The sequence below is a fragment of the Hippopotamus amphibius genome, chromosome 4, assembly GCF_030028045.1.
Source record: "Hippopotamus amphibius kiboko isolate mHipAmp2 chromosome 4, mHipAmp2.hap2, whole genome shotgun sequence".
Classification (NCBI taxonomy): domain Eukaryota; kingdom Metazoa; phylum Chordata; class Mammalia; order Artiodactyla; family Hippopotamidae; genus Hippopotamus; species Hippopotamus amphibius.
In genome coordinates, this window is record NC_080189.1 from 134,420,437 (window position 1) to 134,492,219 (window position 71,783).

At 44.6% G+C, this 71,783-nt stretch overlaps 1 protein-coding gene across 5 annotated transcripts; it reads left to right on the forward strand.

Moving 5' to 3' along the window:
• Positions 1-969: 969 nt before the first annotated feature.
• On the forward strand, positions 970-28,678 carry MAP3K8 (mitogen-activated protein kinase kinase kinase 8). 5 transcript variants are annotated; one of them, XM_057732157.1, is made up of 8 exons: positions 970-1,051; positions 7,168-7,529; positions 16,192-16,359; positions 18,462-18,723; positions 20,251-20,357; positions 25,015-25,167; positions 25,786-26,032; positions 27,668-28,678. In XM_057732157.1, exons 2-8 carry the CDS (start codon positions 7,191-7,193, stop codon positions 27,796-27,798), a joined length of 1,407 nt encoding a protein of 468 aa, XP_057588140.1. In that variant the 5' UTR covers positions 970-1,051; positions 7,168-7,190; the 3' UTR covers positions 27,799-28,678. The 5 variants fall into 5 exon arrangements, with proteins under 5 accessions (XP_057588140.1, XP_057588143.1, XP_057588139.1 ...); XM_057732160.1 differs by lacking the exon at positions 970-1,051 and adding an exon at positions 1,431-1,583; XM_057732156.1 differs by lacking the exon at positions 970-1,051 and adding an exon at positions 1,933-2,084.
• The last annotated feature ends 43,105 nt before the right edge of the window (positions 28,679-71,783 follow it).

The following is a 71,783-nucleotide window of genomic DNA, read 5'->3' on the forward strand; positions in this document are numbered from 1 at the left end:
GAGAGACGTCTCTCACGTTACCACTGGAGGCAAAACCCCGGCCAATCTGGTTCCCAGGGAAAAAGGCTAAGGGAGCTGATGCTTCAGTTTCAGCCGAGACTGGGATAATCTGCTCTGGAGTCCAGGCCAAATTCCATGGAGTCCGCGTCCAGGCCAGCCGGCTGCTTCTGCCGAGTCCAGGCAGCATGCCCTCCTCCAAGAGCAGAAAAAACCCAGTCCTGGACCAGGGTCAGGGGTGGTCCAGCCCTGGGACCACCTGGAAATGGTACACACCCCCTGTCATTCATGCCACTGCACTCCAGTATTTAAAATAATTTGGGGGATGACTTAGTGTCCCCAATCAGTCGTCACCGTTTAATGTGCTAGTTGGGCTCACTTTTACTAAAGTATTGGGCGCCTGTCAATCATCTTGTTCTCACCAACGCTGCCGGCCCAGAAGCACAAAGAAGCGGTGGGAGTTAAAGTCCTACAGCGAGGGCCCTGCTTCTCATCTCAGCTAGACTCTCTCTGTCCGCCAGCAAGTCTCAGATGACTTCCTTGGGTGGGAATAACAATTCACTTTCCACAGGGGGAACGTGGAGGATCTTAGAGCGGGTCCGATGCAGTCCTGAAATTGTGTGCATGTGGGGGTGGGTGGGGCGAGACGAGCTTGGGGACAGGGAGGACTCAGCGAGGACGTTTGAATCCGGGCTCCGCCTGGCACATCCAACGTCCGGGTCGCTGAGATGCAGAGGGTGTGTGCCTTACAGAATCTCTCCTCCTCGGGGCTGTCTTGCAAAATGTCCTGATACTCAGGAAGTATTGGCAGGGGCGCGGGGGTGGGGTGGGGGGTGAGGGAACTTGTGTTGCATCGCAGTAGGTTTTGGGAATGTCCGGCAAAGTGGATTTCGTGGAGAGAGGCGCTATTTCCCTAGAACTTTCTTCCGGTTTCACCGGGAGAAAACGCTTTCCACTCAAGAAAGAAGATCACTGTAGACGAACTTTGATCTTCTTCCGCAGCAGGACAGAGAATCCCAGACTCGAAGCTGGGGACAGGAGAAGATCAGGGCAGGTACACTTTGTAATCGGGCGGTGCCACCCATAACCAGCTCCAGCAAAGGCAGGAAAGAGCGAAACCAAGTTTTGCTGGCGGGGATCTCGGCCCTCGTCGAGCAAGCACCCCCCCTCCCCCCGCCGGGGATCGGGCTTACCCTGCGGCCGCCTCTCCCAAGCCCTTAACCGGGAGTCGGTGCGTGGGGGGTACGGATCACCGCACGGGGTGTGTGTGTGTGACCTGAACCGACATCTGAGCGGGGCGGGCGGCGGTTCTGGGAAGCTCCCCGCGCCTCCTGCAGCGCGGCGGGGACAGCACGCGGCGCCTCTGTCCCTCCCTTCCCCCCCCCAACACAGAGACACACACACCGGCGTGGGAGGCGCGGGAAACGGCCGGGGACACCGGAGTCGCGCCACGGGCGCCAGCACCTTAGGAAATCCGATCTTCCTTCGGGGACCGGCTGCGGAGGCACGGTGGCCTCTTCCAACTCCTCATCGGCGCGCCCTCCGCCACCCGGCTGCCGGGTCCCCGGGTGGGAGGGAACTCGGAGGTATTTTCCCAGGCGGTGCGCCGGGGTCGCGCGGGCGGCCGGGTCCCCGGGAGGCGTGGCGAGGCCGATCCCACCCCCGTCCCGCCTCCAGCTCCGCCCGGCGCCCCGAGGGCACGCGGTGGCTGGGGGGAGGTTGGAATTTCCCAGCGCGGGGGCTCGGGCTGCCCCGCAACCCGGCGGGCTCTTTCTGTTTACGGAGAGAAAGGGGAAATGGAAAAGGCGGGGAGGAGGCGGCGGCTGGAGTCCGCTGCGCCGCCCCTCGCCCGGCTCAGACGCTGTGAGTCAGGGGCCGACGAGGGCGGCGCGGGGCTCACTCGGCCGCTCGGGCCTGGACGGCGCGCCACGCTCCGAGGCCGCTCGCCCTGGCTCCCCCTTCGGCCGTCGCGGGACCTCGGGATCCCCGCGCGCCCGGCTCCCGGGGGCTGCCCGCCGAGGGCGCCGCGAGCCGTCGGGGGACGGCGGCGGGGGCGCTCGGCCCGCGGGGGCGCGCGGAGGCCGCAGGTAACGCAGAGTTCGGGGGCCTCGGGGGTGTGCTGCTCTGCGGGGTGCCCCGGCGGCGCCCACCCCGAGATCCGGGGAGCCCCGGCACCCGGGAGGACGCCGGGGCTCCGGGAGGTGGGAGCGCCCCCGCCTCCGGCTGCGGCGCTTCCGTGCTGCGCGCGGGTCGCCGCTGCAGCCGGCACAGCTGGAAAGCACCTTGCGCAAGGGTCTCACGCGGCGCCGCCTCGCGACTCCTCCCCCTTCCTCCTCCTTCCCGGATCCCTAGCGCGCGAGCCGGGCCAGTCCCGGCAGTGCGCGGGGAGGCAGGGACCCGCTGTCACCGCGCCTCGCGCCGCGTGCGCCACCCGCACGGCTGCACTCTCGCTGCCCGGCCCCGGTGAGTGCACTCCGGAGGCGGGGGGCCCCGCTGCCCCTCGCCCTAACGATGGGTGCGCTTCCAATCTGCAAGCCCTCGAAGGCTCCCTTCGCCTTCGGGATCGGGAGGGAGGGAGTGGGGCTGGGGGGTGGCGGGGCCGAGAGCCCTGAAAGAGTTGAAACTTAAATTCATGCTTGTGTCCTGGGCCCTATTCTGTGACTAATAGGGTGGTTCTAGGAGAACACGAATGCTGGGCTTTTGGACTAAGAAGGAATGTTCAGGGGAAAGAAAGGTGTTTCACAGATGTTTTCCCGTGGAAATGCAATAGCAGGATTCCGAAGTTCTAGTTCTAGGCCGAGAAGCACGTTTAGAAGGAAGTACAGGGTACGGATTGTCCCAAAAGTTAACGGGGAAGGCAGCGAGCTGTCTTTCAGTGAAACATTGCAGTGTCTGTTTCACTTTTGGAAAGACGTGTCTTGGCCAGAATAAAGGACTGCTCCTGCTAAAAACAGGGAAAGAAGCACTAATACAGTTGCTCTCCGTATCTGTGGCCTGAGTTTTAGGTACTTGCCGAGCACAAGGTAATCTGAATTGGCAAACGGCCCCAAATCTGATGGACTGAGGTTTGTGTGCAGTATTTCTGGCAAATGTCCTGTAAGGAAAATGCAGTAGTTGAGGCATCTAGAGGTTTTGAAGTGGCTGTGCTTCTAATACAGCTAGAATGGGTTTCATTCTGGGGCTTTTTGAGAACCAAAATATTATTAGAAAAAGTCTTATTGGAGGTGTGCCCTGGGGGGCAATGTACTATTTTGGCAGAAAAATCTTTTAAATGCGAAGTTACATGAGGTATAATCATCCTTTATTAGGTAGGCGCTTAGGCCAGTAATCTTGGCCATTTTTAAAAATTATTATTAAAGGACTTTTATTGAGATATAATTGACATACAATAAACTGCATATTTAAAGTGTACAGTTTGTTTTTTCTTCTTATTAGGGATTTATATGTGGCAATCCCAATCTCCAGTCCACCCCCACCCCCCCTTCCCTCCCTGGTGTCCATATGTTTGTTCTCTACATCTGTGTCTCTATTTCGCCTTGCAGACTGGTTGATCTGTACCATTTTTCTAGATTCCGCAAATATGCGTTAATATACCATATTTATTTTTCTCTTTCTGACTTACTTCACTCTGTACGACAGTCTCTAGGTCCATCTATGTCTCTACAAACATCCCACTTTCGTTCTTTTTTACGGCTAATATTCCATTGTATATACGTACCACATCTTCTTTATCCATTCATCTGTTGATGGACATTTAGGTTGCTTCCATGACCTGGCTATTGTAAATGGTGCTGCAGTGAACATTGGGGTGCATGTGTCTTTTTGAATTATGGTGTTCTCTGGGTACATGCCCAGTAGTGAGATTGCTGGGTCATATGGTAATTGTATTTTTAGTTTTTTAAGGAATCTCCATACTGTTCTCCATAGTGGCTGTGTCAATTTACCTTCCCACCAACAGTGCAAGAGGGTTCCCTTTTCTCCACACCCTGTCCAGCATTTACTGTGTGTAGATTTTGTGATGATGCCCATTCTAAGCGGTGTGAAGTGATACCTCATTGTAGTTTTGATTTGCATTGCTCTGATAATTAGTGATGTTGAGTAACTTTTCATGTGCCTTGGCCATCGGCATGTCTTCTTTGGAGAAATGCCTATTTAGGTCTTCTATGGCCATTTTTATTCACGCTTACCAGGAAACCCTCAACTTTTGTTTCTGTAGATGAAAGTAGCTAAGAGTATGCCATTACTGTTTAGGAAGAGTATTTCCTCTTGATTTTATCGCCAATTTCAGAAATAATTTGAAGCACATAATTCGGACTGCATCTGCCCGTTGGTCCGTTTCTAAAATTGGTGTCGTCCCCTGCTGCGTTACCAAGTGGGGGTTTCATGCGGATTTTTACTGAACACTGTGTGGGGAAGGGTCCTTGTTGCTAAAGTGAGAGGCAGATACCTTCACCACTCACACTGTTCTAGATGGCTGCCGATGGTGAATAACTCAGAAATCGTTAGCATCTGGTCTGCTTACTTAAGGCCTGAAAGTGGTGAGGCATTTAGCGGGCGGACTGGTCATCAGGGAGCAGGCGGATTTGCGTGAGAGGAGGCTGATGTTGCTAAGGAATTAGTGTTGCTGAAGACACATTCCTCCACCTCCCTGCCCTCCCTCTGTTCCTTCCCTCCCTGCCCCAGTGCCCAGATTAGGGATGTGTGTGTTTCCACCTCTTAGGTTTTACATATAAATGCTCCAAGCTTTCTGCAGAATTTAAAAACCAAAACCTGCCTTTCCTCTCTGGATCAGCTTGTAAACTGTATGAACTTTTTTCTCTCGTTCCATAGCCCTGTTCCCTACTGGGAACTTTACTTTCTCTCTGGCCAGCCATTCAATAAGTAAATCCAGGAGCTTTGGAACTTTTCAGCTACTGGGGGCCCTAAATCAGGCTGTTTTTGTTTTAATTCCATTTTTTTTTGTTTGTTGTGTTTTTTTTTTGGTAAATGCTACAAGTAGAAACTTCAGCTAAATGGCCGCATGAAATCCAGGCCCAGTATTCCTCCATTAACCTAAGAAATCGCTTTCGTTAACAGACTCCAAGAGCCTGAATCAGTCTTCCTTAAAGACTGGCATGGTCTCAGAGAGGGGGCTTCCTTTGCTCTTTAGATGTAACTGTGGTGATAACAGCCATGAAAACATTTCATAGGTCTCTGCCTTTTTTTTTTTTTGTCCCTTAGAAAGTCTTTAAAACCTTACTGGGGGTGGGGGTGGGGTGGGGTGCGGGGGCAGGGAGGAATAGGTAGCCACATCCCATTTGCAGATAAGAAAGGCAGCCTAATGCAGTATCTGCAAAGCCAGGAATCAGACTCAGTCCTTCGATTTCATGCACATCATAGCAGCTGCAAAAGACAGTTTGTTTACTGTGTACCAGACTCTGCACCCAGCACCTTGTGCTCTTGAACTCCTTTGATCTTACAACCACGTATGAGGGACACGCTGTTATTACTTGCATTTTACAGATGGGGGACATTGACATGCAGTGAGGTTATAGTACAATACTTGCCCAAGATCAGCCAGTAGTAGAGGAGGGGCTGACATTGGGTGCCCTGCAGTCTGAGTCTAGGTGGGGTGTCAGACTGCACGATCCTGGACTTCTTTCCCCAGACACAATTTGTACATCAGAAATGGATCATCCAGTAACTTAATAACAACACAAAATTACATGGTTCTTTTCTCAAATGAAATTCATCAAGAGGCCTATGTCTGGGTCTTGTGGGCAGGTGGCCCCAAGGTAGAATATTTCCTGGAGTTTGGAGCTTGAGCTCCAGGTTGATGGGAGCCTGTGGCTTTTATTTAGTCCTGTGTGTTGAATGCGTTGAAGGCTTATGCTCTTAAGAACCTGAAACATCTCTCAAAGAGAGGCTGCTTCCAGGAGCACGGTAATTTGAGTAGACATACATACCTTTCCCTTTTCTTACGTCTCCTTTTATCTTTAATTCTTTGGAATGGCGTTGTTCCAAAATCCTGAGTAACAGCATCATTGTTTACCCTTGATATACCTTCTTTTTCTCATTTACTGATCCCCAAGTGTGGTTCCTGATTTGTGTATGAGAACTGAAATACAGTTTTGGCTAATCAAGAGTTAGTTGACCTTGCCTGTGTCTTGCTTATGATAGATTCGGCTTCCCTGGCCTCTTTATAAAACCACAACTTCTAGAGAGTCATTGATCTAGATATTAAATTAACCTTCTTGAGTTCTGAGATGTATCCTTTGTACTGTTAAAGAATCCTGGTCACAGGAGGGACAGCTGATTACAGGTTAAAAGAGCCTTCTCCTTTCTCATAGCCATTGTGAGCAGAAAGAGGATTTGAGATTCTCTGTCTCCCTTCTAAATGAGCTGGTTAATTTATTAGTATCAGAATTATTCCTGCAACTTGACTCATCATCAGATTTGCTTAGCTTAAAATGCATTTGACATGCTCCTGGCCTCAGGGCCTGAATTTTATTTGCAAAGTTAGCTCCTGAATTTTGTAAAGGAGTTCGTTTCTTTTTTTAAGTAAATTTCCACTTTTATTTTGTGTATTTATTTATTATTTGGCTGCGCTGCGTGGCTTGCATGGATCTTGGTTCCCTGACCAGGGACTGAACCCAGGCCACTGCAGGGAAAGTGCCAAGTCCTAACCACTGGATGGCTAGGGAATTCCCAAGGAGTTTCTTTTTCTTTCTTTCTTTCTTTTTTTTTTTTAAAAAGTCACCCAAGGCCTAAAAGCCACAGAACAGAGACCATGCAGGGAGGATCGTCCCCTTGGGGGAGCAGCAGGGTTGGAAACTGTCTAGGGCTGGGCACCACAGCTCCTGCTGCCCTAATTCCTACTTACATTTAGTGAACGTTTATCTTCAGTGGCTACAGCTGTTGCCTCCAATGCAGTGAGTGAGTGAGTAAGGAGGGAACTCACTGGGGCTCAGGTTTCCTCTCTGTAAAGTGAGCACAGAACTAAAGGTTATCTAAAGCCCCTTTCTTCACTGTCTGTGCACTTGACCTCACACACACTGTGGCCAGAGGCCTTATTCTTATAAACAAAGGCATATAGTAACCTGTCCCCAATCCTTTCATGTCAGTTTGCCATTGATCTCACATGCAAATACAAATACAGTAAACTAAGTAGTGGAGCTTTTTCTTTTGCAGACTCTCTGGAGAGCCCGACAGTGATGGAGTTCATGAGCACCGGAAGTGACAACAAGGAAGAAATCGATTTATTAATGAAACACTTGAACGTGTCCGATGTAATAGACATTATGGAAAATCTTTACGCGAGTGCAGAGCCGGCGGTTTACGAACCCAGCCTGATGACCATGTGTCAGGACCGCAGCCACAACACGGAGGAGCGGTCCGAGTCCCTGCTGCTCAGTGGCCAGGAGGGGCCTTGGCTGTCTTCGGTCAGATACGGAACAGTGGAGGATTTGCTAGCTTTCGCAAACCACATATCCAACACCGCCAAGCGTTTATACGGACACCGACCACAGGAATCCGGTATTTTATTAAATATGGTATGTTTTTTCCCGATCCGTTGAGTGCTGTGTGTTCAGCTTACCGCTGCTGCTGCATTAAATCCTGAGTGCGATTCGAACTTGGTTCAGACTGGCTGCCAGGTGCGGTTTTCAAACATGCACGATCTGTAAGAATCACCTCCACGTGAAAGATGCAAAAAACAGTCTTCAGTTAAAAGTTCCATTTAAGGAATCTTTACCGTATTTTACGAGTAGTTCTACCAATAGGTAATTAAGAAGAATGAATTTTAATTTAACGATTCACTAAAGAGCTCATTTATCAATTAGGCCAAGGAGAAAGGCTTAGTAAGACTCCTTCATCTGAGAGGGGACTAAAGACTTTGTCTTTAATTAATGTATATATTTTTATGTAGTATAGTTGATGTATAATTTTATTTGTTACAGGTGTAGTGATTCACAATTTTCGAAGGTTATACTCCACTTATATTGTTATAAAATATTGGCTGTATTCCCTGTGTTATATACAGTATATCCTTGTAGATTATTTTATACCTATTTTGTACCTCTTAATCCTCTACCCCTCCCCCTTCCTTCTCCCTGCTGGTAACTGCTAGTTTGTTCTCTATATCTATGAGTCTGTTTCTTTTTTGCTGTGTTCACTAGTTTGTTTTGTTTTTTAGATTCCACACGTAAGGAATAGCATACAGTATTTGTCTTTCTCTGTCTGACTTATTTCACTTAGCATAATACCCTCCAAGTCCATCCATGTTGTTGGAAGTGGCGAAATGTCATTCTTTTTTATGGCTGAGTAGTATTCCATTGTGTGTGTGTGTGTGTGTGTGTGTGTGTGTGTGTGTGTATACACCACATCTTTATCCATTCATCTGTTGATGGACAGTTAGGTTGCTTCCATTTCTCGGCAATTGTAAATAATACTGCTATGAACATTGGGGGTACATGTATCTTTGCAAATTAGTGTTTCCATTTTTTCAGATATATACCCAAGAGTGGAATTGCTGGGTCATATGGTAGTTCTCTTTTTAGTTTTTTGAGAAACCTCCATACTGTTTTCCATAGTGGCTGCACCAATTTACACTCCCACCAACAGTGTACAAGGGTTCCCTTTTCTCCACATCCTCACCAGCATTTATTTGTGTTCTTTTTGATGATGGCCATTCTGACAGGTATGAGGTGATATCTCATTGTGGTCTTGATTTGCATTTTCCCTGATGATTAGAGATGTTGAGCATCTTTTCATCGGCCTGTTGGCCATCCGCATGTCCTCTTTGGAAGAATGTCTATTTAGGTCATCTGCCTGTTTTTTAATTGGGTTGTTTGTTGATGTTGAGTTGTGGGAGCTGTTTATATATTTTGGATATTCACCCCTTCCTTATTGGTTGTATCATTTGCAGATATTTTCTCCCGTTCAGTAGGTTGTCTTTTTGTGTTCAGTAGGTTGTCTTTTTGTTTTGTCGGTGGTTTCCTTTGCTGTGCAAAAGCTTTTAAGTTTAATTAGGTCCCATTTGTTTATGTTTGCTTTTATTTCCTTTGCTTTAGGAGAGGGATCCAAAAAATATTGCTACAGTGTATGTCAAAGAATATTCTGTTTAATTAATACTTTTGAAGGCTGAATCTTTGTGCTCCTCTCTTGTCACATCTTGAAATGTCACAATATTAATACTGGCTAAATTCAGTTTTTGCAGAAATGTAGTTTGTGGGTGGTAAATAGTTATCCACAGATTCACTCTCTTTAATTGGCAAAGTATGAATGACAAGGGATATATTTGTTTAGTCACCTCAAGTATCCAAATAATCCAAAATATTGTGACAATACTTAGTTGCCACAATAGAAGGTCAGGTGATGTGTTTAGGTGTAGTCAGTCTCTTAGTATGTCAGAGGTGAACGTAGGTGCTGGCTAGAGGTGATCTAATTTTTAACAAAGTACAATTCTCAAAGGAGTGGGTGGGGACTTGCAAAACATGCTTATTGATGAAAGTGCCTCCCTTTCCTTTGGTGCATCGAAATGGCGAGATGGCTAATGTGTGGAGGGCGGTGCTGAACAAGTAAAGAGTCTGCACCAAGGACATAATTATTATTATTATTTTTTGCATATCACATTCATTCAGTTCAAAACAACGCAGTGATCTAGGTCAGCTATGTAGTGAATTGTTTTGTTAGAAGCCAGTTGTGTTCAGCTATAGCTCAATTTGCAGCAGGATTGCAAAATTACATTTTGCAAAACGAAAAAAAAAGATTACACTTTGCATCATTGTATGAGTTGCTTTGGTCTGGATGTACCAAACTGTACTTGATAGTTAACTTTGCCTTGAGAAGAATACTTTTTTTATACCTGGGAAGTGATCATTTGAACGAGGGGTAATACCTGTTTGTCTTAGCTAAAATGTAGCTGGAGAATTCTGGTTAAAAATTATATATATATATATATATATATATAATCAGAAACATAATTATTTATGTATTTCTCTTTTTTTTAAACATTTATTTGTTAAAATGGGTATATTAAAGGAAAACATGCAGAATAAAGACATTATTTTTGCTTGTAAACATTGTAGAGACTTTGGCTTATTTCCCCTGGCCTATCAGACTGATGAGAGGTGGGCTGTAGAAAAGGGAATGTACAGAAGGGAATTCAGGAAAAATATAAAGAAAGCAGTAGCTCCCTGAAGGTTTTGGAGTGCGGGAGGGAAAAAACCTAATGTTTTAAACGAGAGAAATGAAGACGTTAAAAGGAAGTGGGCATATGCTCTGCGAAGGGTAAAAGTAAAATGTTGTTAGTCCTGTGTGGAGCCTGTGCTCCAGAAGCGAATCAAGGCATATTTGGGCGAAAATTTACAAATAGGACGTATCGTAAACGCAGGGATCTTTAAAACTTAAAAAAAAAAAATGATCAAGAATGTAAAAAAAAAAAAACCAAACCAAGGAGACTTGACCTTAAAATCCACAGGAATGTGGCCCTGCCTCATTGGGCAGATCACCCCATGGTTGATGGCTCAGGGGACCGTGGTTGGCTTTCCTGTTCCTGACCTTAATGATTGGCTATAGCCCTGGGACAGCTAGTCACCTGTCACAGCTCCGTGTTTTGTGAAGAATGGCACAGGAACAGCGACTTTGCCATCCCAGATCGTAGCCAGTCTGAGACAAGATGGTGAAGGAGGCCAGCTTGGCTTCCGGCTTCCTTCATCCTCACATCTGTTCTCCTTGGAACCATCTCGCCTTCAAGACCGTCCTCTTCCCACGGTCCTCCCCGTGAGACTCCATCAAAACTTTTCTCTCCTGACCTTGCTGCTCTGTTTCTCTGCTTTACGAGATGACAGCTAATTAGCTACCCAACAAATTGGGTCCAAGGTAAAGTCGACCTTCAGGTGTATCTACATATGGATCAAATGCTTTCCTTCCAGTATTTATCTGTTCATTTGCTAGACGGAGCTCAAACCTCTACCTCTACAGGGGATGAGGTACTTCTGCAGGTGCTGGAAATATGGTCTGTGTTCCCTGCTGGAGGAGGCAAGGAAACGGGTAATTATAATGCAGTGTAGAACTTCTCAGTGTAGCTATGCCCTGATCACTATGGGAGCGGTCAGGTGGGATACCTCACATAACCCCAAGGGTGGGTAGGAAGAAGAGAGAATGTCAGAGATGCTTCCAAGAGGAATTTAAGAAAAAATATTTTCTTTTGGCCATGCTGTGCAGCTTGCAGGATCTTAGTTCCCCAATCAGGGATTGAACCTGGGCTATAGCAGTGAAAGCCCCGAGTCCTAACCACTGGACCACCAGGGAATTCCCCCAAGAGGAACTGATGCCTAAATTACTGAGTTGGAATCAGCCAGATGAAGGGGATGGAGAGCAGAGAATGTTCCAGGTGGAGAGGATGGAGGCACAGAACCATGGTGTGTTGTAGGCAGTCAACAACCACAACACCCATGGAGTTAAATCGGGTAGAGGACCCAGGAGTTACAAAACTGTCCTGAAGCATAGGCATGGAAAATGGTGGTCTGCACGTGTGTGCTAGTTTCCTAAAAATAATGTTTGTAAAGATGCCACCACCTTCCGGCAGCACCTGGGGAAGAGACTTTAGGAGACTAAGCCACGGATTGCTTTGTGTGAGGGGCTGCAAGTTACTTAGAAGCTAGACCACCTCTCACCCTCCCCTGGGGATGAGTAGCCTAACATGAGTCTGAACACTCAACTCTTGGATGCTTGTTTGGGAAGCTCAGGAGCTCTAAAGAGCTCGCTCATAGATGTGGGTGTGAGAGGCCGAGTCCTGCTCCTCAGGCTTAGTCATGGATTCCTGGTTTAAAAAAACCTTAAAGATACTTGAGTCAAGCTCTGTCTGAAGCTTGAATCACCTTACTCATCACCTCCAATAAATGCAGGGCATTTTGGTCTGTGCTTGGAAACCTGTGACAAAGCGTGCCTCATGCCTCATATTCAGGATCATTTAATGTCCTATTGGGCCCAGGCTGATGGTAGGGAAGTCCCCCCTTAGAGGGCACGAAAAGCCATCTCTGACTCCCCTGAGTCCTAGCCCTACATCTGGGCCGTAAAAATGTGTATGTGTATATATGACGAGGAGTGGTGAAGACGGCAGGCCCCCTGAGTTAGTGTCCGGCATGTATCTCAGCTCTGAAGTAGACCAGCTGGTTGGCATTGGGCCAGGCACTACGACCTCTATGCCTCCATTTACTCATCTGTAAAATGGGTAAATGACCGCATTCACTCCATACAGTTGTTTGGAATGAATAATGAATGCACGTGACCTGTCTGCACATAGTGAGTGTTGAAAGGATGCAAGCCGTTGGGGTTAGGGTTGTCACACGCCTTCCTTATGACACAGTCCCCTCAATGTTTACAAAACTGCACGTACCCCACGGCTTCCCTCTTCTTTCTCCGACACGTCTGACTGTGCCTGTCCCTTCTCAGGCACTGCAGTGTTACCTTTCCTCCTTCTCTGGGTAGCACCCTCTGGTCTCAAGCCCGTCTTACAGCCCAGAACTTGAACCTGGCTGTCCCTTTGCTGTGGGACCAGCAGAGCAGGACAGAGCCAGCTTGGCGTTTGGTCTAGATCCCACGCCTCTTTTCATGTAGCCCAGGGTCACATCCATTTCACATCACACGGGACCCTTAGGGAATTATTCGCACAGACTTTCTCATGTGCTGCTCCTGGGCCCCGAGTTGTTTCGTGTCGATGGCAGTGATTGGGTGAGGAAATGGACAGCATGCCTCCAGTGTCTGCACTTGACCATGGCTCTAGCATGTTAAGGAGTTGGCAGAGAGAGTGGGCAGTGTAGATTTCCATAAGATTATTTGCTTGGGCCGCTAGAAAGAAGGAGAAGAAGGGGAAAAACATTTCAAACCCAAATAGGGAAGGTCTAGGGCTTGGGGAAGATCCAGGGACTTTGCAGAACCACAGATTGGCCAGCACTGGTGTGTCACTCTGCACGTTCAGGGGCTGTCATCAGAGGTCGCGTGGAGAACTTGTGGGGTGTTCGAAGCGGGGTCCCCAGAACATGGAGGATGATAAACTGGGGTGAAGGAGCTGCAGTATTTGATCTAAAGAGGAGAAGGCCAAGCTGTGCTCAGTGACGTGTGCATGTAGGCATTTAATAACTGTTTTGATCATGGCTCAGCTTTAATTACAGCCCTTGGAAGATCAAAGGCTCTTGTCTGAAGAATAGGAGCAGTGGCTTTGGGGTCAGATGGACCTGAATTCGAATCCTGTCACTGCCTAGTGAGTTCCTTAATCTCTTGAAGCCAGTTTCCTCATCTGTGAGTAGAGTTAAAAGGAGTCCTTACGTCACAGGCGTGTTGTGAGAAATTGCTGAGTTAATGTGTGAAGTACTCAGCATGGTGCCTGCCCAGAGTTAGTGCTCGGCAGATGCTGGTATTATTACTTTTCATCCCCTCAGCTAAGAGGACACGGGGTCAGAGTAGGTTAGAGCAGGTTTGGGTTGGACAAAAGTAGAACTTTCAAGTGAAGTAAGTCAGAGAAAGACAAGCATCATACGATGTCACTTACACATGGAATCTAAAAACATGATACAAATGGACTTGTTTGCAAAACAGAAACAGACTCACAGACATAGAAAACAAACTTATGGTTTCCAAAGGGGAAAGGGAGGCAGGAAGGATAAATTAGGAGTTTGGGATTAACAGATACATACTACTATATATAAGTAGATAAACAACCAGGACCTACTGTATAACACAGGAAAATATATTCAATATCTTGTAATAACCTATCATGGAAAAGAATCTGAAAAAGAATAGGTATGTATGTGTATAACTGAATCGTTGCTGTACACCTGAAAATAACACAAGATTGTAAATCAACTATACTTCAATTAAAAAAAAATTCTTTTTTAAGTAAAACTTTTTTTTTTCCAAAGGTAAGTTAAGCCCTGAAGTGGATTCCTGGAGAATCGGGTGAAATTGGGTCTGTAAATATTTAGTAACAAGGAACAGGCAATAAAGTGAGTGCCGTGAGCACGGTTCTCTCTGCAAGTGGTTCCCAGTGTGCTGTACAAGTGGCCTCCAGGAACCTGAAGTGACACTTCTTCAAAGGAGGTCATATTTCAAACTTGGCAAGACCCTGGTCTCCACTTAGTCATTTTGCCTCTTGGGTCCTGTGCAGAGGCCACGATCAGTAAAATACTGAAGTTTTAAGTGTAGTGACTTCACATTTCTAGGTATTAGTGTCATTCTTTGCCTCGTTCCCTGACTAATAGTGAGCACGTCTGTTGGTGGGGTGAAGCCAAGATTAGCAATACTGTAATGGGTCCTGGTGAATAATGCTACGGTCACCAAGTTATTCCCGGAGCAGGGCCCACGCATCTGGAGGTGAATCGGTGTCTTCTCTTTCTCCACGTGATCCGCAGTCCCCTTTAGCTTCTTCCGTTCTTGAAATAACTTCGTGTCACTTTGACAGTTTCATAATTCCCAAATTCATAATCTGAAATCATAATTTTACTAATGACAGGGACGTAAAACCTGTATTTTTGAGACTCCAGCCCTTGAAAAAAACCCTACACATTTTTTTTTTTAGGAATGTGCTCAGGTCACGCCTCCTGTGGACTATGTTATTAATTTGTTTTTATTTTATTTATAATTATTTCTCCTTTTAATTTTTCACTCTTCAAAATTTGAGGTAGATTTTGTATGCAGTAAAATACACAAATCTTTAATATTTAGTTTGATGAGTTTTGAGAAGGGCTCAGACCTTTATAACCCACCCTGCTATCAGGATATCTCTCTCTTAATATTTTTTATTGTTACTTATTTAAAAATTGAAGTATAATTGATTTACAGGGTTGAGTTACTTTCAGGTATACAGCAAAGTGTTTCAATTATTTTATATATACGAGGGTGAGTCAGAAATTATCCACACTGCAGTTATAGTAAAACGTCTGTAAATTCTACAGCCAGAGTGCGGGTAATTTTTGACTCACCCTCGTGTGTGTGTGTGTGTGTGTGTGTGTGTGTGTGTGTGTGTGTGTGTGTGTGTGTGTGTGTGTGTGTGTGTGTGTGTGTGTGTGTGTGTGTCTCTGTGTGTGTGTGTGTGTCTGTGTGTGTGTGTCTGTGTGTGCGCGCGCACATGTGTTATTTTTCAGATTCTTTTCCCTTATAGGTTATTGCAAAATACTGACTATAGTCCCCTGTGCTATACAGTCGGTCCTTGTTGGTTATCTGTTTTATATCTAGCAGTGTGTATATGTTAATCCCAAGCTCCTAATTTATCCCTCCCCCACTTCCCCTTTGGTAACTGGAAGTTTGTTTTCTGTGTCTGTGGATTTATTTCTGTCTTGTATATAAGTTCATCTGTATCATTTTTTTTTAAGATTCCACATACAAGTGATATCATATGGTATTTGTCTTTCTCTTTCTGACTTATTTCACTTAGTATGATCATCTCTAGGTCCATCCATGTTGCTGTAAATGGCATTATTTCATTCTTTTTCATGGCTAAGTAGTATTCCATTGTATATATACATGTACCACATCTTCTTTATCCATTCATCTGTCAATGAACAGTTAGGTTGTCACTCAGTTTTTGAGTTGGCTGGTTTTCAGACCTCTTGTTGGAAGTGTTTGCTGACTCATGAACCTTCAGAGGTCAGGGGTCGCATGCCTCTTGTTCATCGCTGCCTCCTCAGCACCAAACACAGTGCCTGACACATACCATGCACTCAATAAATATTAAATGAGGGAGTAGATGAGAAGTGATTCTGCCCCCACTTTACTTGTGTGGCACTGTCCACTTATAGCTGTGGCATCACGCATTGTTTCCCAGAATCCTCTGTGATCATCAGTTCATTTCTACACTCTCTCCGTGTGCATCATCTCTGAGTAATAGTTATGTAGACTAACAGGTTAGCACATGTTAACTGGAAACAAGTCAGCTTGCACGCACAGTTTACATTTTAAAGTTATTTTTGGCCATGAATTACATGTAGATAGAAATATGATCAGGTCTGACCAGGGATGTGTTTCTGTTACATGCTTTCTCTGTCTTGCTGAAGCTCTAAATATAGCCTCTGTACACTGTTAGGATTACATACAGTGACATTAATTTTGAATACTGCGTGTAGGAATGTGGTCTAACATAACCAGTTTCTAAAGGGTGGGTGTCAGAAGAGGACTTTGCTGAAATTCTCATCCTCCTGCATTTTTGTTTTGTTGTAGGTAATCTCTCCCCGGAACGGACGCTATCAAATAGACTCTGATGTTCTTCTCATCCCTTGGAAGCTGACTTACAGGAATATTGGCTCCAATTTCATTCCTCGGGGGGCCTTTGGAAAAGTGTACTTAGCACAAGACATGAAGACTAAGAAAAGAATGGCGTGTAAATTGGTATGTTCTTCATAACCAGACAGGGTGCCCTGTGTGTTTGGCATTGGGGCTTTTGTGTGTTTGTTGATTTGCTTTACTCAAAGCTGGCTACCGTTTGACTGCCTGTTATCTAAGGGTGCTCTGTCCAAAAAATCATCTGGGGCTGCCCAGCCCCCAAGTATGCTTAAGTGCATGGCCGGTTTGCTCTGATAAAAAAGAAAGTACTGGCTTATCTGGCGCCAGCTTGGATAACCTCATCCCTCTTGTGGTAGGGTGGGGGAGGGGAGCTGTCCCACAAGAGCAAATCTATTTGCTGCTCCCCTACCCACTGGGGAGGGGACCAGGCAGGGAAGCAGATGTTGGGAAAGCCATAAGGCTTCTCAGGACTACGATTAAAGGGCTGAATTTAAATAGACCAGTTATTGGAAAGACCCCATCTCTTCTTCTTAAACAGTCACTGCTGAGGTGTCCCCACTTTGGAAAACTGTTTGGCAGGATCTACCAAAGCACACACTCACACGCCCTCTGACCCAGCAGTTACGCTCCTGCAGGGGCTTACCTAGCAGGCATGCACACGCGGTCACCAGCGCGATGTGCTAGTGTTTGTGGCAGCACTATTTGTAATAGTCCCAGACTGGAAAGTTTCCAGATGCTGCAATGTGGTGTATTTACATACTGGGATGCTGTCTAGTGAAGAGAAGGAATGACTCACCACTGTAATGGTGTAGATGAGTCTACATTAGGTTAAGCCAGAACAGCGGGGCCACGAAATAGGATCTACTGTATGAGATTCCACTTCTATAAAGGTCAAAAGGCTGAACAAACTCATGCTGTTGGAAATCCCTCTAGTGGGTGCCCTTGCAGAACAGTGGCAGGCAGGGGTCAGCAGGGGGTTTTGGGGGAGCTGGTGGAGTTCTCTTTCCTGATCTACATCCTGCTACCGTGCGTGCATGCAGTTAAAAATTCATTGAGTTTGATACTTAACCAGTTACGTATTTTTCTGTATGTCTGTTCTACTTTAAAGTTTTTGTTTTTAAACTGCAATAAAACAAACTCATTTTTGATTAAACAGCAACAACAAAAAGAAAATAATTACTGAATATCATCTCAGTTTCTCTTATCATCATGTGGGCCTTGTTTGTTCCTCCATGAAGGTTGGCTAGAGCATCTATTATTAAAAGGAAAAAGAGGAGGTAATATAGTAAGTTATTTGAAGTTTGCATTTAGAAGGAGATTTGGCCAAGTTTAAAAAAAAATCTGGAGACATTTTTTAAAGCTCTTAGAACCAAAGTGTCCTGTTTTTCACTTTTATCACAAAAGGCATGAGAAATAGCTTTGTGGGTTTGTTTTCCTTGCAGTCCTTGTATTTAATATTTAAGCCATATTTTTTCTTAAAAAAGAGAAACATGTAATATGATTAACGACCCCAAACAGGTTCAAAAGGATGCAGGCTAAAGAATGAAATCCCTTTCCTTAAGGGAACTACTGTTAATGAGTTCTTACGTGTCCTTTCAGGAAACTTCTATGGACACGTTATGTATAGTTGAACATTTTATCACAGGTGAGAATAGAATATTTGTACTTCTGCATCTTGATTTTTTTCAGTCTAACAGTATACTTTGGAGATATTCCGTATCTATCCGTATTGAAAGAGCTACTTCTTTCTTTATTAATGACTTCGATTTACCATAGAATAGATGGCCAGTGCTTATTTAAATACATTGTTAGAACACAGACTGTGAGACCAGAGACATTGTATTATTTCATGGCAAAGAATATTGAAAATATGACCTAAAATTACATGTATAAAAGATGGGAAATTACCTCTTTGATTCAGTCATGAATAATTCTTTGGTTGGGCATCTATACTCTAAATGAAAGTAGTATTTCATTATTTTGTTTTTTATTTTCTTATTTTGAATTTTTTTCAACCTTAAGCGGATGTTAATGTAAAGGCAGATCTCAGGTAAACATTATCTTAACTCAGGAGCACAATTTCGTAACACATCGGAGTATCCTTGAGGGCATTTATTTGCCTTCTGGTTTGTGGGTTGACCTGTATTGTGTATTCTTTTCATTATCCTGGGGTTGTTTAGAATCTTCCTTGTGTTTTTGTGTTCTAGATCCCCGTAGAGCAGTTTAAGCCATCTGACGTGGAAATCCAGGCTTGCTTCCGGCACGAGAACATCGCTGAGTTATACGGCGCGGTTCTGTGGGGCGAAACTGTCCATCTCTTTATGGAAGCAGGCGAGGGAGGGTCTGTCCTGGAGAAGTTAGAAAGCTGTGGACCCATGAGAGAATTTGAGATTATTTGGGTGACAAAGCATGTTCTCAAGGGGCTTGATTTTCTGCACTCAAAGAAAGTGATTCACCATGACATTAAACGTGAGTTCTCTCTGGATGTGTCCCTTTCTGGTTTAAAGAGACCAGTTAGACCTTAGGCACACGGCTCCTCCTTCAGTCTGAAGGTCCTCCGTATCAGGGAAGACACCCCCCCCCCCGCATCACTCTCCGCCTTCCTCCCTGGGCTCCTGAGACACATTTTAGAGTCAAGAAGGGGTCATGAGAGCTTTCAAAGTCTTAAGGAAGAATGATGTTCCAATTGTGGAAAAGATTATAGCCACATATCGTTAACAACTGCCTTGTTACTAAGGCTTTAAAAATAGTAATTTACTTAAAAACACAAGTCAATGGTTTTGAAAAACAGATTGCATTTTAATTTGGAGTGCCAATTTGGCAATAGTCTATAAAAGAAGCCTTCACTGACTGCTTTCTACGAGTAAGAGATTGTTGGGAAATATGCAAGAGAGACCCACTATGGATCCTTAATATCTAAGGATAAATTAGACTAGCATACCTTGTACTGACAAAAATTGGGTATTTTACTTTTTCTGTTTTAGAAAGTGGCTTGATAATATTATGCTTATGTCTTAGAATTTGAAACTCAATATATAAAATATAAAATATATTTTTCCACCTTTATTGAGAAGTAACTGACATATAACATTGTGTAAGTTTAAGGTGTACAGTGTAATGATTTGATACTATGCATGCATTGCAACATGATACCACAATAAGGTTAGTTAGCACATCCATCCATCTCATGTATTTATAATTTATTTTTGGTGGTGAGAACTTTTAAAATCTACTCTCTTAGCAACTTTCAAATACACCATACAGTACTGTTAACTATAGTCACCATGCTGTATGGTACAGCCCCAGAACTTTTTCATCTTGTTACTGGAAGTTTGTACCCTTTGACCACCTTCCTGAATTCCCCTCGCCCCTACCGCTGGCAACCACTCTGTTCTCTGTTTGTAGGTTTGTTTTTTTCTTTTTTAGATTCCACATATGTTAGATCATACAGTATTTTTCTTTCTCTGTTTGACTTATTTCATTTACCATAATGCCTTCAAGGTTCACCCATGTTGTCACAAATAGCAGGATTTCCTTCTTTTTTATGGCTGAATAATATTTCATTATATATACCATGTAATTTATATGTATTTGTACATGTATATACGTATATACATATATATACACACGTATATATATATACACATATTTAGGTATATATGTCACAAAAATTGATATATATATATATATATAAATCTTCTTTACCCATTCATCCATTGATGGACACAGGTTGTTTCCATGTCCTGGCTGTTGTACCTTGAGGATTATTAATGGCTACAATCATTTATATCCACCTTGGCTGAATTCTTGACAAATCTGAAGTGATATTTACCTAAACTCTCACCCAGATGCATCCTTCTCTTTTGAATATAATACACCCATTTCAGTAGGGGAAGCATTTCAATCTGTCTTTATTTGGAACTCGTTTTAAATAATGTTTCATTTTATTCATGGATAGATACACGTTTTTTACTGAAATTTTTCTTCTCTTTATAGCCAGCAACATTGTTTTCATGTCCACAAAAGCTGTTTTGGTAGATTTTGGTCTAAGTGTCCAAATGACTGAAGAGATCTATTTTCCTAAGGACCTCCGAGGAACAGAGGTAATTATGTTCACACAAGAATCGGCAGTGCCTTATTAAGAGTAAAGATAAGATGTTCTAGCATTACGGCAGAAAGGACAAAGAAGGGGAGGAAAACCATTGCATTTAATCATTGTCATGGGAACATGTTTAATAAGCGTTCACTTTGTGCCTTGTACTCATTTGAGCCCTTGAAATGAATTCTATTCTTTAATCCTCCCAATACTATTATCATAGGCAAATACTATTATTATTTTATTTTTAAAGTTTTTTTTATTTTTTATAAATGTATTTATTTATTTATATTTATTTTTGATTGCATTGGGTCTTTGTTGCTGCACACAGGCTTTCTCTAGTTGTGGTGAGCGGGGGCCACTCTTTGCTGCGGTGCTCAGGCTTCTCATTGCAGTGGCTTCTCTTGTTGCGGAGCACGGGCTCTTGGTGCGCCGGCTTCAGTAGTTGCAGCATGTAGGCTCAGTAGTTGTGGCGCACAGGCTTAGTTGCTCTGTGGCATGTGGGATCTTCCCAGACCAGGGCTGGAACCCATGTCCCCTGCATTGGCAGGTGGATTCTTAACCACTTCACCACCAGGGAAGTCCTATTCTCATTTTAAAATAAGCAAATAAGCTTGAAGAGGTTAAAATACAGTGTCCCAAGTTACTCAGCTCCCGATAGAGCAGGGCCTCGAAATCTAGTTCTTTCTGCGTCTAAAGTCTAAGGTTTAACTGCAGTGTAACTTTTTGATACAACTAATATATATGGTTTTAGTATAACTAATATTAGTGTTTTGATTCAATTACAGCCATAATTGTCATGGTCGTTAAGAACATTTATTGAGAACTGACATTTCAGGTCTCTGTTTAATCCTGGGAATCTTAAAAGAAATCTCATTTATTGGAGCACAAATGAATTTTATATGAAGATATAAGCTTGTTATACTATTTAACTCATTTGCGAAGGAAAAACAACAAAAAGAAAACTTCCCTGAATCTAAACGGGATTCAGAGAAATGCATTCATGGGCTTTCAAATAATATATTTAGCGTTCATATTATTAGGCTGAATAGTTGATTTGTGTAGAGAGTGTCTGTTGGGCATCTGCTGCGTGCAGGCTGCTAGTAGGTACCAGGGATGGAGCACAGGACAGAGCCGACAAGGACTCCACTCTGGAGAAAGGACCTGTTTTACATTTACCTGAATTATTAACGTTTAACTGTTTAGTTCACAGTTAGTTTTGATGGGTGTGGGGTTAGATGCATCTGGGAAGGTACATGGGTGTAGAAGCTGCCTTCCGGGCCCATCTCCATGACTACGAGACGCTAAACTCCCAGCCCCATGCCCTTCTAGCTGTTGAAAGTGCCCTCAGGAAATGGAGAGGGGGCAGTTGGCTGGACCTTTGCCCTGAGATTATCAGGTCAGTTCTGGTGTTAATCAGACTGCCGAGACCAGCTCGGCGACTCGAGGCGAGTGACGGGTGCCGCAAGCTTGAAGAAAACACAGACACAGACTGAAGAGAAAAGTGGGACCGGGGGGCTCAAGACCTCTCAGATCAAGAGCTCTGCTGACTCATCCCAGGTTGCTTTTATTGAGTTCGTGGGCTAACATTCTCAGGTTACACTCATAAACAATCAAGGGCCTCACATGACTGAGGCAATTATCTTTGTTTACTTCCTGGGTCCGAGTTGAGCAGGTGTGGATTTGAGCTGGGGGTGGAGAGCAAAACAGCCCTGGGGGCAGGAGACCTCTCTCAGATATTGGGGGTCTGTGCCCCACCCGTGTTGGCCCCTCTGCGACTGTGCCTGTCTTAGGTTGTTCCTCCCTTGAGGAATCTTACCCGTCTTTGGCTAACCAGCCATCCTTCAGGACCAAACAGGGTGATATTAGTCTCCACGCCCCACACCCTCAGTTCCTCCACTGCTCAAGCAGGACATTCTGAATCCCATCGCTCGGCCCACATACTTCAACATTTTCAAGGTTTCACAAAGGTTCCCGAATGTCTTCCCACATCAGACGATAACCTTTATTTTAGCTAGTAAATATATTGCACTGAACTCACTGCAGTGCAAAAAAAAAATTGTCTACATTTCAAACCAAGATTCTGTAAGCCTTTTCTTAACTCTCTCAAAGCAAAGACTCCCCCAGGCAGCAGAAGAGATTGTTGTTTTCGCTGTTATTACTGAACTTATTCTGGAAAATACTTGGGGGAGGATTCTGGAGAATTGTCTTTGAGTAGACTAATATTTAGAAGAGAAAACTGTGGACTTTTTTTTCTTTTTTTTTAAGAATGTTTTAGTCACCAGATCTCAGGAATACAAAATCTAATAAGACTTAACACTTATGACATAGTTTTTCTGGAAAATACTTCAGCATATTTTGGCAGTCATCAGACGTTCAGATATGTGACAGTCTACCCTTTTTCCTGGAGCCAGTTTGAGAAACAAACTATTTGTGGTATTTAAAAGATGGAAAATACCTTTCTCTTCCCGGCAGGATGATCAAATTGAACATTTTGCAATAGCTGGAGAAGGACATCTCCTTTCTGGGATTTTCTAGCAGAAAGAGAGTGTGTACTTGAGTTTGAGATAGGAACACAGCGTCTATCCCTGAGTAGTATTTGGGTTGAGGTATTTTCATCAAATGTAAATTGCTTTCTCTGAGGTGCTAAACCGGCCTTGGCGTTCCTAGTTGTAAACTCTTCTGATCAACCCGCGTTTGTTTACTATGTGTTTGAAGTGTGGTAGTGAAGTGTCATGGTGAGTTGGAGGGTGAAGGAAAGCTCTCAGTCGGCTAGTTTTGACTCCTCGGCCTTTAAGGTATAGTTAGTCAAGGTCAACCATGCCGATTCACTTCCCATTAGAACGTGATCGCTTGGCTACAGGTGATTTCTGAGTCCCCCAGCAGAGCTCACAAATACAGACACTGGGCACCTGCAGCATTTTATTCAGGATGTGATCTTGTAACCACGTGTTGATGATACACGTACAGGGTTAATCTGGCCTATCTGTAAGCTATTGGTTTTTGTTGTTGTTGTTGTTGTTTTTTAGCTATTGTTTTTGAACTCCCTGCTACAGAGAAAGAAGAAATAATCAATGTGAACAGCTAATTAGAATTCCTTTAATAGCATGGTTTCTGTCGTGTAGTTCTTATGTGAGGTCACATGTCATCCTCATGTGCACGGACACACACACACAGAGTCTCTTACCCTCTGTAATAAATGTTTGAGGGGTGAAGGCCTTGACCCCTGACCTCTAGGCTCCTTTGCTCCAGAGCCCACGATCTCGAGCACACAACCCCCGGGGAGCCTGGCCAGGGTCCCTTAGGCCTGTTTCAGGCCTGTAGCCAGCCGGCCCCAAGTGCCCTTGAGCCCCATGCCCTGCTGTTCTGGCTTCCCAGAGCTTGAGGAGTTAGGAGCTGTGAGCTGTGGGACTCTGGGTGGAGGGGCGGCAGCAGGTCACCAGGTGGACGGGATGCGGTCACCCTCCCACCCCCCATGTCCCATCACACAGTCCCTCCAGGGCCCAAGTGCACAGCTGCCCTTGGTGACAGCAGCAGTAATGCTTTGTCTAATCCTTGCTTAGGAGAGCCGGCAGGGGTGGGGTGGGGTGGGCACTGCTATGGACAGCACTCCTGACCACTGAGCGTGTTGCTAAACTTTGTGATTTTATTTAGTAAGAAAGTCCTTCAGAGAGAGAGAGAACCAGCAAGGGAACCAAAGCCAGCCAGCCCGGAAGTGTGTTGTAGGAAGTACTTGAGGCAAGTTAGGCGGGGAAACTGGGCAATTTCCCCAGTTTTTGTAAGCTGGTTCTTTATTTATTTACTCTGAAATGTATTCTGGGAACACTCACCCGCTTCTCCATATTCAGGCAGCATCAGAACTTCTTAAAGCTAAATATTGACAGTGAGGGTTGTGCCTGTTCTATGTCTGTGCTGGCCGTAAAGACAGATCACGGGTCCCCAGTGTTTGCTCTTTTTCTCTTTTTTACGTTTAGGAGCAAACACTGCTTAGAGAAACTATTTCTAAAACTAGTCCTCCTTTCCCATCATCGGCTCATAAAACCAGACAGAACTTACACAATGTGACTATGCCATGCCTTTAATATTTAGTCACTGGGCTCCCTGGTGGGTAGAATAAGAAGTGGTTCATAGAAGTGACGAATTAGGATCACTTTTCCAATTTTACACTTTAAATTCTTCTCTTCCGCGTAGTCGGTGTCGATACCCTGGAGACTTCTGCTGTCTTTGATGACTGCAGATAATTCGCAGTTTGGCATTTTAATGACAAACATGAAATGAGGACATGTATTTTAGTGTCCACTTAAATATGAATGGAATTGGTGTTTGAATAGAAACAGGAAGTACCGATGACTTGCAGAACTCTGATGAGTGGGTGGCCCACGTGGGTTCTCAGCTATGGGTCCCCTGCTGCCTGGTCTGCCTTGTGTTCAGTCCGCGCGAAAAGGTATTCTGAGGCTGCAGGGGCCCCTCGGCCAAAGCTGCCTGGGTCCCCGAGGGTCTCTGCTTCTCCTTCGCTGAAGGGAGCCCAGCACGCTCTTCTGAAGGGATGAAGTGTGCTGTGAATGTGGCGAAAGCGGGATGACCCAGCTTCCAGAACTGGATTAGGGAAGTGGTACCCAGACAGGTGAGGGCAGTCAGACTGACCTGTCCTGATTCTCTTTCAGATTTACATGAGCCCCGAGGTGATCCTGTGCAGGGGCCATTCCACCAAAGCAGACATCTATAGCCTGGGGGCCACACTCATCCACATGCAGACGGGCACCGCGCCCTGGGTGAAGCGCTACCCACGCTCGGCCTACCCCTCCTACCTGTACATAGTAAGTGTGGGCGGAGGGGCATCCCACCTGCCCAGGAGAGCTGCTCTTCCTCCCGTAACACACCTGACTGGGATGATGGTGAAGTGTGACCTGTGAGGGAAGCTGAATGTTCCTCCCACGTGGAGGGCTGGCTGGCCATTCATCGCTGTTTGAGTGGGAACCTGCCCCCGTGCGCAGGGGCAGAAATTGTATGCTGTGCCGTTATACGAGATGCCACTAAAACGCATCAGAGTAGCGTAAGTCATTGAGCCCAGGAAGTTGTATGTGTTCTGTGAACACTTTCCAAAAACACGTTAGATTATAGGTTCCCCACGGCAGCTTGGCACATAGTGAAACACGCAGCCCCCCTTTGACCATGAGATTGAGAAGCAGACACTTCCGCATGTGTTGTAGGAGCCTTCGGCCACTGCTCCGATGGAGGTTTAGTCACACCTCGAATGTATCTTTGCTTTCAACCAAAGACGGGTTTCACTTGATGTCCTTAGGAAGTGTTACTGAAGAGTATGAATTGTATTTGCCTCGAAACAAAAGACTGCCTGGGTCTTGTAACTAGAATACTTGTCCTGTTGAGGGTATGTTTTCATACCATGGATGCTGAGAGAGCTGCTTTGTTTATAGATCCACAAGCAGGCGCCTCCCTTGGAGGACATTGCTGAAGACTGCAGTCCTGGCATGAGAGAGCTGATCGAGGCCGCCCTGGAGAGGAACCCCAACCACCGGCCCAGGGCAGCAGACCTGCTGAAACATGACGCCCTGAACCCCCCCAGGGAGGATCAGCCCCGCTGTCAGAGTCTGGACTCTGCCCTCTTTGAGCGGAAGCGGCTGCTGAGCCGAAAGGAATTGGAGCTTCCTGAGAACATTGCGGGTAAGGACGCCCTGCGGTGTGCGGTGCCCTGGCTTCTCTTTTTCTGTCTGCGTCCAACTTCTAATAGAGCTCATAAAAGCGCTTGGGAAATTGAATTAGCGGATGCAAACTAGTACACATGGGATGGATAAACAACAAGGTCTCATTGTGTAGCACAGGGACCTGTATTCAGTATCCTGTGATAAACCATAATGGAAAGGAATGTGAAGAAGAATATATATATGTATAATTGAGTCGCTTTGCTGTACAGCAGAAATTAACACAACATTGTCAGTCAACTGTACTGTAATAAAACTTAAAAAAAAGTGACTTCCAGCATGCCATAAGTTGTTGGAGAAATTTCAGCAAGAATGTTAGCAAAAGCATATACCAAAAAAAAAAAAAAAAAAGGGCTGGAATTCCCTGGTGGTCCAGTGGTTAAGACCCTGCACTTCCGCTGTAGGGAACATGAGTTTGATCCCTGGTCCGGGAACTAAGATCCCACATGCTGCATGGCTTGGCCAAAAAAAAAAAAAAAAAAAAAAATCACAATAAAAAAAAATTGGCTACTTTACCAGCCTAACTGGTTTCCAGTGCAAATGGAGGTAATGCAGTCTTTGAGAATTGCCTGTGCGTTGCTTTTTTGCAACAGTGAATAGCGTTTGCTTTTAAAAACAGATCAAGCATGATGGTTTTGCTATTAGCAAAGAGTGGGGTTCTGTTTAATGCAATAACAGTAAGCCAAGCCAGCCGCCTTTGGTAACATCATGGCACTGATAAAATATTGAGTTTGAAGGCAACTTGCATTTCTGTCTTCCTCTGCTCAAAATCTCTCTGGCAGCTGTGAAGCTTTCCCATTTAGGAAAGACCATATGCATTCCAGGAGCACTGAATGTGCACAGAGAGGGGTTTCAATTTTTATTATGAGAATCTATGACATCCTGAATCTATTTGGGTCCAAACCCAGATGTCAAGCCTGGAATGCTTGTTTGCATTTCTCAGCTTCTTGTCTGACTTTTCTGCATTTAAAAAGAATCATCTGGGATGTTGGAAAACAGGCCAGAATTTCTAACTGATTTCTTGTGGTCATTGACTCTTTCTTGAATTCTTTTGTCTGTGTCGTATCACATAAACTAGCCCATAGTGTTCAACTCCATGGCTTTTTTTTTTTTTAAACTTTTTTTTAAATTAATTAATTAATTTATTGGCTGTGTTGAATCTGTTGCTGCACACGGGCTTTCTCTAGTTGCGGTGAGTGGGGGCTCCTCTTCCTTGTGGTGCACAGGCTTCTCATTGTGGTGGCTTCTCTTGTTGTGGAGCACAGGCTCTAGGTGTGCAGGCTTCAGTAGTTGCGGCACATGGGCTCAGTAGTTGTGGCACACTGGCTTAGTTGCTCCGCAGCATGTGGGATCTTCCTGGAGCAGGGATCGAACCCGTGTCCCCTGCATTGGCAGGTGGACTCCTAACCACTGCGCCACCTTAGGAAGTCCAGCTCCATGGCTTTTTAATCAAACCATCAAACCAGAGTTTGAATGTTGTTCCATTAGGCCCAAAGTTTGTTGTTGTTCTTGTTTTTTTTGCTGAGGGAACAGACATTTATTATTGAACGTGTCCCCCTGGTCATTTATTTTATTTTTTTGATGTTTCCCTTTGCAGATTCTTCATGCACCGGGAGCACTGAGGAATCGGAGATGCTAAAGAGGCAGCGTTCTCTCTACATAGACCTTGGGGCCTTGGCTGGCTATTTCAACCTTGTCCGGGGTCCACCAACACTAGAATACGGCTGATGGATGGCGGCGTTTGCCCTAAATCAGGACCCAGCGTGTATCGATCTCTGGGAAGCTGATTCCGCTGACTGCACAGGGGCTCTGTTGAGTGAAGTGTGCGAGTATCGGCTGGGCTCCCACGACTCATGAATGTGACTCCACGTGGCTCCTGTGTGTTTTTTTCTGGAGCTGCCCTGGCCCCCACCAGGCTGGAAGGTTCTCATTTCTCAGGTGGTACTTCTGACTGAAAGGAAGCTGAGCGTTCATGGAGGGATCGTTTCCGGTGACTGATTTCATTCACTGTGCACTTTGCTCACAATTTTAAAAATACCAATCACAAGGGTAATGTATTAGCCTAAAACTACTATTCTCGGTTCTAATTTAAGTATGGGAACTTCATTTAACTCAGAATAGTTTGGTGTATATTGGTGTATATTGTATGATAACTCTCTGAGCCTTTGTCAGGAAATTGCAGTATAAATGAAAGTCTTTATATTTGGGGTGAATAGAACAACTTGAATATTGTAGCAATAAGCTGAACTAGTGTCTTAAAAATGGCTAACTGATTAATTAAAAGCCATCTGACAGCAGGCCACTAGTGATGGGTTCTGTTATGTTCCTATGGAAACATTTTGTACTGTACATGCTATGCTTCAAACATTTAAAACTTGATGTTTTGAATGTGGGTAAAACTGTGTTAAACCACATAATGTCTGTACATCCCAAAGGATGAGAATGTGACCTTTAAGAAAAATGGAAACTTTTATAAATTTTAAATGATGCTACTCTTATAATTCTTATCTCTCTTTCCTTTAAAGCATTTGTATATTGAAATAGCATACTGTGTATGTTTTATATCAAATGCCTTCATGAATCTTTCTTATTAAATATATATTTTTAATACTGTAAAATATGTGAGTATTCCTACTTCAGCTGCGTTTTTACATCATGCAAATGAAAACAACACCTTTATCCAACGTGACTGGTCAAATCCACAGAATAAATTCAGTCTTTGCCTAAAGCCCTGTAAAGAGTGTGATTCTCAGCTGGCACAGGGATGGGTTTTAGGGGATGGGATAGAACTTGGAGGAGAAGGTGTGTCAAGAGGAGACAAAAAATACCCGAGAGCTGTGCAAATTGTACATGTACCTCCTCTTCTCGTGCTGCTATATGAAGCCATTGGTTCAGGCTAAGTGTGGTTCTATTTTGCATCTTGTTTTTTTTTAGTTAATTAATTAATTTTATTTATTTACTGGCTGCGTTGGGTCTTCATTGCTGCACTCGGGTTTTCTCCAGTTGTGGTGAGTGGGGGCTACTCTTCATTGTGGTGCATGGACTTCTCATTGCGGTGGCTTCTCTTATTGCAGAGCACAGGCTCTAGGCATGCAGGTTTCAGTAGTTGTGCCACATGGGCTCAGGTGTTGTGGCTTGCGGGCTCAGTAGTTCTGGCGCACGGGCTTAGTTGCTCCACTGCATGTGGGATCTTCCCAGACCAGGGCTCAAACCCATGTCCCCTGCATTGGCAGGCGGATTCCCAGCCACTGCTCCACCAGGGAAGTCCTGCATCTTATTTTTGTACATTTATGCTGCTTCTGAATATCTGCTTGCATTCGCCATGCTGATTTTGACACGTGAATAACCAACTTGCCTTTGTAGAAGGTAGATTTTAATCACGTCTACTGAACTCTAATCAACTGATCCATGGCTCACTGAGTGAATAGCATTGAACACTCGTACCCGTGTTGCATAAACACGCCCTCCCTGTAATTCTCCACAGCACTCATGTGAAAGGGACTTTGTTACCTCTGGTTTATTCAGAGAAAGAAACTGAAGCAGAATGAGGTTAGCCAGCTTTATACTCAAGATCACAAGGTGAGGAAAGAGACAGCTGGTATTTGCACCCGGGCCTTCCGGCTGCCATGCTTGCTCTCTTCCTCCCGTTGTTCTTACGATGGCGGGAGACCATCACAAGTGATAGAACATCTCACGGCAGAGAAAGTGCAGTGTCCCCAAGATTCAGCTCTCTAAATAAAGGGCAGAGGTGCATTTACCACGAAGCTAATAAAGCTTCAGCCTCAGACCCCTCTGTGGCTCTGGGCCTGCTTCCACACCCTCCCAGACCGGGCCCAGCAAACCCGGACCTGCACCAGTGTACAAGTGTCAAGGTGCACATGTGATGTGAGTTCCAGTTAACAAATTCCATTTAGAGAACATTCCTTTTAAATAAACTGGGGCTTCCCTGGTGGCGCAGTGGTTAAGAATCCACCTGCCAATGCAGAGGACACGGGTTCAAGCCCTGGTCTGGGAAGATCCCACGTGCCACGGAGGAGCTAAGCCCATGTGCCACAACTACTGAGCCTGTGCTCTAGAGTCCGTGAGCCACAACTACTGAAGCCTGCGCACCTAGAGCCCAAGTTCCACAACCAGAGAAGCCACGGCAATGAGAAGCCCGAGCACCACAGCGAAGAGTAGCCCCTGCTCTCCACAACTAGAGAAAGCCCACGTGTAGCAATGAAGACCCAACACAGCCATTAAATTAATTAATTAATTAAAAAAGAATCTTTAATAAATAAATAAATAAACCGGCGCTCTCATGGGAAGATCTGGGATGCTTATTTGCCAAGAGGTGATAAGGGGTGGGTCATGATAGCTGCCAGGGGAGTTCAGGGCTGGGACTCAGAGAACTGTCGACCTAGGAAGCCATGAGTTGCAGCCGGGATGGTCCACCAGGCAGCATCAGGTTCAGAGAAGCGAGGAGGCCCCCGAGGGGGTTCTGAGGGAATCCACCGCTCATCTCCTTCTGAGAAGATGAGCAGTGGGGCTGTCAGGCCTGCGTATAGTGAGGACAGAATGACCACATCTGAAACCAACATCTGCCCACCCAACTACTTCCTGCTTCAGTCAGCAAGGCTTTGGTTCTGTGGGGGGTGTTGGAATGAGTTACAGAAGATGGATGGGATCTTTTCAGCTTTGGCCTTGGAGCTGGTCTTGTCTAAGCCTCTCTTAGCTAGACTGGTATATAGATGTGCTTGCAGAAGCTCACATGGGCAACGTCTTCTGATGCCCATGACGTCCCTTGCGTTTGCCTTGAAAATAACCTAAAACAGATCTCGAAGACTGCCTACCCAGAGTGTGCCGGACCCAATGGGGGTTTGCCCTACCTCAGAGAGATGGCTCCCATCTGGGGGGTCTACACCCCGGGTGCTGTTTACACCGGATGTGTGCTGTCTCACGACCCAGTAGGACCTGAAAGCGGTGGGGTGATTTCTATCAGCCCCTGAGTTCCTCCACTATCTGATAGACCAAAGTCAATTGATCTGTCATTGATAGCAAATTTCTGTGGTATAACTCAATGCGAAAACAATGTTTTTCAGATGGCCTGGGGGATTTTTTGGTAGGTCTGCAACGTGATTGAAAGTAAAGATTGCTTGATGCCAGCATCCAGGGCCAGCCCCTGGGGGCAGCCAGGAAAGAGTGTGCTGCCCAGCAAGCGAGCAGTTGAGTTGAAGCCTGGTGGGGAACTTCTCTGGGCAAAGAACTGGGCTGGTCCCTGCAGGGGACACAAGGAAGGGAGGGTCTTAGCCCCCTCACCTATCCAGTCTCTGCTGAAAGGAAGTACATCCCATTTTGGAATTGTTAGAAGATTCCTTGTTTTGATGTACAACCTGTTGTTCCCAAAAATACTTTTCTGGCCAAGCATTTATCTGCAGTTTTACCTTTTTGCCTGTGAGCTAGATTTTCAAATTTCAATTTAATCTCAAATGCACAAGAAAATGATCGTCGCAATAACATGATTTCGAAACTTCGGTTTGAGCCAGGGAGAGGAGAGATGCAAAGTGGCTGCACACAAAGCACTTTTGTCCCCGTCTCACGCATCCTTGCTGTTTGCGAATTTTGCTTGGCTCTCTCTGGGGAGGACTTGCAGGTGACAGTGTCAGGGGGAGAGGGCGTCATGCAATCGTGGGCCCCAGGGCAGCAGCTGCCCCCCAACCTCCACAGCTGGAGCTGGGCTCATTCCTCCCTAAGAACCACAATCTCCTCCCGTATCACCTATATTTCACCTAGATGTGGGAAGTCTGTTTTGTCTCACTCCTAAATCAAACTGAGACGACCGCTGCAAGCCATCACACATGAGGACAGAGCATCTGCTTCATTTACGATCAGTGCTGGGGGAGTTCTGAGTACTTAACCTTCAGACATCTGCTTCATCAGAAATTATGGAGATAAAAGTGATAAAACTGGCTTGCCTGGGTGCTCGGGGCACCAAAGCTGATTTCATGAGATCCTGTTAATTCTGGTGACCGTACAAGGGAAGTGAACTGGAAATATAAGCAGTGAGGAACCAGCTAGAGAGCAGAATATCCTCTCATTACAGCCTTCTATCCAGGCAGAGGTGCCCTGAGTTGACCTGGTAATCGTATCATCCTAGGAATAATACTAAGGATTAGAAGAGAGGGAATCGCTCTACAAATGTTCGCTACCTAATTCATGCTAATTTTTCTATGAAGCCTAATGTGCTTCAGGTCTCTCTCTCCCACGTGGATGTAGATTTCCAGAGGGCAGGCATTGCCTTCATTTCAAAGGAACATGTTTCTCTAGTGGTCCATTGATAAACTCCAATAGACTTGATTCTTCTGAGCCTAAGTAACATTCTTCCAAGGCATCAAGAGGATGAAAAGGAAGAAGAATATTCTCAGGAACAAAGGAGTCACCAGGGGCGGAGCTGGTTTCTAGTTCAACACTGCTTTTCACAAGTGCATGTGTGTGGACTCCTGGGAACGTGAGCCCACAGGGAGTGAGCGTAACAGAGAGGTTAAAGGATGGAAGGAGTTGGTGCTAACTGGGTCTTCTGCCAACTCTGGAGCTCAGCAGAGCTTCCCCACTCCCTGCTTGGGTGTTTCTTCTGCTTGGAAATTCAGGTCTTGCCAAAGCTTTGCTCCCAATAGGATAGAAGGCTGGGTGGGGACTCGGGGGCCCAGGAGAAGCCCTGGACATCTCACAACTTCCCTGTGTGGACTTATCTGTGAGTCCTCACCAGGGCCAGCGAGCAAGAAAGCCCTGATTTTTTCTATCTTAATTAAACTACACAGGAGAGAGAAAGCGTGAACAGGGTAATTAATTCAGATTTCCCCACTGAAACCCAAAGTTCCTTTTGTCGCCTAGCCATCAGGCAAGAATGAACAGAAGGACCTGACAAATACCGTCCTCATTCTCCTCCGTGGCCCACCCAGTCCCCAGCCCGCTCTCCAGAAGCAGTCGCTGCTCCCAAAGATATCCTGCAGGCGCGCGTGCGCGCGCACGCACACACACACGCACGCGCACACACACACACACACACACACACACACGATGATCTAACACCCTTCCTTGGAAAGCAACAACAACAAAATGCATACGCGGCAGCATAATGTGTATAGTTTTATGTCTTGTTTTTTTGACAGAATACTTTCCAGCGATGACAGAAGGAAGTGTTTTAATAGGAGCAATTGTATTTAACACGCATCTTGCATTTATCTTAGACAAAGCCTTTCCCTAGCTGTTTTTGCCAGGAGGCGGGAGGCTCCAGTCTGGCACCCCTGCTTTTCTTTCCTCTAGAAATGGAGGGGTGGAGTCAGAGGGCCTCTCAGTTTGCTCCCGGCCATCAGCATCTTTAAGATTCATTGTACAGGAAAGGACATTGAACAGGACAAGTTTCTGGAGCCATGGAAGGTCCGAATTGAACTGTTTGCAGGGCAGGGATGGGAACCAAAGCTTCTGACTTCTAACATCAGGATCTTGCCTGCAGACCATGTTGCTGTTCTCGAGGGGCTGGGAAATCCCAGAGCAGAAGCAAGACAGCACTTTACACTTCTGTTAGCTTTGGGGTGCCCCAAATGGATAGGACTGGACTGGACTGATCAAGTTTCCCTTCTATGGGTAGCAAGAGGCTGGATCCTGTCTCCAGCTGAGGTCATGAGATGCGACCTATGAGAACAGGCTCTGGGGTAAAGGATGTAGGAAGAAGAGACTCTCTACATGGAGACAAACATCAAGATGATATTAAAGGAGAAGAATTAATGATGTTTGATACAGAAACAAGGTCAGGAGCTTCTCATTAAAGTTAACCACAACAAATGTTCCTAGGTGCCTGCCCTGTGCCCCAGAGATGCTGTGTGAGTGGACGGTCCTATTATGATGAACGGGCTCTATGATATTCAAACTCATTTTCATGCAGACTGTATTGTAGTTTTGACCTTGAACCAATTTCTAGTCGCCAATTCTGATGCAGGGTATGGTTTCCCCATACCAACCCTAATTCTCAGGCACCAGCTGGGTGTCTTACAATTCAACACAATTCTGACACATTCCACCCAGAGACAACATCAGAGGAAGGGCTCACTCAGGCAAGACTGCCCCCTACCCTGGGGCCTTGTCACCCAGGCTTCTGAGGTTCCCATGACCCCCTCCTGGGCTTCAATTAATTTGCTAGAGTGGTGCACAGAACTCAGAGAATCATTTTCCTTACTAGATCACCTGCTTTTTTACAAAGCATATTAAAGGAATTAACTGCCAGATGAAGGGATCTGTAGGGCGGGGTCCTGAACAAAGGAACTTCTGTCTTTGGGGAGTTTGGGGCCTGGAATGGTTGGAACCTAGAAGCTCTCTGAGCCCATCCTTTTGGGTTTTAATGGAGGCTTTATTACACAGGCACGATTGATTGAATCATTGGCTATTGGTGACTGATTCAACCTTCAGCTCCTCTCCCCTCGCTGGAGGTCGGGGGGTGGCACAATCCCAGGGCAGTGAGAGTGACGGAAGAGAGAGTGAGACAGAACAGGATGGGAAGCAGATCAATGTGTTACTGAACTGGGCGCAGCTTCGGGAAGAGACACAGCTGTCCTGTCTCATTGGTCAGGGTTTGCCCGTGAGTGTGGCTTCCGTGCACCACTGGATTGAGTCTCCAGGCACCTTCGGGCAGTTGCTGGGAAACCAGTTTCCATGTGCTCCAGTTTAGCACTTCACTCAAATCCATGAAGGAGGATCCAGAGCCTCCTGGGTCCCGTCAGTCCTGGGTGTCAGAGCTGCTGTGGTTCCCACCAGAGGGGGAGTGATAGAGGCCATGTTGGCACGTGGCCCCCCGGCCCCCCCCACCTCCCTTGGTGGAGACCTAGAGATACGGTGGCGGCAGCTGTGGCAATGGGGAGGGGGCAGGGGGTCATGATGAGTAAGCAGCCGAGGATACAGGAGACTGTGGTGGTCACGTGACCCTGGGGAGGTGTGTGAACTCTATTCAATACAGAATTCGAGGGGAAAGAAATGGACGCTCAAGAGACAGCACGGTCTAGAGTATCCTTGTTGAGAGATAAGGCAATCAGGAGAACGGATGCACAGTGGCACTCTTTCCAGAGACAGCCATGTAGGGCACCACGGGGGTGATTCCATAGCTCCGGGCTGGCAGCATCAGGACCGCCACCAACTCCAGGCCGGAGGGACTGGGGGGCGGGGGAGTGATCACTAGACTCAGAAGGAAAGTCATGTGGAAGAGGCCACCTCGGAAGGCTCAGTGACCTTTGGTCAAGGGACACGGCCAACCCCAGGGCAATCTCACCAAGGCGTTAGAAAGCACAAGCCGCAGTCAGGAGCTGGAGAGTAAGAGTCCACTGAGGTAGTTCATGCAGGCCACCCCCTCCTCCCGGGCTAAGAGCTGGGTGGAGAAGGGGGAGAGGGGGCATTTGCAAGATCTCTGGCACGGGGTCTCAGGGAGCCCCTCATCTAGAATTTTCTCACTCTTGCTATTTTTTTTTTTTAATTAGATGAGAGATGACATAGTGCTCAAGGGTATAGCACCAAGAGGGACTTTGCAGGCTGTGTAGGAGGTGGCTGGGTCAGGAAGCTTGCCCCAGGTAGGGAAGGAGGCGTAAACTAATGCCCAGGGGGGCAGGGATGAGCAAGGCAGGTTTGTGGAGCCTTGAGGGGTCATCCTGACCCTATAGAAGCCAGAGGATTGTGGGAAATACTGATCAGTGGGTGGAGTCATGCTTTGAAGGGCTTTGAAAGCCCGCAGGTCGGTTTCCCCTTGTGTGGCAGGAAAGAGGTTCTGAGATGAAAACAGCCCTAAGGAAGATCAGCCCAGGCAGAACAATAAGTCCATTTTAGAAAAAAGAGAGTCTAGGCTGGGAAATTCTTAAGCGACTACAGAAAAGGAGGGTGGAGCCTGGGTCTGAATATAGAAGATGGTAGGAGTTTGCATTGCTGGGCATGGAGGTAAAAGAGAGAAATGAGGTGGTAACATAAGTTTTATTTTTATTTTTTATTTATTTATTTTTGGTTGCATCGGGTCTCAGTTGCAGTGTGTGGGCTTCTCTCTAGTTGAGGCATGTGGGCTCAGTAGTTACAGTGCACAGGCTCAGTTGCCCTGCGGGAGGTGGGATCTTTCTTCCCCAACCAGGGATTGAATCTGTGTCCCCTGCATGGGAAGGTGGATTCTTAACCACTGGACTACCAGAGAAGTCCTGGTAACATAAATTTCAAACCCTGGGGGATGGAAGAGATGGAGATGGGGATGAGTTTGATGGCGAGAAGAAGGTGAGATGCCTGGGCTTCCAGGGCAGGGTGGGGGCTGCTGTAATGATGGACTTGGGTTGAGATGTGTTGGGATTGAGAAAACCCACCACTTAATCATCTCTTCTCATCCTGACATGTGTAACCCAGGATATTATCTCTGAAACGATAGACCAAGGATGAGATGCTGAAATGTTGGCCTCTGTGCACCAGTGCCGAATTGAATCTCAGAGACAGAGTTTTGGGAGAATAGAAAAGAATAGCCTTATTGCTTTGCCAGGCAAAGAGGGCCACAGCAGGCTCGTGCCCTCTAAAAACTGTGACCCAACCTGGAAGGATTTGGTGAGGAGTTTTATAGCGGTGGTTCAAGGGCAGGGTTGCTGATAAGATTAGGGTGTGTGCAGGGTCTGTGCTCCTTTAATCTGGCCTCAGGTGGTCTCCTGATGAACTTCTCTGGTTCTTGAGACTATCAAACCATGAACTTCTCTCTGAAATGAAGAATGCCAACATCTTCCATTTGTTGGGGGCTTTATTTCTGCGGAAGAGCTCAAAGATATTGTTATGTGTAGCCCTTGAGGCAGAACCAGGACACTGCCCGAAGGCTGCCCTACTGTTTCTTGGCTGTTCCTCCCTTGTCTCTGCATCCCCTCCCTTCCCTGATTAGCAACTGTTTGAATCTGCCCTTCACAAATCAAGGAAGGTGATGGAGGCTGGAGTCTACTCCCTACAAACAAGAAATGGGGGACAGAGAGGCTTCCATGCCCAGGAACCTCACAGGATCCTGCTTGATTTTAGATGGGGCAGTGGGAGCTGTCCTCCAGCTTTCAGGGGATGGTGGGGAGTTATCTACAGAGAACTCACAAACTATAATGAAATCAACACAAGCTGATGTGCGTTTGATTACTACTGTGCCCTCCTCAGTGATAAAATGCTCCTTCCTGAAAAAAAATCTCATGTTGATCTAAATTCTAAACAATTGCTGTGGTGACTGTTAACTTTTCATTACATACGTAAGCTAAAAGTTAGCACAATTTAATTACTTATCCTTTTTTAAAATTAGTTATCTTTAAAATTGTGGTAAAATACACTACATAAAATATACAATTTCCCATTTTAGCCGCTTTGAAATGTACAGTTAAGTGGCGTTAAGTACATTCATGTTGTTGTGCAACCATTGTCACCATCCATCCACAGAACACTTTTCGTCTTGCAAAACTGAAACTCTGTCCCCATTAAACACTAACTTCCTGTCTCCCTCCCCCCAGCCCCTGGTGACCACCGTTCCACTTTCTGTCTCTGTGAATTGACTGCTCTAAGCACCTCATCAGAGTGGAGTCATTACTTATTTAATAAATGTATGCTGCTAACTTAGGGAGCTAATTACAAAGTTATCCCCACAGAGAACTCAGCTACATATATTTGTTTCAAGAGTAAGTTTTCAATGTGACATAATTGTGGACCGTCACTCAGTCACGGTTGGTCTTACACATCCCCATGTTTAAACCAATTCAAAATAAACAATGACTGATAGCCCAGTGGTTTTAGAGAAGAAGAAACATATTTGAGTCACTTCAGTTCTGTCACTCGATGTGACCACTTGGAGTTCCTATTCATGTTTAAAATTTGAAATAGTAAAATAGAGTGCTAACTGTGAGGTAAAATATTTTTGTTTCATAAGTGTAGAATTTGGTTCACACATGAAATATTTTAAATTTGAAAAAATCTTCAAAATTAAAATGATTTTTTTCCTTTTAAATTACTGATTGTTGGTTTTAAAACTAAAAAATGGACCAAGAAAATAAAACTTTTATTTTTTGGGAGGGGGGGGTGCGTGTGTGTGCCAATACCAATTGCATATAACTTGAGGAGTAAGCTCACCATGAAGGAAGATGAGTCTTTCACAATAAAGATGGCCCCTTCTCTATGGTTTAAGAGAAAGGAAAAAAAGAATAAAACAGGCCATTGATATTTGACAATATCATGGTTTCACAAATGTCTACCCAATACTAAAATTACAGAGAACATTGGTAGTTTATTAAAATTATTTTCTTCCAATTTTTTTGAGATGTAATTGACTTACAACACTGTATAAGTTTAAGGTGCCATTCTGGGGCCAAGCACCACCTAGCAACAGACCAGTGTTGACTTAAAAAAATTGCACAACATTAGAGTTGTGAGTTGAGTTTATTTGGGGCAAAATGAGGACAGCAGCCCGGGAAACAGCGTCCCAGATAGTTCTGAGAAACTGTTCCAAAGAGGCGGGGTGGGGGTGGGGGGGTAGACTAGTATACATGTATTCTTGGTAAAGGAGGAGTACATGCAATCAAATACATTTTTTTGTAGGGGGTTTCTGCTAGTCACAAGGAGCAGATGTCACCATGTAGGGATTTAGTGCTTTTCTAGATATGAGGAGATGCAAGGGTTGGGCTCATAAAATCAGCTCCTGAAAACATCTAACTATCTGAAGACCTGTTCCACCCACTTTTCCAAAGCACAGAGTGCCTCATTCCTAGTCTCCACCCTGAATTCCCTTCAGGGGATGTGGAAGGTCAGCAGCTGCAGCAGCACGTGTGATTTAATCCTTGTAGCAGAGGTAGATGGCAAGTGCCAATTTATAGTTGACACCAGCAACATCCACATGAGGCAAGACCTGGCAGCCAAATGGACTGGGGTTCAGCCCCACCTACCAGTGTACCCACAGTAGTCATCCCCACTGTAACAGAAGGGTCCACTCAACACACATAGGGGGCACCCCTAGAGCCTGTAGCTCTGGTGACCAGAGAGGAGTGTGCTGTTCCACCTCATTGGACACCACCTACATAAGGCCACTTCTCCAAGACTGGAAAAGCCAACTTACCTAATGCATACAAATAAACACAGAGAATTAGGCAAAATGAGGCAATAAAAGAATATGTTCCAAATGAAGATGATTAAACCCCAGAAGAAGAAAAAAGCAAACCAGAGATAAGCAATCTACCCAATAAAGAGTTCAAGGTAATGACTGTAAAGATGCTCAAAGAACTTGGGAGAAGAATGGATGAACACAGTGAAAAGTTTAACAAAGAATGAGGAAATATAAAGAAGAACGAAATAGAGCTGAAGAATACAATAACTGAAATAAAAATACACTAGAAGGAATTAAAGTAGATTAGATGATACAGAGGAATAGATCAGTGAACTGGAAAATCAATGAAAATCAATCAAGATGAACAGAAAAAGAAAAAAAAACAATTATAAAAAATTAGGACAGTTTAAGAGAACTTTGGGGCAACATCAAGCACAATAATATGCACATTGTAGGAGTCCCAGTAGAAGGTGAGAGAGATAGGGGCAGAAAATTTATTTGAAGTGATAATAGCAGAAAGCGTCCCTAGCCTGGGAAAGGAAACAAACATTCAGGTCCAGGAAGCACAGAAAGTCCCAAGTAAGATCAAACCAAAGAGGTCCACACCAAGACATGTAATTAAAATAGAAAAAATTAAAGATAAAGAGAGAATCTTAAAAGCAGCAAGGGAAAAGCAACTAGTTATGTACACGTGAACTCCCCAAAAGACTGTAAGCTGATTTTTCAGCAGAAACATTGAAGGCCAGAAGGAAGAGGCATAATATAGTTAAAATGATGAAAGGAAAAAGCCTACAACCAGGAATACTCTACCTGGCATAGCTTTTATTCAGATTTGAAGGAGAAATAAAGAGTTGTACAGATAAGCAAAAGCTAAAAGAGTCCAGCACCACTAAACCAGCTTCACAAGAAATATTAATGGGACTTCCTAAGTGGAAAAGAAAAGACCACAACTAGAAATATACAAACTAGAAAGGAAAAAAAAGCCTCATTGATAAGGGAAAAGATACAGTAAAGGTAGTAGATGAATCACATATAAAGCTAGTAGGAAGGTTAAGACAAAAGTGGTTAAATCATCTGTATCCATAATAAGTATATGCAACAAAGGAGACACAAAAGAAAAAGATGTAAAATATGTTAAAATCATTAAATGTGGGGAGGGATCAAAAATTCAGATTGTTGGAAAGCATTTGAGTCCAAGAAATTAGCAACTTAAAATAATCATGTATTGGTTGCTATATATAAACCACATTGTAGCCACAAAACAAAAATCTAAATAGATACACAAAAACCAGAAAGGAATTCAAATATGACATTAAGGATAGTCATCAAATCTCAAGACAAGAGAGATAAAAAGAAAGGAACAAAAAAGAACTACAGAAACAACCAGAAAACAATTAACAAAATGTCAATAAGTACATACCTATCAATAATCATTTTAAACATAAACGGACTAAATGCTCCAATCAAAAGACATAGAGTGGCTGAATGGATACAAAAACAAGACCCAGGTATATGCTGCCAACAAGAGGCTTATTTTACATCTAAATATACACACATACTGAAAGCAAAGGGATGGAAAAAATTATTCTATGCAAATGGAAATGAACGGAAAGTTGGAGTAGCAATACTCACATTGGACAAAACAGACTTGAAAACAAAGACTGTTTTCATGACTGTTAACAAGAGACAAAGAAGGACACTACATAATGATAAAAGGATCAAACCAAGAAGAAGATATGACAATTGTAAGTATATATGTACATGTATATGCACCCAACTTTGGAGCACCTAAATACATAAAGCAAATATTAACAAACATGATGGGAGAAATTTACAGTAACGTAATAATAGTTTGGGACTTCAACATGCCACTTACATCAATGGACAGATCATCCAGACAGAAAACAGAAAATCAATAAGGAAACTCTTGCCTTAAATGACACATTAGACCAGATGGAGTTAACTGATATATAAAGCCGTAGAATATACATTCTTCTCAAGTGCACATGGAACGTTCTCCAGGATAGATCACATCTTGGGCCACAAAACAAGCCTCGGTAGATTTAAGAAAATTGAAACCACATCAAGCATCTTTTCCGACCACAATGCTATGAGACTAGAAATCAACTAAAAGAAAAAAAACTGCAAAAAACACAAACACTTGTACACTAAACAATGTGCTACTAAACAACCAATGGGTAACAAGGAATTCAAAAAATACTTGGAGACAAATGAAAATGGAAAAGCAGCAATCCAAAATCTGTAGGATGTAGCAAAAGCAATTCTAAAAGGGATGTTTACAGTGATTCAAACCTATCTTGGGAATCAAGAAACATTTCAAATAAGTAACCTGACCTCACACCTAAAAGAACTATGAAGAGAAAAACAAACAAAACCCAAAGCCACTGTTTGCAGGTGACATGATACAATATATATAAAATCCTAAACATGCCACCAAAAACCTACAAGAAGTAATAAATGAATTCAGTAAAGTTGCAGGATACCAAGTTAATATACAGAAATCTGTTGTGTATCTATATACTAAGAGCAAACTATCAGAAAGAGAAATTAAGAAAATTCAATTTACATTGCATCAAAAAGAATTAAGATACTTAGGAATAAGTCTAACTAAGGAGGATAAAGACCTGGTCACTTAAAACTATAAGACTGTGATGAAAGAAATTGAAGACAACACAAATAGAAAGATATATCATATTTGTGGACTGGAAGAATTAATATTGTTAAAATGACCATACTACAATCTACAGATTTAATGCAATCCCTATCAAAATGCCAAAGGAATTTTTCACAGAACAAATAATTTTAAAATTTGTAATTCTAAATTTTAAAAGTAAAACATTTAAAAATTTGTTTAGTTTTTGTTGGAGACTGCTTGAAGATGAGATTTTAAAAAATGGAACATGCAAATTTTAACTGGCTTTAAAACCTGAGGAAATTGAATCTTAACGTCCTTGAACATGAGATACCAGAGTCACATCTCTATTGCTTTAGACAAGTAGAAAATGCTGGTAATATTGTCAAAACTCCTATAAACTACTGATAAAAACCATCAAGTGGAAATAGATTAAGAAAGAAAAATAGTGAGAAATTTTTTATCATCTTTTGAGCCTAACTATGTTTTTAGCTAAACAAAATCTTTCTGTGATTATAAAGCAGATATATTATCAGAAATCAAAATAAATTTGTTGATACTGGTGGAAGTAGCCTCAAATTGCAGTCCAGTTTTGAAGGAACATTTTGTAAAACAAAGTACTATTCTTTTAGAAGAAAATTTTAATTCATGTATATTTCAAAAAAAAATAATTCAAAATTAATTCCTATTCTGGGAAATTACATCAACTTGAAAATAGTGGTGCATGTTTAATAAATTTATTTCATTTATTTATTTTTTGGCTGTGTTTCGTCTTCATTGCTGCACACAGGCTTTCTCTAGCTGTGGAGAGTGGGGGCTATTCTTCATTGTGGTGCATGGACTTCTTATTGCATTGACTTCTCTTTCTGTGGAACATGGGCTCTAAGCATGCAGGCTTCAGTTATTGTGGCACACAGGCTCAGTAGTTGTGGTGCATGGGCTTAGTTGCTCTGGCGGCATGTGGGATCTTCCCAGACCAGGGCTCAAACCAGTGTCCCCTGCACTGGCAGGCGGATTCTTAACTACCATGCAGGGAAGTCCAGTGGTCTATGTTTATAAAGCAAAGTACATTGGCATTCCTTTAATTGCAGTGCTGATATTCCTCACAGTTATTAAATATTCCAAGTGATCAGATGTGTCCATATTGATGATGATCAAGTTAAAATAATCAGTTTTGGGCTTCTTTTCCAATTCTGGGAAGATTGCTGCTGGACACATCAAAGAAATCTTGGAACAATTGGATGTGGATGGATTGAGCACAAACCTCTGCTGTGGTCAAGAAAATATCGCCCCTATAGCTCTGACCAGTGCGCACATTGGTGTCCAGCAAAGAGCTAAGACATTGATCAAGTCCTAATTGTCTCTTGGAAACCATTCTTTGCCGAGTTTACTCCTTAGGGTGTGTTTCTTCATGTGTGATATTGTTAGAATTATAGGAAAATTTAATTAATTCTTATTAGTCACACCCTATCAACAAAAAATGCTTCAGATGATAGGCATCAAACCAAAAGTCTTTCCCAGAGAAGATAGGCTCAGTATGAAGCTGTGCAGCCCCAGACTAATTTTGAAAATTAATCCTGACTTTGAAGTTGGGAGGATGTGCTTAGATTTTAGGGAAAAGTCTTTAATTCTACAACAACAAACAAAATATAAACCAGTGATGTTGACATAGAAAAAAGAATTAAATTTTGAAGAAGAGTATAGAGGAATGATAGAAGATGCTGACCTTACATTGCCAGAAGAAACCCAAAGGGCAATGTTTGAATGTCCCAATTATTTCCCCCAAGAACGCAATGCTTGTTCTAAAGGAACAGAGCAGGTAAACCTCAGTGTTTAATCTCTGATTTTGGGACATGAAGAAAAACTGAAAGATTTTAGCAAATATAGAAGAAGTTGTTGGGAAAGCTACTAGAGTGGTCTTGTTCAGGCCTCAGAGACAGAAACAGGCCTCTGACCCACCTGTGTCCTTGTCTGGACTGTGCACTTGTTGACACACCGAACAATTGCTGCCAGCCAGTCACATGGCACTTACGATAAGAAAGAGAGTGAGTCTTGGAATTTCTTAAGCCCTGGGGACCTGGCCAGTCCCCTGGGGTCTGGAGAATCTTGTTACTCACATGATGAAACCAACAATAGTGTTAAAGTAAATCCACAGCTGCCTTTTTACATGCAAATTGTTGATATTGGTTTGTGGCCCGGAATTATAAGCAGGAGCCCCCAGAACTCCAATCTGAAGTCTCACTCATGGAGTGGATGCACTGCCCAGGACCCTTCTCAACTGGGGCTCCAGATTGCTATTCCAGGGACTTCCCAGCGCTGTTTGGATCTGGATGTAGGTGCTTCCCCAATTTGGTGATGTATGAGCCTCTGTCTTTACTATTCTTCCTTAGCTAATTATCCTCTTATTAGTATACTATGATCTTTGTTAATTTAATAAATTCTCCCTAAATTCTTGTTTAACTGAGTATAGAGTGGTTATTGTGCCAGCGAATCCTACGAACCTTGAAACCAAAGGTAGCACTTTTGGCAAAACATAAATGTATGGTGAATTCTCTGGAGAAGATATTTGGAAGAAAAAGGAAATTTTTTTAGTATGAAGATTTTTGGAAGCCATTGGGATCAATCCCCAAGAAACAAAAATATTGACACTGTTGCCATTTCTGGAATTTACTGTTAAAATGGGATTTATGAGAATCTCTGCTCAACTATATTCTTTTCCTATTTGTATATCTGTTGTCTCATGTGGAAGAAACTTTTTGCAATTAAAACTAATAAATATTGTTCTTCAGTCAACTATAAGTGAAGAAAGATGGACAAGTCTGACCATACCATAGAGAATGTCGGACGTGAATATGCAGCTCAGTCTGTCATTGACAGATTTGCAGGAGTTACGGCTGAAAAACAGAAGCTATAATTTATTATTGTTTACTGCAGCAGAAAAAAGTTCAGTTTTTACCTCTTTCAGAAAATAAATTAATGCAGTTATTAATATTCATCGTTTGAAAATTTTCTGTTTTGAACTATAAGATTTATTTCACTTTTGACTTTTTACTGGCATGGTTATTACATAATTGAAGTTCAACGAAAGAACACATTGTGCCTCTTATCTGGTCATAACTGTAATTTATTTCATTTCATAATTATTTTGTCATATAATTATGACTCAATTCTTGATCAAATTTGAGGTTAGAGCTGGGACCTGGGTCCTGATTTACATCATCAAGATCCTGGGGCAGTAGAGTGTGTGTCACAAAGCTCACTCATAGTGGGTTCTTTAATAAACATTTTTTTAAAGAAATGAATGAAGACTTCTGACAATCTGCTTCTGCACAAAGAAGCATGTGGAATTTTAATAGGACTTAGAAGAGATTTAAAAATACACCCAAAAACGTACCAAGGATGGGATACTTTATTAGTGTAAGGTTTCTGGAAGATTTATAAACTTTGGTGTGGTTTTTAACACCTGTACAGAGCCTAGTTTGCAAGAAATTGTGAACCATGAAAACGGTGCTTCCTTAATGAATAAAATTTAATTTGATAGGAAGCTAAGCGGCCAAGAAAGATGACCAATGACGAGAAGAACTGCAATGAGTAGGAAATAACGTGGAAAAGCAGGGGCACCCCCTCACCTACATAGAGATAGAAACTCCAACGCTTGTTTTGGCTCTTTGATGCCCAAGCTGGAGAAATGCGATGCAGTAACTTATGACATTGATGTGAAGCTTCATAGAACTTTTAGTTCAACTCTTCCATTGTGGATCCATCATAACTGATCTAAAATAGCCCGGCAACCCCAGAAGGGTGGTATTGGCTTCCTTCCTCTTCTAAGCTCGCTGATGGTAATTAAGAAGTAAGCTGGGAAAACTAAAAAAAGGTCTGAAGAAAAAGAGGAAGTGTGTGAAAATGGTTGATGTGAGTTTTCAGTCCATTTTCGGTTCGTGTGTATGCTGTCAATACACCACTATGGACTCCTGGCCCCCTTCAAAAACACACGGGAACCTGTCCACGGGGCTTTCTTCATGACATGGAATGTGCGAGTGTCTCTGCTGCGATGTTGAGCGCTCGCATAGAGGTGTGGTAGTGCATGGGGGTGGGTAAGCATGGACAGTCAAGCCCAGGTGGGACCACCTGTCCGGGTGCTGGTCCTAAGAGGTCCTGATAAATATGTAGGCTAGTTAAGGGCTTGGATTGGAGGCATGAAATATGAACCAGAGTCGGAACAAAGAAAATACAGGGTTACTTACACAGACGAGGCTGCTCAGTTAGCATCCCCAAAGGGTTTCAGTTTGCTCAGAGGAGAGCCTAGGAGAAATATGCTTCCAGCAACATTATGTGTAACTGTGAAATATCAGGAACGGCAGGGAGAGGATTAAGTAAGCGATGGTACCTCCACTTAGGAATCTCGTTATCAATAAAAAGTGTATTATGAAGAGTTAATAATTAGACAAAGGAGTTGATCCCACTTCATTGCTGTAGCTACAGCTGTCTTATGGGAAAATCTAATTAGGCTCAAAAGGGTCGGGTGCTCTTAGGATAAGATGCACACTCAATAATCTGGCTCACACCCTTCCTTATTGCCTCCCTCGAATCAGCCCTTAAACTTCTCTTGCCCCTTCCCTTCTATGCTGCACACATGCTGTTTTCTGTGCCTAGAACTCTCTTTCCCTATTGCCAGGTAACTCCTGCTAACTCTTTAGATCTTAGCCAGGCCCTCACTTCACTGAGGTAGCGCCCCCCGACCACCCCCTCCAAGACTGAGTCTGTGATCTCTGCACAGTATCACAGCTGCCCTGTTACTTCTGACCGTAGACCATAAACTCAAGGAGGGTCAAAAGCATTGCATTCCCAGGGCCTGAAACAATCTTCCACACACAAAACACTCCAAGAATATCTGAGAAACGAGTCTTCATTTTAAGTGAAAATGGGAGGATCCCCAGCTGTATGTGTAATACGATTACAAATTAAAAAAAAAAAACAAACCTTTTAAACAACAGAAAGGATATACTGGACAGCAAAAATTAATGTCTTTTCTTTAAATAAATTTATTTATTTATTGGCTGCATTGGGTCTTCATTGCTCCATGCAGGCTTTCTCTAGTTGCGGAGAGCGGGGGCTACTCTTCATTGTGGTGTGCAGGCTTCTCATTGTGGTGACTTCTCTTGTTGTGAAGCATGGGCTCTAGGTGCGTGGGCTTCAGTAGTTGCAACATGTAGGCTCAGTAGTTGTGGCTTGCAGCTCTAGAGTGTAGGCTCAGTAGTTGTGGCGCACGGGCTTCATTGCTCCTCCACACGTGGGATCTTCCTGGACCAGGATTCGAACCCACATCCCCTGCATTGGCAGGTGATTCTTAACCACTGTGCCACCAGGGAGGCCCAAGAGGTAATATTTCAATTGCCAGTTTTTCTGTTGCAACCATGTATTATTTTCACAACAACAAAGAATACCTTTGTTATTTTAAAATTAAAAAACAACAAAAAAAAAAGCAGAAAAGAGGAAACACTCTGGATTCAACTGTGTAGTTGAGAATGGTGTCTCAAGCATAGTGCCTGCAACCGATTTGAGTTAAAAAAAAAAAAAAGTCTGGGGTAATCTCTGGGTGGAGGGAAGTTACATTTATATAAACTACTCACATGCAGGCCACAGCGGAGGTGGGCCCAGAGCGAGAGGGGAAATGAAACACAGGGCTGGTGGCACCTGCCCGGAGGCGAGCAGGGGACCGCTCTGTGGAAGAAAGAGGGCAAAGCTTGCAAGACAGGTTTTGGGTAAGAACGAGGGTGAATCAGTGGATGCTGGAAAAATTGAAGGGATGCTGATGAAGTAGCTGGAATAACCATGAGAAGAGTGAAGGACAAGCAGGAGCAGATAATCCCCACTGGGGCAAGGATGGGCTTGCGTGGTTTAGATCCCTAAAGGGAAAGAGGGACGGAGAGGCATAGGAGGGAAATCCGACAGATGGAGCTGACGGAGGTGGCGGCGGTGGGTGTACGTGTGTGGGTCTGTGGATCTAGGGCACACAGGCAACAAGGTCCTCAGAACAGACCCCAAGAGAAATTCAAAGAAGGAGACACTCAACTTGACCAAAGGGACCATCATACTTTGATCTGAAAAGAAGTTCAAAGTGCACAAAAGAAAGGTGTCAAAGGTGAAGGAAACTTAGGAATTCAATTCAAATGAATCAATTTCTCACGTGATGAAACTCAGCTGAAAGTCGGCAGGCATGTAACTAACTCAGGGAGCAGCAAGGGACACGGAGGAAGGAACTGGGGAGAGAGATGCGGGGGTGGAGATGAGAAGTTGTTTGTTGTGCTAGAACAACTGGGTGGAGGTGAGTGTCTCTGACAACTTCTGGCTTGTTGGGCGGTAGCTGGGGCAGTTATGTAACGATAACTCCTAAAGGAGCTCCTTTAGGACCTTCCTAAAATAACATAACCTCACCAGCCGCTGATAGTCACAAATAGAATAATAACAAAGAAGGAAACTAGAGCAAGTTTTACTGATAGAGCATTGCACGCTAGGCAGGAGAAAGCACATCCCCTAGGGGTTAGGAGAAGAGACTTGGAAGATGCTGGATGGGCACTGCGTGGTCCAGGAGGCTTAGGGTTGAGGAATCTGTGGAACTAACTGCCAGCATCTTCATTCTCCTGGAAACGGCCCCTGCCCTTCTCGCTCTGGCTCTGACTGATCCACTTAGGGATGGAGAATCAGATGCAAGCTGGTTCCTGCCTGGATTTTTGGATTGGAGACCCAATGCCATGGGTTTAATTATCTCAGTGTCAAAAGCACTAAGGTATGTCAGACGTTCACCAAGCACATCAGTTAAGCAGAATGAATTCTTCCTCACCCAGTCGTCAACAAAAACTGGCAGAAGAATCTGAGAATGCATCAGAAACCAGCCGTGTACATACACAACCAATCAACCTGTTTCCTATCTTAAGGACCAAGCCATTGGGAGATCTCTCCCCTGTATCCTGAGCAGAGATCTCATCAATACTTCAGACAGGAGATATGCCTTGACCTGCTGGGCCCTCCCAGCCAGGTGTGATCTCTGGGGTTCCTGGACATTGTTCCCCAAGTTCACCTCTGGGAATTGAGGGAAATATGACTGTGGCTGCACACACACACACACACACACACACACACACACAGCACCACAGCACTAAGGTGTAAAACTTGGAAGCACAGAAATCACATTTTCCAGCATGTGGATAATGCTTTATCGGGGCGGGGGTGGAGAATCAAGCTGATAGCCCAAATAGGACAAGAGATGCAGACAGTTTGGGGGCACTCAGATCTTCAGTTCCAGTCATTCCTCAGGCTCAGCTCTGTCCCATTAGCAATTTTTTCTTCCATCTTTGAGTCAATGAATTCCCCTTTGAAGCTAAACTGGCTTGACTTGGGGTTCTATCTCTTACCATCAAAACAATGCACAGAGGCTGGTGAAATCAGTGCGGGCACTTGCCAAAAAGCGTCTAGCTGCTGAGGAAGACGAGCACACAACTTCACAGCAGAAGCTGGCTAGCAAAGGTCTGGGGGTTTTGGACCCAGATGTTCTTGCTCTTGACTTTGGGGCTATCCCAGTGAATGTGCGGTAGGTGACTAAGAGAAAGACTCTCAGATCAAGCTGGAAAGTTGGGACTGGGTGGATAAAGGAGATACCTCAAAAAGTTGGGAAGTTCTTGGAAGTCAAGGCAAGGATGCAGATACTGCTGTTGTCTGAACGGCAACTTCAGTGACCGTGACCATGAACAGAACGACAGCTTTAACCACCAAATTAGGGAGCTCGCCATTTAAAGGAGGATTTTGGCTGATTTGGGGATGGTCAGAGACCTGCAATGTATGTGACTCAAGAAACCATGCACTGATGTTTATACACTACCAAATGTGAAATAGATGGCTAGCGGGAAGCTGCTGCATAGCACAGGGAGATCAGCTCAATGATGGGTGATGACCTAGAGGGGTGGGATAGGGAGGGTGGGAGGGAGGCTCAAGAGGGAGGGGATATGGGGATATATGCATACATACAGCTGATTCACTTTGTTGTATAGCAGAAACTCATACAACATTGTCAAGCAATTATACTCCAATAAAGATCTGAAAGACAAAAAAAAGTGTTCTGGAGATGGGTGGTCGTGATGGTTGCAGAATAATACGAATGTACTTAATACCACTGAACTGTACACTGAAAAATGGCTAAGACAGTAAATTTTATGTTATATATATTTTACTACAGAAAAATTTTGAAAAAGAAAAAGAGAAAAAGAAACTGCATGAGGAATAGTGCTTCCAATACACAGGATTAGGACATACGTGCAACTCACAAAAGAAAATTATATAAAATGTCAGCAGTATAGTAAATCATAGGTCTGCACACAATGGGGTGACCACAAAACCCCACCCACAACAGTCCTGGTTTACACCTATTGTTTTGACATAATTGTTAATAGCACCCTCCTTCACACTCAAAAGTATCTCAGTTTGAACGATATATTCTACGGTCACCCTAGTGAATAGCTAACTTGCTTCTGCGTCACCATTGAAGGGAGGGTTGGAATTCAAGGTCCCAACACGGAAGGGGAATGGTAACTTTCCCCTGAAAAATATAGGGAAGCCACAGAAAGCAGTGAGAGGACGGGAAGGAGGGAAGTGGCAGTATGGGGAAGAAAGAGAAAAAACCGAAACTGCTGTTCCACGTTGGTAGGGAAAAATGAGGAAGATACAAGGAATAAACAAAAAGATACGGGAAAAAAAAAATAAAAAAGAGCAGCCAGAAGAAAACGGCTGAGGACAGATTGGGTGGAGCTGCTGCGGAGGTCTGGTGAGCTCAGAACCACAGGACATGTGATCCCAGGCACAGTGGGATGACCTTGGGGAACACTGAAGTGTCACAGATGGAGATGCGTGAGTCAGAGGTAGAACCAGACCAGGCAGAATCCTGGGCTGTGTTATTTGCTGCAGGCACTCAGTGTGCGTCACTGCCGGGGACCAGAGCTGTGCAGGACTGATGATTAACCAGTTGAGGACTAAGCTCTGGGTCAAGGGGAGAAGACGGACACCAGGGAGCCCTCTGAGGAAGCCACTGCTCTGAGGTTCTCCCAAGGACTCATGCTTTTTACCCTAAGAAATTCAAGGTTACTGGTCAGCCCTGACTCTGGGATAGACACCGAATCCTAAAAATATGAACATCTTAAATCAACCCCTTAACTCGGGAGGGCAAAGAAGATGAAATCCAAAGGGGTTAAGTTTCTTGCAGACTGCAAGCTAGAAAGGCAGGACCTGCAGCTAGAATCACGGCAGGCTGATTCTCAGGGTGGTACTCGTGTGTATCGAAAAGAACACACTGGTCTGTGAGACGCTGCCAGGTGCCCTTCCTTCTGTAAATTAACCATGTGTCCTAGGACAGTAAAGAGCTCCAGAAACCTTGAAGGGAAAAATTAATTTAACCCAGGATCTTCTGAACTTATTTGAGCATTATACCTTTTTTTTGTTTTGTTTTGTTTTTTCATGGAACATGGGGTTTCCTTTTGAGAGGCACATCTGAGAACATACTTTGGAAATGCAATCCGTGTGGTCCTTAGGCTGCTTAGAACACACCCGATTTTCCTGGGGTGGAGGGTGCCTCCTTGTCTCCCAGGAGCCTTTGCAGTACAGGTCTGAACCTGCAGTCACACTCTTTTGGTTGGTAAGCATCTCAACCAAAGACCATGTTTTTGGTGGGCTTTGCTGGGTCCTAGTGTCCTTGTGTTGTGTGTTTCCCTTTACCACTCCAGATCTGTCCGCCACCTTTTCTCCACCTTTGCTGTACCAAGAGGCTGGCCCATAGGGAGCCATGAACAGGCTCTGGTGCCCTCACCGCCCTCCTCCCTGGCATCTAGGTTGGGCACAGGGAACCGATAGGAGGTGAGCACAAAACATGAGGTCAGGCACTTAGTTCCTTGGTCCCCTCCCTCCAGCCAACATCCCAGGTGCTACCAGGTGGTGCTTGCTCTCGCTCCAGGCGCTGGTGATCACTCCCTCCATGTCCCTTGGGCCCCGGGGTGGAAACAGAGCACCCCCTTTCCTACACCTTATGGTTGCTCTACACTCTTCTCACACCAGGTCCTCAGGTGGGAAAGAGCTTGGCAGGTTTGAAGAAATGGCATCAGGCAGGTGGCAGTGTGGGGCAGAGCAGGACAGTGGCCGGGAGGACTTGGGGTCGTGGGGGCAGATCACGCACGGCTGCTGTCTCTGGGGAGAAGAGCCTTTTTTCTTCTCCTCCTGGAGACCCTCACATGGGTACCCGCAGCCTAGACTCCCTCCTGAGTTCTCTTCCCCTCCAGCTGGAAGCACCACCAGGGAGTCAAGGGTGGGTCAAGTGGAGACTTTTATTCTTTTTTTCCAAGCCTGCTCCTCCTCTAATGTCTTAGGGAATCTCATTACAGGTGGACCTCAGAGATATCGCAGGGTTGGTTCTCAAAGTCATCCCTGAGGATTGGAATCAGCTTCTTCCAAACTCCTGTTAATGTAGATATTTTGACCTCTTACCATGCATCATGAATGTTCTTAATGGAATCTGGAATGGTGAATCCTTTCCAGAGGGTTTTTGGATTCACTTTACCTAGGTCAGTCGGAAGACTCACTGTCTATGGCAGCTATAGCCTTATGAAATGTATTTCTAAAAAAGAACAGGAAGGTGAAATGACTCCTTCATCCGTGGGCTGCAGGATAGATGCCGTGTTAACAGGTGTGGAAACAACACGCGTCTTGTCCATCTCCCCCGGAGTTCTTGGGTGGCTAGGTGGGTTGTCAGTAAGTTGTACTATTTTGAAAGGAATCTTTTTTTCTTAGCAGGGGGTCTCATCAGTGGGCTGGAAATACTCCGTAAACCATGTTGTAAACAGATGTGCCGTCATCCAGGCTCTGTTGTTCCATTTACAGAGCACAGGCAGAGTTGATTCACTATTCTTAAAGGTCCTGGGATTTTCAGGTGGTGAATGAGCTTGAGCTTCACCTTCAAGGCACCCACAGCCTTCGCCCCTGAGAGAGACAGCCCGTCCTTTGACGCTTTGACGCCAGGCACGGACTTCTCTCTGGCTGTGGAAGTCCTGCATGGCATCTTCTTCCAGTGGGAGGCTGTTCCATCGACACGGAAAACCTGTTGTTTGGTGCAGGCGCCTTCATGCGTGATCTGAGCCGGATCTCATGAGTGACCTGCGGCATCTTCTGCAGCAGCGGCTGCGGCTTCACCAGGTGCTTTGTTGTCATGGAGACGGCTTCTTTTCTTCCACCTCATGAGCCCCCCTCTGCTGGCTTCAGACTTCTCTCTGCAGCTTCCTCACCTTTCAGCCTTTGCAGAATTGCAGAGCGTTTAGGCCTCGCTCTGGATGAGGCTTTGGCTTAGTGGAATGTTGTGGCTGCTTTCATCTTCTATCCAGCTCACTCAAACTTTCTCCACATCAGCAGTAAGGCTGCTGTGCTTCCTCTGGTGTGGTCACGGGAGCAGGACTTTTTATTTTCCTTCAAGAACTTTTCCCTTGCATTCACAGCTCGGCTCGCTATTTGGTGCCAGAGGTCTAGCTTGCTTCTTGTCTTGGCTTTTGACCTGCCTTCCTCAGTAAGCCTGACCTTGTCCAGCTTTTCATTTAAAGTGAGAGACACGTGACTCTTCCTGTCACGTGAGCACTGTGAGGCCATTATAAGGTTATTAACTGGCCTAATTTCAGTATTGTTGGGTCTCAGGGAAGAGGACTGTCCGAGGAGAGGGGGAGATGGGATGGGGGGAGTCAGAACGCACGGCATTTATTTATCGGTTAGGTTTGGCGTCGGGTGTGCGGGTGGTTTGTGGTGCCTCAAAACAGTTACCATCGTAAACAGAGATCACTCACTGCGGATCTCTGTGTTGGGGAAGCTACTAGAGTGGTCTCGTTCAGGCCTCAGAGACAGAAACAGGTCTCTGACCCACCTGTGTCCTTGCCTGGACTGCGCGCTCGTTGACACACCTAACAATTGCTGCCAGCAAGTCATACGGCACTTACGATAAAAAAGGAAGTGGGTTTTGGAATTCCTTGAGCCCTGGGGACCTGGCCAGTCCCCTGGGGTCTGGAGTATCTTGTGACTCACATGATGAAAGCAGCAATAGTGTTAAAGTAAATCCACAGCTGCCATTTTACACGCAAACTGATGATATCCGTTGTGGCCCAGAATTACAAGCAGGAGCCCCCAGAACTCCAATCTGAAGTCTCCCCCGTGGAGTGGATGCACTGCCCAGGACCCTTCCCAACTGGGGCTCCAGATTGCTGTTCCAGGGACTTCCCAGCGCTGTTTGGATCTGGATGTAGGTGCTTCCCCAATTTGGTGATGTATGAGCCCCTGTCTTTACTATTCTTTCTTAGCTAATTATCCTCTTAATTAGTATACTGTGATCTTTGTTAATTTAACAAATTGTCTCTAAATTCTTGTTTAACTGAGTGTAGAGTGGTTATTGTGCCAGCGAATCCTACAAACCTTGACACTGAATAAGGCTTTCAGCAAAACACTCTGTAACAAATATAATCACAGTGAACAAGTTGGTAATATTACGAGAATGACCAAAATGTGACACTGAGATGCTAAGTGAAAAATTGGAAAAATGGTGCCCATAGACAATCCTGCGATTTGTAAGAAACGCAATATCTATGAAGGGCTATAAAACAAGATCTGTCTGGACTGCAGCCCCACTTCCAGAATTCCAAGAGCCATGCTCCACTCACCCCTCTTCTGCACTGTCCCCTTGCTCACCAGCCCTGTGTATTCAGTGTCTGAATCTCATCACCCACCCCATGTTGCATCCTTTCTAAGCATCAGTCCATCTGCCTTCCTGTCTCCCTTCCCCTGCCTGGGCTTCCCTGGCATGTCCTGCCAGCGTAGTTTTTCTCAATGCCTCATCCTCTACTTAAGTGCTATGGCTCTGCATCCTTTTAACATAAAATTAAAATTCCTTAACCCTGCATGCAGTGGTCAGGGACCTCCCCTTGGCAGTTCTCCAAACCTGTTTCCTAACACCCACCCCCTGGTACCCTATTCATCCAGCAATACTTAGGGCATCCAGCCCAGTGCATGCTTTCTCTGGCCTCCTACCTTGACAAAGACTGTTTTCTCTGCCCGGAACTTCCTTCCCACCTTCCAGCCCCCTTTTCTGCCTGGTTAACCTCTGTGAATTTTGGTCCTTCAGGAATCAGCTCAAGCGTCAGCTTCTCCCCAAAGCATCCCTGCCCCTGCCAGTCTCTCTGTGGTGTGTGTTATACCCGCTGTGTGACCAAGATTGGTTCTCTCATCTGCTACCCTCACTGTCAGTCCTTGAAGCAAAGGCTGCTCCTTTCATGTCTGGCTTCCCTGTACCTGTTACTGTGCCAAGTATGTGATGTGTGTTCAATGAATTGATAAAGAAATGAATATCTCAGAACTGAGGAAGAAAAGCAAGAGTGAGAAGTAGGAATGTGGAGAGAAGCACTGAAACAGAAAAATGAAGCAAAAATCTAAAAAAGAAAGGAAGGAAGGAAGAAAAGAGACCCCAAAGAAGTGGTGAAAGAAGAATGGAACTGAAAACAATGCTATGGAAGCTGGAGGCAAAGTCTGCAGGGACAGAGAACTTGAGAAACAGTGGGGAAAAAGGATGAAAATTGTCGTTTATTGAGTAGCGGGGATTTGAATGAATCCGATGGTGAGGACTTGTTTTGTTTGATGGGATTAGCGAAGGTAGCATCTTTACTCCACAGGTATGAAAATGAAACAAGAAAGGTCTATTTCCTTTAAAAGTGCAAATTACTGTGTAAAATTAAGGAGCTATAATCATACTGTGTTATGTAAGCAGCCTTGTGTGGTTAGAGCACTTATAAGTGAAATGGCCCGGAAATATTCACAATGGTAAATAATATACAGGGGAGTGAGCGCTGCCCTAGTGCCTTCTTTCTAATGTCAATACTCCTTGACCCCTTCATTTTGTGGGCTTTCTTTAATTCTCACCTCCTATTAAACTATAAGCTGGAACGGGCCGACAGGTACGCGACCCCCTGATAACCATCGCTGCAGTTCCCTCCTAAGGATCGATTTCTTAGGAACTTTATTTGGAATTACCAGTCATTTTAGACATGAAACCTTCACTTCTAGGGAATGTAAAGATGTGCTGAATTAATATGGTAGAGACACCGTAGCCCTAGGAAAGGAGGGAAGGATACATTAATTTATCGAACACCTGTGAAGGGACACATGCCATCTGAGATGCTTTACATTGTTTTGCTCACGTGATGTCTTTCCTTTGCTATCATGTTTTCAGATCTAGGCCATCTTGGGAAGATGCTTTAATAATTCATGAAAACACACCCATGATCTCAGAATTTCCCTTGCAGTGGGAGTGAAGTGCATGTCAAAAGGATAGGGTTGGATCCCGCAAATCTTTGATGTAGGAAAAGTTTCCCCCTATTGAGACACCGTCTCCCTCTCCTACCTGGTCTCCACCCTCACCAGCTTGTCCTGTTTCTTGGTTCCACTTATTCATAGAAAAGTACCAGGGAGTGAGTGTGATGTATTTCCCAAGAGTATTTATAATTTGAATAAAAACTAGAGGGAGGGCAGTGCTTGAGTAAAGGGAGCAAATGATGGATGGTGAAATTTCAGGCATCGTAGGGAAGGCTGTTCTGCAGGAAAGATAGAGGAACTGTGATCCTTCCCAAGCCCCTCAAAGCATGCTGTGTAGGCAACTGTACGCCCACCCATCTGTAAGGTTGGTGCAGGGTGAAGATGTTGCTGTGGCGTTTTTGCATCTCAGATCTTTGCCAGCTCTAGTACAGGTTGATTTAAAGCAGCTTCTAGGTGCCTACAGGACATCTGCATACCTCGAGGCCCCTGTTGGTGACTGGTCCCTGGCTGGCTTCGTGCCACTGTCCCATGGATTTCCTTTTTATTAATCTTCCTCACTGGTCTATGTCCTCAGATTTCCCCAAAGTATAAGATATTGAACTTGCGTGTACCTGGAGGAATAGTTTTGCCTGATTAGCCAAAGTATAGGAAAAGGTCCACCTGGAAGAGTTGAACTCTGAGTGGCCCTGTTGGGCCAAGATATGCAAGCACATAGACGCACTATTGCTCTGGAAATCTGATCCGCTTGCATTTTTTAAAACTTGAGGGACTTCCCTGGTGGCGCAGTGGTTAAGAATCCTCCTGCCAATGCAGGGGATGCTTGTTCAAGCCCTGGTCGGGAAAGATCCCACATGCTGTGGAGCAGCTAAGCCCGTGTGCCACAATTACTAAGCCTGAGCTCTAGAGCCCATGAGCCACAACTACTGAGCCCACGTGCCGCAACTACTGAAGCTGGTGCGCCTGGAGCCCGTGCTCCGCAAGAGGAGAAGCCACTGCAATGAGAAGCCCACACACTGCAACAAAGAATAGGCCCTGCTCACCACAACTAGAGAAAGCCTGCGAGCAGCAACGAAGACCCAACAGCCAATAAGTAAATAAATAGTTATTTAAAAAAAAAAATCTTGAAAGTTTATACATAGATGAGCTTCAGGATTTGTACCAAACTTTGTTAAAGTTTTCCTGCTTGAAAAGCTGAAATTCCATTTCAAAAGGAGAGAGAGAGAGAGAATATGAATCTTCCTGGCTACAATGCAAACCACCTGGTCAGTCCAGACCACAACTGCGTCCAAGCAGAGGCCCCCAGGGCACTTCCGGAAGGGGTGCTGGGGAATCACTCTGGCGTGCAGCTCTGTTTGCAGGGCCAGAGTGAGAAATTTCCCCAGACCAGCGCTGACCACTGTTTACCTCTTTGAAGGGCTCTGGACACCTTGCCCTCACCACTTCCTTCCCACGCCGTCCCTTGCTTTCTCTGCCAATCTAGAAGTGCTACAGTATTAACACCTGCGTTTTTGGAGACATGAGTTCTCCTCATCTAAAACACAGCGTTAATTCTAAGCTGCTGCCTATAAAATTGGCTACTTAGAACTAATAGCTGTTTAGAACTAAATGGAAGAGTTTAGCATCATCTTATGTATTTTTTTAGTTTTGTGGCCACAAGCCCATGAACAATGAATGGAGAATATGCTATACGGTGAAAGGATCAGTTGAATATCATAGCAGAAAGAGGTCGTAGGGAAGATTTAGCAGGATTCTGTTAATTTAGAGCTATAGAGATGATCTTCCAAGAAGGTGAGCTGATGATCTGAAAAACTCAGAGGTGCCTAGAGTTAAATCCGAAGAGCCCAGGCGTTTCTGGACTGGCTCCGTCCTTTTCTAGAACAATATGGTTCAAAAGACACTGCAGAAAAGCCCATTATATCATAGTTTAGAATGGGAAGCTGAGGCTGGAGGGATTCAAATTATAGATATTTTTGAAAGTGGGATATAAGAAGTTCTGTGTGACAGTAATAGGGAAACAATGAAGATTTCAGCCGAGTGGATTTATCTTTAGGATTCAACAGAGCGCTTCAACGGAAGCCCATTTGGGCAGAGACTATTCATTCTCAGGGGAGAGACTCTGCCATCCAGGGGACTGGCGTGCAGTTCCCGCTGTGGGAACTTGGACCACAGGTGCTCAAAGAGCAGCCACCTTGGTGCCCCCTTAGCTAGGAATCTCCCATGTCCAAATACAGAATTTAGGCGATAGTACTCTGCTTGCATGTGAATAAAATGGAAGGCAGTGTTATACAGAAGAAAGGATTCCAAACTTTGCAATTGGAAAAAACTTACTGAAAAACTTTGGAATTGGACAAAACTTACAGTATGAACTTAACCTGTCTGCCTGTCCAAGTCCTCACCTGGAATGTGGGGTTCAGAGTTTTCACCCCTGGGGTGTGAGGATAAGATAGGCTAATAACACAAAGTAACGGGCGGGTAGAAAAGTCAGTGTAAGATAACTCTCTACCCTTTTCATTTTAAGGTGTAGAAGTCAAGGTTGAAAGGAAGCTGCAAATAAAAACACACTCTTCTCCTGAGTCTGGGCCAATGAGATGCTTGGAGGAGATGAAATGAGACAGGCAGGAATAGAACACAGAGGAGACAGCACAGTTTTCAAGGTCATTTTCCTTAATTTACTCCCTTTGATAGAGAGCAGTCTTGGCCATGTCCTAATCTAGACCCTGTTAGATTAGGTTTTATATAGTGGGTGGGGCTAGGCTTACCTTCAAAAAAAATTGGCCTTTCTATTTCTTTCCTTGTAAAAGCTATCTTTTTGCTCATAATGAGAGGAGAATAAGGCTTAACATAGATTTCTTTCTTTTTTTTTCAAGATTTATTTATTTATTTATTTATTTATTTATTTATTTATGGCTGTGTTGGGTCTTTGTTGCTGTGTGCAGGCTGTCTCTAGTTGTGGTGAGCACGGGCTACTCTTTGTTGCAGTGCATGGGTTTCTCACGGCAGTGGCTTCTCTTGTTGCAGAGCATGGGCTCTAGGCTCATGGGCTTCAGTAGTTGTGCCACCTGGGCTCAGTAGTTGTGGCTTGGGGGCCCTAGAGCACAGGCTCAGTAGCTGTGGTGCATGGGCTTAGTTGCTCCACCACATGTGGGATCTGCCCGGACCAGGGATTGAAACTGTGTCCCCTATGTTGGCAGGAGGATTCTTAACCACTGCGCCACCAGGGAAGCCCTTAACAAAGCTTTCAAAGCCAAACATTCCACACTGATCCTTGGATACTTGAGATTCATTTTGAGTTAGTGAAAATGCTTTCAACAGTTACTGCAGCTTAAGGAAGTGTTGAGATGGTAAAAAAAATCTATTTACTTAAGGAAGTAAAGAAGGAAAAGCGGGTGGAGAGGGAAGGAAGGAAGGGAAGGAGGAAGGAGGGAGTAAGGGGGGGGGAAGGAGGGAGGGAGGGAGGGAAGGAAAGAAGGGGAAAGAGGAAGAAAGAAAGAGAGGAAGGAAGGAAGGAGGGAAGATGGCCTATAGAATTTCCCCACGTGGAGTTAACGAAGTGGTTAAATGAGAAACACGTGGAGAACAGAGCCCGAGGGAGGGAAATGCGAGGTGGAAGTTCAGAACTGGGAGGCTTTCCCTGGAACATCTGCAGCCTGGAATTATCAGGGAATTCCTGAAGCTAGAAGCGGAGTTCTAAAGGGGCCCACATATTTCTAGCACCTTCCCCCAGGCAGAGTGTAGTTTAATGTTTTTCAAACTGTGGTTTCAAGGCCTCTTAGTCTGCTAGGGTGGCCGTAACAAAATACCATAGACTGGGTACCCCAAGCAGCAAAGGTTTACTTCTCACAAGTTCTGGAGGCTAGACGTCTGAGATGAGGGTGCCAGCAGGACTGGGTTCTGGTGAGAGCTCTCTTTCTGGCTTGCAAACGGCTGCCTTCTCACTTTCTAATTGTGTGGTCAGATGGCTTTTCCTAGGTGTGTATGCACGTGGGGCAAGGAATGGGGCGACTTCTTCCTCTTCTTGTAAGGACACAAGTCCTATTGGATTAGGCCCCACCCTCATGACCTCATTTAACCTTAATTCTGTCCTAAACACCCTATCTCTGAACACACTCACACTGGGGGTTTGGGCTTCAACATCTGAATTTTGGTGGGGGAGACACAATTAGTCCAGAGCATGGGTTATATAGTTAATTTAGTGGTTTGCAAAGGACATTTATAAAAAATTGAATTGAAGGAAACAGAACAAAGCACCTTGCCCACAGGGCTGCCAGGTACGGACGTGCAGGTTGTGCACTGCACACTCTAGGAATGTCATTTGCATTATAGTCTATGTGGATTTTTGTGCACCACCCATGGGACAGTAGGAGGTGGGTCTTGTAGTAATAATAAGTATCATCATGCGACACTTTCACTGATCTGCATGTGTGTGTTGTTGTGTGTTGTAAAATGCATTTCTTACAGTCACAGTCAAAAAGCTTTGAAGGCTGTTTTTGTGGTCACGTGTCATTTTTTGGTTGCCCAGCACTGGAACTCCCTTTCTGGTGTTGGGGAATGCCTAATGGTGTGAATCTTGATGGGGCCAGGAGAACAGAACCCAGACTGGGTTCTTCTACAGAATCCAAAGCGGGAAAAGTATTCTGTCTCCGCTCTCCCTGGAGTCCGGAGTATGAGCTCATCAGCAGGGCAGGGCCAATTGTTGCTTCTCACCTAAAGCTTGAATCTTGATGGGGTGAAGGAGAGATGCGGGCAGGTAGAGATTCCTCACTGTGGTAGAACGGGGTGGAGTGGCAGAAGGACAGCCAGTTGAAGGTGAACAGTATCAAGGGCCAGTGGCAGCGTTCTAAGTAGCGTGACCCTGCGATGTGCTCAGCTACCTGACCACCTTTGGCTGCTACCTGTTTTCTGATGCTATGAGCCACTCAGTATGTTTCCAATACATTTCTTTTTTTGCATAAACTTGTTCAAGTCAGTGTTTATTGTTTGCCACCAAGAACTCTGACCAAAATACACAAATTTTCCTGGGGTGCTGAACTTTGGGTGTAATTCACCCATCCCCTTAGCCTAAATTTTTAAGCAACCAAAATGTATGGATGCAAACAAAGAAGTAAAGAAATAGACACAGGAGGTACAAACGACTATGTATAAAATAAATAAGCTACAAGGTTATGTTGTACAGCCCAGGGAGTAGAGCCCATATTTTATAATAACTTTAAAAGGAGAATAGTCTGCAAAAATACAGAATCACTTTGCTATACACCTGAAACTAACCTAATGTTTTAAATCAACTATACTTCCATAAAATTTAGAAAAAGAAATAGATGAAAAGAGAAATATATTCTTTTAAGGTATTTTTTTCTAAAGTATGGTTTAACAAGCTTTGTTTCAGGACAGGAAAAATGAAAGCAGTAAGCGTTTCCTTTTTTTGCAGTGCCGACCATAACAACCATGGCCTATGTGGTCAAAACCACTGTTCTGTGATTTTTATGATGCCCTATTTTGACTTCTACGAGTTAGCACTTATTAGCATGAACCGTTCTTCTCCTGAGGCATTTACTATTTATTTAACCTCCACAGCCATCAAGACAATATTCAGACTATATGCGGAAAACACCCAGAGGGCTTTCCAAAGACCAGGAACTTCACTTATTTTATTTTTCCTAAAGTGAAGACTGATAACCCCTTCCCATCAGGCGTTTTGATGTTGCTTTATTAAGACAACGTGTAAAGGAAATGGAGCAATGATAAGGCCATTTCAACAAAGGGGTCATTATTTGCAGATTTTTAAAGTAGATGTTCTAGTTTGGCATAATTTTATTCAGTTATCCTTTCAAGAGGGCTTGGGTTTATATTTTGCACTTTACCTGAGTAGAAAAACATCTCATTTCTTGTACTTAGGAAGTGGTTTCAGCACTTGGAAAGACCTCAGTCACAGGGTGTGATAAGAAGGCCCGGCAGGGCCGGAGGTTCTGACAACGTGTGCCTCAGGCGACCCGCTGAGAGGCAGAACCATCCAGAAATGACACACGTCAGTGGCTAAGGTCAGGCCATTGGAGAGTTTGCATCAATCTGCCCAAACAAATGATGAAAAGCTGAAGAAATCCCTCAATCTGGTGTTTATGCACCAGTTTCTTACAAACCCGTTGGTTACAACCGTTTTTCACCTATGAAGACAGGTCTCAAAACTCCTGAAAGTTTAGCTAATTGTCAGTTTGTCACACTAGCAGGTTTTTTTTTTCTTGTTCTCTTTTACGTTTCTGTATCCTTTGAGCCATCCCCGGTGCCTCAGCCTTCGTGGGTAGCATCACACCTCCTGGGCACATACTTGCTGGGGACTCGGTGTCCTCTTTTCCATCAGCCTGCAGCCCCCCTGGTCGTTTTTTGTTTGATGTTTGTCCACCCTTGAGGCTCCTCTCTCTGTGTAGCCAAACTCCAGTCATCATGAGAGTTCCATTTGAATATCTGAATTATGTGACAAAGTGAATTTTCACAGGGCTTCCAGCGTGAGAGTGTAGACACACACACTCCTCTAGACTGCTAGATTGAGGGATTTCTTTGGCTTTTTGATGTTCATTTGGGCAGACTGATGCAGACTCTTAAACGACTTAACCGTACCACTGACATGTTTCATTTCTGGGTGGTTCCTCCTCTCTGGCTGTTCCCTCTCTGTTCCCCTCGCTGCTCAATACTCGACCCTTAAATTGTGGGGTTCCCTGGGGCTCTGCCCAAGCTTCCTTCACTCCAAGCTCTCTTCCCAAACCACCTCACATGTTTGCAGGGATTTGAATTAACATCATCTATGTGGTAATGACTCGAATCTGCATGTCTAGGTCAGATCTTTCCGCTAAGCCTGTGAATCTAATTGCTTACTTGACATCGTGACCCAGAGAACTTTCAGATAACGTAAGCTATCGTCACTAACACGGAACGTATTCGCGTCTTTTGTTCCCACCCTGCACTGAGGTATGTGCTTTATCCGGATGCACAGCGATCCTCCAGGGCCTCAGGATGCCGGCCAGCATCCGGGTCGGCCCTCCCCCTCCCCCTCTGGCTCCCGTGTCTCCCTGCAACACGCTCTCAGCATCTTAGACAAGGATCTCACACGTTAATCTGAGACAACCTTGCACTGAGAACATTCGGTCTTCTCACGGCTCCTAAGATGAGGTCCGGAGATGATGTGGCTGGCAAGGTCGTCGTGTCCCCACTTGACGGCCAGCTCACCTGTATCCTTGTCCTCCCTCCTCACCACACTCCAGCCATGTGCACGATGCTTCATCCAGCTCGCCTGGCTCTCCCCTCACCTCACACTCACCTAACTCTTCTTTCTCCTTCAAGGTCTCCTTGGGTCCTTCCTGTTTCTTCATACCTGGGTTCCTCCTATTGTATTCTTTTGTTTGGCAATGTAGTTTTAAATGAAAGTTATAGTTGTGCATGGTTTAAGAGTTAAATTGTTCTTTATGGTTTTTAACCCCCAAATCCCTGTTCCCAGAACTACTCCCTCCATTTTCTGCTCCCTGAGGGCATCTAATACTTTCAAAAGTTTTAATTGATTCGTTTGGTAACATTCACCTCATCACTGAATAACACACTTACTCAATTTTCCTGTTGACGCGTCATCTATTGATTTCTCTATATAAAAGATGAGGACTTAATTCTCCTTCTGAATCAACCTCTACGACATCCTCGGACACTTTCTGATTCCCTATGCTTCCAACATAAGTTATGATTTCAGTTAGATTATGCTGTGTGCTGTTTACATCAATATTATGTTATTTAAGGCTAAGTCATGTAGTTGTGGTGAAAAATGTCACCTGCCGTATCAGTAAAAAAGGATGTTGCAACCGTCAAGCCAGCAGCCACTGCAGCCCCCTCCCCCCACCCCGCCCCGCCCAACCGTGCACCCCAAGGGGATTCAGGATGGAGAAAAGCAGGACACTGGCCCTAGGTAGCTAAGATTCATAGCAAAAGAATGAACTCATTGAGCCTGGACTCTTGCATCTTCCCATACACAGAAAAGTACTGAATTCACTAACTTGAGATGTCTGGTTTTCTTTAATTAACCATAACCTTTTGATGTTCAGACTACCTGGTCTCTGTTGCAAAATCTCCTACATAACCTGACTCTTCCCTTACCTCTTCAGGATGGTCCCTCAGAGAGACCCGAGAGGCTGCCTCCCAGGCTTAAGTCCTCAGTGTGTCTGCAGAATAAAACATAACTCTCAGCTTTTGTGTTGTGCATTTGTCAGTTGACATAGTGAACTAGGCTTTTCCCCACTCGAGTTAACCATTGCCTTTACTGGGGGCAGACAGGGGGCTAATTGCCTATGTATTTATCACTAATTATCCTCAACTCTCTTCCACTTGTGTTAATTGCTTAATAAAATCAAACATATTGGGTATTCTAATATTTTGTCTTCCTGAAGAATCTTTTCCAGGAACCTTCTGACCTACTTTGTTTTGGATTCGTGCCAGTTTGGGTTCTCCAGGAAGCAGACACTAAGATGATATTTAAAGGGCAAGAGATGTATTGAGAGAAATGCCTGGGGAGAGACAAAGGGGCAAGGGAGCAGAAGGCAGGACGAGGCTTTAGAGCAGGATGCCGGCCTGACACCATGGAAGGGAGTGGGGAAGGAAGGCAGGTGGGGTAGATTGTACTCAGATTGTACTGCAGCTCTGAGGACACCTCAGCATGGCAGCTGGAGTCTCCTTAGAGGAATGCCACGTTGGGCAGAAGTGGCTGGCTCTAGCACCCCTGCTGTTGCAGGAAGGGGGACCCTTCCATGGCCAAGAGTGGGCTCTTGTCTAACACTCAGAAATGAATTGTGTGAGGGGGCACATGTGTTGACAAAACAAAGGACCTTATTGGGAAGGGGCGCTCGGGGGGAGAGCAGGAGGGTAAGGGAACCCAGGAGGACTGCTCTGCTACGTGGCTCGCAGTCTCAGGCTTTACCGTGATAGAGGTAAGTTTCCGGGGTGTCTCTGGCCACTCATCTGGCTTAGCCTGTGTTCGGTCTGACTCAGGGTCCTTCCTGGTGGTGTGTGCATCTCACAGCCAAGACGGATACTGGGAGGTTGGTAGGACAATATTGTGGGCTCGTGTCTCCTCCCTCCTCTCGGCCGCTCCCGCATTCTCCCGGTTAGTTTTCAGCGGCAGCACCATGTTTATTATCGGGACCTCCTGATGTGAGACAGCTCACACAAGTGGTTATCATGGTGCCTGGCCAAGGCGGGCGTTTCAGTCAACGGTCCCTAACGCTGCCGCGATCAGGCGTTGTCTGGGAGCAGGCTGGTGAGAGCACAGCCCAGCACGGCAGCTGAAGGCTGGCACCAACTGCTTCCCTTCCAGCAGGTTCTCTCCCGAGGGAAGAGCTGAGGGGCTCAGCCACATCTTCATAGGCTGGTGGATCTCCTGGTCTTCGGCTCCCTACAGCCACCAAATGAGACTGGAGATCTCGAGAACATTCACCATCACGTGGTTTCCGTCCTCTTTCTTACCCATTTACGTCATCTCATTATGTCTCTGTAGCTTCCTGAGAGAGAGGGCACGGAGGCAGTTTTTGAGAACTTGCATCTCTGAAAATATCTTTATTCTACTCTGTAGGGGAGCAATACTTTCCACCCCCAAAATGTCTCTTTGGCAGGCAAAGTATTTTGAGCTGAAAACAAGGCCCAAAAGACTCAGAAAGTAACTTTCACCTTTCTTCTTAGCTGCCTAAAGACTTTATTTAAAAAAAAGTTATTTTATTTTATTTTTTTAAAGATTTATTATTATTGTTATTATTTTTGGCTGCATCGGGTCTTCCTTGCTGTGCATGGGCTTTCTCTTAGTTGCAGCAAGTGGGGGCTACTCTTCGTTGCGGTGCACAGGCTTTTCATTGCAGTGGCTTCTCTTGTTGTGGAGCAGGGCTCAATAGTTGTGGCTCGCAGACTCTAGAGCGCAGGCTCAGTAGTTGTAGCGCATGGCCTTAGTTGCTCCGGGGCACGTGGGATCTTCCCAGACCAGGGCTTGAACCCACGTTCCTCGCATCGGCAGGTGGATTCTTCACCACTGCGCCACCCAGGAAGTCCCCTAAAGAATTCAGATAAAGGGCCTGTTCCCAGAAGAGAGCTACTACCAGAGATGTCTGCAAAGATTACGGGCCAGGTGTAATAGGGGAAACCCGGCAGGGCCTGGAGCCCAGAGTCCACTCTCGGTCCTGTTGTCTATGCCGCCAGCAAACATCTGTCTACCAAACATTAGCTTTTCCATCCTCATGTCAATTGCCCCCTCCCCTGCGAAGTCCCAAACTACCCCCAACATCCTCTTTTGTCTTCAGTTGAAGATGGTATTTAAGGTGAGGGCTTTGGCCATGTTGGGGAGTTACTCAGTGTTTCTGGGTCCCTCCCATGTAGACATGCTATTAAACTTTTATTTGATTTTCTCCTGTTAGTCTCATGTCAGTTTAATTCTTAGACCAGACAGAAGAACCTGGAAGGACAGAGGACATTTCTTCTTCCCCAACAACTCTCATGTGTCACTGATAGTTAGCTGAGTGTAGGTGTCTAGATAAGAAATAATTTCGCTTCAACATTTTGCAGGTATTTTGTTCTGCTTTCTCCTGTCTTCTAGTATGGCTCTTGACAACTTTAAAGTCATTCGAATTCCTGACCCTTAACTCCAGTGTTCTGAAACTTTGTGGTCATGCATCTCAGCACGTGATTCTGGCATCCTAAGGTTCTTAATTTGGAAACTCATCTTCAGACTTTATTTTCTCAGCTAGCTTTTTTCTGGGCTCTTAATTAGCTCCTTTAATTTCTAGTGATTTTTTTTTTTTCCTCCTATTTTTCCTTTTTAGTTTCCGGGACACTTTCTCAATTTTAACTTCAAAACCTTCCAGAAATTAGAAAATTTTTCTCCTATTATATTTTAATTTTAAAGCACCATGTTTTTTCTCAGGAAAACTTCTTTTAAAACGTTGTTCTTATTTTATGCACAGACTATCTTGTTCTGAAGAAATTGATAGTTTTTTTTTATACATCTTTATTGGAGTGTAATTGCTTTACAATGTTGTGTTAGTTTCTGCTGTACAACGAAGTGAATCAGCTGATAGGTTTTTTAAAATTTTTTCTTTTTTTTTCCTTTACATTTTTATTCTTGCTTTGTCTGCCTTGACCTCTGTTTTTCCTATTGAAAGCTTCTTCTAATGTCTGCTAGTCCTTGGCTGTTCACTTGTATTTACTCGCTGGATGCTTAAAGCTGATTGGCTGTGCTGGGCATACGGGCATGGGTTTTAATTGTGGGATACACTTTAGCATGATCTGGAAGTGCTATTTCATTGGGAAAAACTCAATATTTGTACCTTTATGTATTTCCTTTTGGAGTAGATTTTGAATTTTCTGGGCTCCTGTTGGGATGGTATAAGCCTGTGGACAAGAATGTCGCCTGTCATTTTAGTAAGCAAAGGATGTCGCCTCCATCAGGCCCTCAGCCACTACACCTGCCCCCAGCTGTGCAGCTGAAGGGATTCAGGATGGAGAAGAACAGGGTACTGGCCCCAGATAGCTGAGGTGCATAACAAGGAATGATTTCAATAAGCCCACACTCTAGCATCTTCCCATACACAGAAAAGCACTAAATTCATTAACTTCAGGTGTCTGGCTTTTCTTTAATTAACAGTAATCTTTGGATATTCTGACTACCTTGTTTTTGTTGCAAAAACTCCTATATATCCTGGCTCCTACTTTACCTCTTTGGAACAGTCTCTCAGAGCCATATGAGACCCTGTTGCCTGGGCTTAAGTCCTCAGGATGTCCACTGAATAAAGCATAATTCTCAACTTTCATGTTGTGTATTTCTTTTTTTTTTTTCAGTCGACAAGCCTGGCTGTCAGCCTTCTGGGAGCCAAGCCTGGAAGATGGTTGGAGTCTCAACATTCAGCGTGTTTTCGGTCAATCCTTCTTTTCTTGGAAACTAAGATCACCCTTGATGATTCTGCTTCGTTTCTCTCAGTCCAGAAGCCTTCTGGTTTCCTCTTTGCAGAGAATAAACCTGCAGTGTCACACAAGGGCAGGCATAGAAGTCTTAGGAGTAGGGGAGCAGATATGGGGGTCTGACTGCTACTTAAACAGACTTTAGTTAAGTCTCCAGTTTTTACTTCTTTAGAAGTATCCGATGATGTCATTTCTTCAACCTTTGGAGGTCTGTAGTTCATGTAACCTACTTTCTTGATTTTTCCCAATACTGGGTTAGCGTTCAATTTCTTGGTTCTGCTAAGTCAGTTACCACCTACCTTTCTGCTTTCCAATTCCCCCCTCCCTTTTTTTTTCTGGTCTTTATGCCTTTAAAACATCCTTCACTGTTACATTTGTGGTGCTTTGGGAGAGCGTGGAGACTAAGACATTTGCTAGCCCACCATTTTTAGCCAGAAGTCAGCTGTATGAACATGAGGAATCTCTCCTTTGCAATGATAACAAAACTCTATTTCTAATTTCTCTTAAATCCAAAACAAATCCTTGTGCATTAAAAACTTTTTGGATACATGAGTAGGTTTAATTGTCTATCATTTCATTTCTTGGTAGTAAAGGAGGCATTTTATGTAAGGTTGAGAACCACTAAACAACAGTACGTAGAGTATGCAGTATTTATTATCTATGCTCTGCCACTAAAGGATTATTCTTTATGCTAAGCTTTGCTGAACACACAGATGATTCAGCAGTAATTATTCAGAGCAACTTAATCTTCAGTCTGTAATCCTTAATGGGTACAAAAAGTAAAAGTTCCATATCCCTGTGCTTCCTCATATGCTATCTGTTCTTATTTTGGTTTTTAAATGGAGAACAAACATCACTGGAACAATCTATGTGCCTGGTGTTAGGTTGCCCGAATGCACAAGGTTCTCAAAGCCCAGTGTGCTGTGATGGATGTATTGGTTAAAAGTTGGGTTTTGGGGGACTTCCCTGGTGGTGCAGTGGTTAAGAATCTGCCTGCCCATGCAGGGGACTTGGGTTCGATCCCTGGTCCTGGAAGATCCCACGGGCCACAGAGCAACTAAGCCTGTGCACCACAACTGCAGAGACTGCACTCTAGAGCCCACAAGCCACAACTACTGAGCCCCTGCACCCTAGAGCCCGAGCTCCGCAACAAGAGAAGCCACTGCAATGAGAAGCCTGTGCACTGCAACAAAGAGTAGTCCTCCTTCGCCGCAACTAGAGAAAGCTCACACTCAGCAATGCAGACAAAAAAGGAAAAAAAAGAAAAAAGAGCTGGGTTTTGTAGGGATAGATGTGGCTTCAAAGTTGACTTAGCCCTCGAGCAAGCTGGGATTCTCAGAATTTCACATGGAAAACAGGGATAATTACCGGGCTAATTCAGAGGGCTGCTGGGGGGTTTCTGTGAGATAATGCATGTCAAGTGCTCACCGTGGCCCCTGCATGGGTAACGCTAGTGTCAGGGAGAAGCAGGTAACCATGTGGACTCTGGGATGGACAGCCTGGCTTTGAGTCCCAGCTGGACCACTCATGAGTCGCTCTGTGACTCGGGAAGCTACTTAACCTCTCCATGCATTGCTTTTATTTATCTGTAAAAGGAGGATTATAATTTTGCAGCCTCAAAAAGTTATGAGGGTTCCATGAGGCCATGCACATAAAATGTTGGAAATATGGCCCAACCTCACTCACAGGTAGTTATCAACATCCCAGAATGTGTGCCCTCAGCAGATGGCTCCTTCATTTCCTCGCTTGGGAGTTTAAAGAGATGTGGTTGGAAAATTGATTCTGTTTCCTTTGGAGCAAAGGCACATCTGGAATAAATGTTGCTGTTTAGTCATTAGAACTCTGCTCTTCAAAACAAACAAGAGGTGGACTGTTACTGAAGGGTGTATTTTAAAAATAAATTGTGGTCAGCACCGTCTAAACTTCAGGATAGAATCTAAACTCCAAATCCACATGAACTGCTTATTGGCCCTTAAGAAATCCTCCAGACAAGAGGTCCCAGCTGGTTCCACAGCTGGGAGGAACCAGAGGATGACAGCAAGTGAGTGTTTACAAAGATCTTGTGAGGAAAAAAAAAGTGTCTGTTTAGATTCTTTAGAACAATGACAACCATGAAACTGAATCTAGGTTGTTAGTTTTCTGGGGGTGAGAGGGGTGAGGCTGAGATGGCTTTGACATTCCATTTTAAGAAAATCAGCAGGGGATGACCCTCTGAGGACAGGAAGCTGGGGTCAATGATGCCAACAAGGTCGTGCCACCCAAAGGCAAGGTCCATTATCATTTAAGGATTTTCCCATAATGCCTTCCTGCTTTGATCCCCCATCCCCCCACCGTCTCCTGACCTGGGCCCCAGGAATAGAAGATATATACCTTAGCCTGTTCGCAGAGGAGAAACTGCCTCCTTTGAATTTGTAATTTTACAGTGCCTTAAAAAGTATCTCCGAGTAAGCAGATTTTTTTGGCTTTTATCTGGGAAAAAGCCATCAAAATAAAAAAAACATGAAAAATCATGATTTGACAAGGCACTCAGAAAGCTGAATATTTCGTTCTTGTGTTAAAAAATAACCATGGCTTCTTAAAGGACTCTTTGGTTAAATCTACCATATAAGAAATCACTCACTAGGACAGACTAAACCCTAAATTGCTTTAAAATGTGCTGGTTGTAGATCTTTGATTGTGAGAAGTAGATTTTAAGTACTTCATGCAAAACTAATTCAAGGAAGCCTGCCTTAATTAGTAAGTCAAGTAAACATTTTCTCCTTTTCGTACACTGAAATAATTAACACATGCCTTGTTTTTCAGTGTATAGAAGGAGCTCTTTATTGAATGGGTGACAAATATTTTGGTTGAGAGGTTTCAAGATAGAAGATTCGGGACAACTGGACTGGAAGTCTGGGATTAACAGATGCAAACTGTTATTGACGAGGAAACTCTGGAATTCATACACAGCTAGAAAATAGCTTTATGCCTGCTCTGCTTCTGTAAAACCTGCTTGCTGCACTAGAGTGAGGACAAAATACTTTAACAATCAACTGGAACCTAAAAGATGATCAGATAAGTATGGAATGTTCTGTTCCTGCCCCGGCCTGCCTTTGTTTGAAAACCCTTTTTGTGTAACCCCAGCAACTACCGAGCTCTGTAATCACCTGTAACCTATGGAAACTGCCAATCAATTAATGCCAACTGTAGCCAATCAATTAATGCCAACTGTAGCCAATCAATTAATGCCAACTGTAGCTATGTGTCTTAACCTATATAAGGAGAGAATTCAGCTGAAACGGGACCCAGAATTTTGGAGCGTTAGCTCGTCTGGGTCCGCGGGCTCAATAAACCTGAGTTCTCCAACCCTCCGTTGTGGTGCTTGGTTTCTCGTGGGATCGATTTATGCAACATTATGTATAGGATAGATGGACAACAAGGTCCTACTGTATAGCACAGAGAAGTATATTCAATGTCCTGGGATAATACCCTAATGGAAAAGAATGTGAAAAAGAATATATATGTATATAGCTGAGTCACTTTGCTGTACAGCAGAAATTAACACAACATTGTAAACCAACTACACTTCAATTAAAAAAAAAAAAACTCAGATGGGTGGTTTTGTAAGAGTTCCCAGAAGGAGTGAAGATGGCA

What these genes read in the sequence shown, in the direction of transcription:
- MAP3K8 (XM_057732157.1), top strand. Translation starts at nt 7,191, where the DNA reads ATGGAGTTCATGAGCACCGGAAGTGACAACAAGGAAGAAATCGATTTA. An exon ending in GATTCACCATGACATTAAAC is followed by an intron (nt 18,724 to 20,250) that starts GTGAGTTCTCTC and finishes TTCTCTTTATAG; the next exon opens with CCAGCAACATTGTTTTCATG. An exon ending in AGGACCTCCGAGGAACAGAG is followed by an intron (nt 20,358 to 25,014) that starts GTAATTATGTTC and finishes ATTCTCTTTCAG; the next exon opens with ATTTACATGAGCCCCGAGGT.